Genomic DNA, 72,089 nt, shown 5'->3' on the forward strand with positions numbered 1-72,089 from the left:
ATGTGGGACTATCATTATCAACCTTACATCTTTTGGTACTCACACTATGAATATGTGTAGCAATACGCTCAAGATTCATTAAGAATAAACCATTTACCATAGGAGCATGACCATAAAACATATCTCTCATATAAATGGAACAACCATTATTCTCAGATTTAAATGAGTATCCATCTCGAATTAAACGAGATCCCGATACAATGTTCATGCTCAAAGCTGGCACTAAATAACAATTATTGAGGTTTAAAACTAATCCCATAGGTAAATGTAGAGGCAGCGTGCCGACGGCGATCACATCGACATTGGAACCATTCCCGACGCGCATTGTCACCTCGTCCTTCGCCAGTCTCCGCTTATTCCGCAGCTCCTGCTTTGAGTTACAAATGTGAGCAACTGCACCGGTATCAAATACCCAGGAGCTACTACGAGTGCTGGTAAGGTACACATCAATTACATGTATATCACATATACCTTTTGTTTTGCCTGCCTTCTTGTCTGCTAAGTATTTGGGGCAGTTCCGCTTCCAGTGACCACTTTCCTTGCAATAAAAGCACTCGGTCTCGGGCTTGGGTCCATTCTTTGGCTTCTTCCCGGCAGCTTGCTTGCCGGGCGCGGCAACTCCCTTGCCGTCCTTCTTGGAGTTCTTTTTACCCTTGCCTTTCTTGAACTTAGTGGTTTTATTGACCATCAACACTTGATGTTCCTTCTTGACTTCTAGCTCTGCTGATTTCAGCATAGCAAATACTTCAGGAATGGTCTTCTCCATCCCCTGCATATTGAAGTTCATCACAAAGCTCTTGTAGCTCGGTGGAAGCGACTGGAGGATTCTGTCAATGACCGCATCATCTGGGAGATTAACTCCCAGCTGAGTCAAGCGGTTATGTAACCCAGACATAGTGAGTATGTGCTCACTGACAGAACTATTTTCCTCCATCTTACAGCTGAAGAATTTGTCGGAGACTTCATATCTCTCGACCCGGGCATGAGCTTGGAAAACCATTTTCAGCTCTTCGAACATCTCATATGCTCCATGTCTCTCAAAACGCTTTTGGAGCCCCGGCTCTAGGCTGTAAAGCATGCCGCACTGAACGAGGGAGTAGTCATCGGCACGTGTCCTGCCAAGCGTTCATTAACGTCTTGTTCTGCAGGGAGAACAGGTGCGTCACCCAGCGGTGCTTGTAGGACATAATCTTTCTTGGCAGCTATGAGGATGATCCTTAGGTTCCGGACCCAGTCCGTATAGTTGCTGCCATCGTCTTTCAGCTTGGTTTTCTCTAGGAACGCGTTGAAGTTGAGGACTACGTTGGCCATTTGATCTACAAGACATATTGTAAAGATTTTAGACTAAGTTCATGATAATTAAGTTCATCTAATCAAATTATTCAATGAACTCCCACTTAGATAGACATCCCTCTTCTAGTCATCTAAGTATAACATGATCCGAGTCAACTAGGTCGTGTCCGATCATCACGTGAGACGGACTAGTCAACGTCGGTGAACATCTTCATGTTGATCGTATCTTCTATACGACTCATGCTCGACCTTTCGGTCTTCTGTGTTCCGAGGCCATGTCTATACACATGCTAGGCTCGTCAAGTTAACCCTAAGTGTTTTGCATGTGTAAAACTGTCTTACACCCGTTGTATGTGAACGTAAGGATCTATCACACCCGATCATCACGTGGTGCTTCGAAACGACGAACTTTAGCAACGGTGCACAGTTAGGGGAGAACACTTCTTGAAATTGTTGTGAGGGATCATCTTATTTACTACCGTTGTTCTAAGCAAACAAGACGAAAAACATGAAAAAAATCACATGCAATCAAATAATAATAGTGACATGATATGGCCAATATCACACAGCTCCTTTGATCTCCATCTTGGGGCTCCATGATCATCTTGTCACCGGCATGACACCATGATCTCCATCATCATGATCTCCATCATTGTGTCTCCATGAAGTTGCTCGCCAACTATTACTTCTACTACTATGGCTAACGCGTTTAGCAATAAAGTAAAGTAATTTACATGGCGTTTCTTAATGACACGCAGGTCATACAAAAATAAAGACAACTCCTATGGCTCCTGCCGGTTGTCATACTCATCGACATGCAAGTCGTGATTCCTATTACAATAGCATGAACACCTCATACATCACATATAGATCATTCATCATTCATCACAACTTTGGCCATATCATACCACAAAGCACTAGCTGCAAAAACAAGTTAGACGTCCTCTAATTGTTGTTGCAAGTTTTACGTGGCTGAAGTAGGGTTCTAGCAAGAACGTTTTCTTACCTACGTGAAAGCCACAACGTGATTTGTCAACTTCTATTTACCCTTCATAAGGACCCTGTTCATCGAATCCGCTCCAACTAAAGTAGGAGAGACAGACACCCGCCAGCCACCTTATGCAACTTGTGCATGTTAGTCGGTGGAACCGGTCTCACGTAAGCATACGTGTAAGGTTGGTCCGGGCCGCTTCATCCCACAATACCGTTGAAGCAAGATAAGACTAGTAGCGGCAAGAAAGTTGACAACATCTACGCGGCAAGAACTACGCATAGACCTAGCTCTGATACCACTGTTGGGGAACGTTGCAGAAAACAAAAATTTTCCTACGGTTTCACCAAGATCCATCTAGGAGTTCATCTAGCAACGAGTGATTAGATGCATCTACATACCTTTGTAGATCGCGAGCGGAAGCGTTCAAAGAACGGGGATGAGGTAGTCGTACACGACGTGATTCGAATCACCGAAGATCCTAGCACCGAACGGACGGCACCTCCGCGTTCAACACACGTATGGAACAGCCATGTCTCCTTCTTCTTGATCCAGCAAGGGGAAAGGAGAGGCTGAGGGAGATGGCACCAGCAGCAGCATGACGGCGTGGTGATGATGGAGCTGCAGTACTCCGTCAGGGCTTCGCCGAGCGCTATGGAGGAGGAGGAGGTGTTGGAGAGGGAGAAGGAGGCAACCAAAGGCGTGTCTGAAGAGCCCTCCTTCCCCCACTATATATAGGAGGGCCAAGGGGGGGCGCCGGCCCTAGGAGATCCAATCTCCTAGGGGGTGCGGCCAAGGGGGAGGAATCCCTCCTCCCCAAGGCACCTAGGAGGTGCCTTCCCCTCCTAGGACTCTTCCTCCTTGAAACCCTAGGCGCATGGGCCTCTTGGGGCTGGTGCCCTTGGCCCATGTAGGCCAAGGCGCACCCCCTACAGCCCATGTGGCCCCCCGGGACAGGTGGCCCCACCCGGTGGGACCCCGGGACCCTTCCGGTGGTCCTGGTACAATACCAATGACCCCGAAACTTGTCCCGATAGCCGAAACAAGACTTCCCATATATAAATCTTTACCTCCGGACCATTCCGGAACTCCTCGTGACGTCCGGGATCTCATCCGGGACTCCGAACAACATTCGGGTTACTGCATATACATATCCCTACAACCCTAGCGTCACCGAACCTTAAGTGTGTAGACCCTACGGGTTCGGGAGACATGTAGACATGACCGAGATCGCTCTCCGGTCAATAACCAACAGCGGGATCTGGATACCCATGTTGGCTCCCACATGCTCCTCGATGATCTCATCGGATGAACCACGATGTCGAGGATTCAAACAACCCCGTATACAATTCCCGGTATGTTACTTGCTCGAGATCCGATCGTCGGTATCCCAATACCTCGTTCAATCTCGTTACCAGCAAGTCACTTTACTCGTACCGTAATGCATGATCCCGTGACCAAACACTTGGTCACTTTGAGTTCATTATGATGATGCATTATTGAGTGGGCCCAGTGATACCTCTCCGTCATACGGAGTGACAAATCCCCGTCTTGATCCATGTCAACCCAACAGACACTTTTGGAGATACCTGTAGTGCACCTTTATAGTCACCCAGTTACGTTGTGACGTTTGGTACACCCAAAGCACTCCTACGGTATCCGGGAGTTACACGATCTCATGGTCAAAGGAAAAGATACTTGACATTGGAAAAACTCTAGCAAACGAACTATATGATCTTGTGCTATGTTTAGGATTGGGTCTTGTCCATCACATCATTCTCCTAATGATGTGATCTCATTATCAATGACATCCAATGTCCATAGTCAGGAAATCATGACTATCTGTTGATCAACGAGCTAGTCAACTAGAGGCTTACTAGGGACATGTTGGAGTCTATTATTCACACATGTATTACGATTTCCGGACAATACAATTATAGCATGAATAAAGACAATTGTCATGAACAAGGAAATATAATAATAATGCTTTTATTATTGCCTCTAGGGCATATTTCCAACACCTCGAGCTCGCAAACATGCCTACGTAACTCTGTTTTTGCCATGTCCAGTTTTCCGCTAAGTCTGAATCTATTAACGAAACTTGCTATGTTTACCTGGGTGCCATCATATCTTCTGATCCCTTTTGGCTTATGGTCAGTAAAGGACTTTTGTTATATGTGTTGATTAGTTTCATGCCATGCCTTGTTTTGCCATGATATGTTCCTGTAGCATGTTGTTATCTTGCTCTAAACATTGCTTCCTGATGTTAATCCTGACATGTTGTTATTTTCACTAAGTCTGTGAACCTGATATCTTTTGCTCTTTTGCCATGCTTGTTTGAGCCTGCTCTTGTATGTTTTAGCCGTAGCTCAGTGTTCATCTTTTGTAAAGCATCTTGAGTGGATCACTTCCATATGCTCTGTTGCTATGTTAGAGTGTAGTAGCTTATTTTTCTTGATGCATTTAAATGGCTTCATGCAGTTAATCGCAGAATCGTTCCATTATTGTTTTGCTTGCCATTTGCAAACCGTGCATCTGATTCCGGTGATCTTTATATCGATTTCGACCCAAATCAACTCATCTTTCCAGCGGCTCACTTGGTTTGCCAATTTGAGGCCTGGTTCAATCTTTTCCTTCCAGAGCACGCATATGCATTGCATATCACATCCCGCATATCATGCCATGTTTTGCATCATGTTGCTTGTGCATTGCACCGTGGTTGATGGTTGTTCCCTTTGCTTGTGTTCTTGCCTTGGGTAGAGCCGGGAGACGAGGATTAAGCTTTCGTCTTCTCGGAGAACTTTGCAGGCAAGATGATCATACCCTCGAAATCACTTCTATCTTTGCTTGCTAGTTGCTCGCTCTTTTGCTATGCCTATGCTGCGATACCTACCACTTGCTATATCATGCCTCCCATATTGTCATGACAGGCCTCTCACCCACCTTGTCCTAGCAAACTGTTGCTTGGCTATGTTACCGCTTTGCTCAGCCCCTCTTATAGCGTTGCTAGTTGCAGGTGAAGATTGGAGTTTGTTCCATGTTGGAACATGGATTTGTTGGGATATCACAATATATCTTATTTACTTAATGCATCTATATACTTGGTAAAGTGTAGAAGGCTCGGCCTTATGCCTCGTGTTTTGTTCCACTCTTGCCGCCCTAGTTTCCGTCATACCGGTGTTATGTTCCTTGATTTTGTGTTCCTTACGCGGTTGGGATATAATGGGAACCCCTTGACAGTTCACTTTGAATAAAACTCCTCCAGCAGGGCCCAACCTTGGTTTTACCATTTGCACTAACAAACTATCACCTTCCCTTGGGTTCTGCAGACTCAAGGGTCATCTTTATTTTAACCCCCCCGGGCCAGTGCTTCTCTAAGTGTTGGTCCGAAATGGGCATCCTGCGGGGCCACCTCGAGGAAACTTGAGGGTTGGTTTTACTCGTAGCTTGGCCTATCCGATGTTGCCCTGAGAACGAGATATGTGAAGCTCCTATCAGGATGTCGGCGCATCGGGCGGCTTTGCTGGTCTTGTTTTACCATTGTCAAGATGTCTTGTAACCGGGATTCCGAGTCTGGTCGGGTCTTCCTGGTTGAAGGAATATCCTTCGTTGACCGTGAGAGCTTGTGATGGGCTAAGTTGGGACACCCCTGCAGGGTTTTGAACCTTCGAAAGCCGTGCCCGTGGTTATGGGCAGATGGGAATTTGTTAATGTCCGGTAGTAGAAAACTTGACACTTAACTTAATGAAAATGCATCAACCGCGTGTGTAGCCATGATGGTCTCTTCTCGGCGGGGTCCGGGAAGTGAACACGGTGTTGGAGTTATGCTCTAACGTAAGTAGTTTCAGGATCACTTCTTGATCACTTTGTAACGCCCTCGATGCGGCTATATCTCCCACATGTCGAAGCACGACTTAGAGGCATAACCGCATTGAAAGCAATGTCGCAAGTGAGGTAATCTTCACACAACCCATGTAATACATAAGGGAAAGAGATACATAGTTGGCTTACAATTGCCACTTCACACAATTACATGAATAAAGCATTACAACATCCAAATACAATCAAGGTCCGACTACAGAATCAAAATAAAAGAAGAACCCCAAATGCGACAAGGTCCCCGATCGACCCCAACTGGGCTCCACTACTGATCGACTGAAACGAAACAACACAAAGGACAAGATCTTCATCGAGCTCCTCCTTGAGCTTGGTTGCGTCATCTGCATGGTCTCATCGGCAGCTGCAAGCTGGTTTTGGAAGTATCTGTGAGCCACGGGGACTCAGCAATCTCGCACCCTCGCGATCAAGACTATTTAAGCTTATGGGTAAGGTAAAGATATGAGGTGGAGCTGCAGCAAGCGACTAGCATATATGGTGGCTAACATACGCAAAAGAGAGCGAGAAGAGAAGGCAAAGCACGGTCGATAAACTATGATCAAGAAGTGATCCTAGAACAACCTACGTCAAGCATAACTCCAACACCGTGTTCACTTCCCGGACACCGCCGGAAAGAGACCATCACGGTTACACACGCAGTTGACTCATTTTAATTAAGTTAACGTTCAAGTTATCTACAACCGAACATTAACAAATTCCCATCTGCCCATAACCGCGGGCACGGCTTTTGAAAGTTCAAATCCCTGCAGGGGTGTCCCAACTTAGCCCATGACAAGCTCTCACAGTCAACGAAGGAATAGACCTCCTCTCGAGACGTTCCGATTAGACTCGGCATCCCGGTTCTTCAAGACATCCTCGACAATGGTAAAACAAGTCCAGCAAGACCGCTCGATGCGCCGACATCCTGATAGGAGCTGCACATATCTCGTTCTCAGGGCAACACCGGATGAACACTACGTACAGCTAAAACCAGCCCTCAAGTTTCCCTAAGGTGGTGCCGCAAGTGGCTCTAGTTTGGACCAACACTTAGACAAGCACTGGTCCGGGGGGGTTAAAATAAGATGACCCTCGGGATGCGCGACTCCCAAGGGAAAAAGGCTAGGTGGCGAATGGTAAAACCAAGGTTGGGCCTTGCTGGAGGAGTTTTATTCAAAGCGAACTGTCAAGGGGTTCCCATTATAACCCAACCGCGTAAGGAACGCAAAATCCGGGAACATAACACCGATATGACGGAAACTAGGGCGGCAAGAGTGGAACAAAACACCAGGCATAAGGCCGAGCCTTCCACCCTTTACCAAGTATATAGATGCATTAATTAAATAAGATATATTGTGATATCCCAACAAGTAAACATGTTCCAACAAGGAACAACATCTCCATGTTCCAACGAGGAACAAACTTCAATCTTCACCTGCAACTAACAACGCTATAAGAGGGGCTGAGCAAAGCGGTAACATAGCCAATCAAGTGTTTGCTAGGACAAGGTGGGTTAAAGGCTTGGTTCAACAATATGGGAGGCATGATAAGCAAGTGGTAGTTATTGCAGCATAGGCTTAGCAAAAGAGCGAGCAACTAAGCAAGCAAAGATAGAAGTGATTTCGAGGGTATGGTCATCTTGCCTGAAATCCCGCAAGGAAGAAGAATGAGTCCATGAAGAAGACAACCGGACGTAGTCGAACGGGTCCTCACAAACGCGACGTTAACGGAACCAACCCGAAAAAGCAACACCGGAAAGAATCACACAACATAGTAAACAACCAACACATGAACATGGTATGATATGCGAGATGCGGTATGCGATGCATATGCATGATTCGCAAAGGAATGCATGAACCTGGCCTCAACTTGGAAATCCAAGGGCGCCACTGGAAAGATGAGATGAAATCGCTTGAAAACGATATAAAGAACGCCGGAATCGGAGTTACAGTTTGGAAATGGCAAGCGATACAAATATGACCACGGTCTGCGATTTACAGCAAGTAGCCATCTAAATGCAATGAGATGAACATGCTACAGCACCCAAACATGGCAACAAAATACATGGCAGGGATCCACTCATGATGCTTAACAAAAGATGAACACTGAGATATGGCTAATTCATCCATTAATATGTTAAAACAAGCATGGCAAAAATGCATATGGTAAACAGATCTCAGACTTAGTGAAATTAACACTTGTCTGGAATTTCAGATCAGGTAGCACACTTCGGAGCATGAAAACTATATGCTACAGGACCTGAACATGGCAAAGTAAAGCATGGCATGAAGCTACTCAAAGAGCTTAACAGAAGTCCCTTAGTGACCTTGAGCCAAAAGGGATCAGAAAATACAATTGCATGCACGTGAACATAGCAAAAACATAATCAGTTTCCAGACTTGGTGAAAACTGGCACATGCTGAAACATATCTCAAGTAGGCATGTTTACAAGCTCGATGCACTCACTACGGAGCAAGTCATGATAAGCTAAGCATACACCCATCAAGAATACACAAAATTCAAGCTAGACATGGCAAGAACAATAACATAGCATGCACGGATCAACTACAACATCCACGGCAAAATCGCTAACAAGTAGACAATCTGCCCAGATTCACAAAGTAGCAAAAGTAGAGCTCGATTGACTCAAGCTAGGGTGCTCCATAATTGCAAAAAAAGACATGGATGGATAGAGCACTACAAGATTAACAAAACATCCTTACTGATCATCCTCAAAAGAGGCACGGATCACTAGGAAATAACATAAACATATGGCAATATGAGATAAACAGCTCAAGGACTTAGTGGAATTGCGAAGTCCCTGAAATCAGAATTACCAAGTGTCTCACTTTACAAGCTTGTGCTAGACACCACACACGTCACAAAAATACATGGGTTGCACCTCTAGAAAGATGGCAAAACCCTTAACAAAATATATGTAGAGCTCATGGACATATCATGCACACATTAATCATGGCAAAAATGACAAATGTCTAAATGGAGCAGCAGATCTGACAATTATCTCAAGTAGCCCTCTTCTAACAGCATTTCGGGCATCAAGATGAACTCAAATGAAAATGATGCAATGAGATGAAATGATGTACACTCTGAGATGAACATTTTGATATGTTATATGCATGAATCGGAGCTACAGATGCAAAGTTACGACATGATGAAAATGGGCATATGGATCTGGGAATTCGGGGACTTAGTGAAAAATCTCACCCCGGGAAAAGTGGATCTCGCGGATCGGGACGGAGCGGTGCGGGGACGGGCGAGGGCGTTTGGATCGGGGACCGGTGGATCTGGTCCCGATCCGGATCCGGCCGGAATCTCGCCGGAGCGCGGTGGAGGAGGACGCGGGGCTCGCCGGAGTTGCACCGGGGCGCGAACCCGGCGACCCAAGGCGGCGGCGGGGGCCACGGCGAGCACGGCGAGGCGGCGACGGAGGCAGGCGCCTCGGGCGCGGGAGGTAGGCGAGGCGGGGCGGCGCGGCGAGGTGCGAGGCGGCGGGGCGCGGTGGCTCGGGCGCCCAGGCGGCGGCGCGGGGAAGCAGGCGCTCGGGCGGCGGCGGTTGGGCCCCGCGGGCCCGATCCGGGCCCGGGCGGGCCGCGGGGAGAGAGAGGCCGGCGGGGAGGTGACGTGGCGTGGCCTGGTTGGAGGAGAGGGGCGGCGTGGCGACGTGGCGCGCCCTGATTCGCCGGGGTGACGCATCCGGCGGACATGTCCGGTGCGGGATGGACGTGTCCGGCGGCGCGAGGAGGGAGATGGCTAGGGTTCATCCGCGAAATGATCCGAAATTTCGGGGAGGAGCACATATTTGTAGGTAGAGGGAGCTAGGAGAGTCCAAATGAGGTGCGGTTTTCGGCCACGCAATCGTGATCGAACGACCGAGAGGATGGAGGAGGTTTAGGTGGGTTTTGGGCCAAATTGGAAGGGTGTTGGGCTGCAACACACACGAGGCCTTTTCGGTCCCTCGGTTAACCGTTGGAGTATCAAACGAAGTCCAAATGGTACGAAACTTGACAGGCGGTCTACCGGTAGTAAACCAAGGCCGCATGACAAGTCTCGGTCCAATCCAGAAATGCTTAACCCCCACACACGAAAGAAAGGTAGAAATGACCACCGGAGGAGAACGGAGCGCCGGAATGCAAAACGGACAACGGGGAAAATGCTCGGATGCATGAGACGAACATGTATGCAAATGCAATGCACATGATGACATGATATGCAATGCATGACAAGCAAGCAATGACAAGGCAACAACAACAAATAAGCGGAGGACACCTGGCACATCGGTCTCGGGGCGTTACACACTTCTAGTGCACGACCGTGCCTTGCCTTCTCTTCTCGCTCTCATTTGCGTAAGTTAGCCACCATATATGCTAGTGCTTGCTGCAGCTCCACCTCACTACCCCTTTTCCTACCCATAAGCTTAAATAGTCTTGATCGCGAGGGTGTGAGATTGCTGAGTCCCCGTGACTCACAGATTACTTCCAAAACCAGTTGCAGGTGCCGATGATAACGTGCAGGTGATGCAAACGATCTCAAGGAGGAGCTCGATGAAGATCTTGTTCATTGTGTTGTTTCGTTTCAGTCAATCAGTAGTGGAGCCCAGTCGGGGCGATCGGTGATCTTTTGCATTAGTGGTAGTCTTCTTTTATTTCGGTTCCATAGTCGGACCTTTGTTTGTATCTGGATGATGTAATATTCATGGTATTTTGTGAAGTGGCGATTGTAAGCCAACTCTGTACCTCTTTCTTATTCAGTACATGGGATGTGTAAAGATTACCCCTTTTGCGACATGCCTACAATGCGGTTATGCCTCTAAGTAGTGCTGCGACACATGGGAGATATAGCCGCATCGTGGGTGTTACAAAATAATTGTGCATATGAGAGATCAAAGAAACTCAAATAACTTTCATGGATAAAAACATAGATCTGATCATAAACTCAAAGTTCATCGGATCCCAACAAACACACCACAAAAAGAGTTACATCAAATAGATCTCCAAGAGACCATTGTACTGAGAATCAAAAGAGAGAGAGGAAGCCATCTAACTACTAACTATGGACCCATAGGTCTACAATGAACTACTCACGCATCATCGGAGAGGCACCAATGAGGATGATGAACCCCTCTGTGATGGTGTCTAGATTGGATCTGGTGGTTCTGGAACTTGCGGCGGCTGGAATTGATTTTCATCGTCTCCCCTAGGGTTTCTGGCATATTGGGGTATTTATAGAGTGAAGAGGCGGTGCGGGAGGCCACTGAGGTGGGCACAACCCACCAGGGTGCGCCTGGGCCCCCAGGCGCGCCCAGGTGGGTTGTGCCCCCTCAAGGCACCCCCCTGGTACTTCTTTGGCCCATCCTGTGTCTTCTGGCCTAGAAACATTCTCCAAAAAGTTTTTCTACGTCTGGACTCCGTTCGGGATTGATTTTCTGCCAAGTAAAAAACAAGCGAAAAACAACAACTAGCACTGGGCACTATGTCAACAGGTTAGTCCCCAAAAATGATATAAAGTTGCTATAAAATGATTGTAAAACATCCAAGAATGAGAATATAACAACATGGAATAATAAAAAATTATAGATACATTGGAGACGTATCAGTATCCCCAAGCTTAATTCCTACTCGTCCTCAAGTAGGTAAATGATAAAAATAGAATTTTTGATGTGGAATGCAGCCTAACATGTTCATCACAAATTCTTTTCTTTGTAGCATGGACATTTGGACTTTTTATGATTCAAAGCAATAGTCTAGTATTGACATGAAGATTTCAATACTCAAGCATATCAACAAGCAACCATGTCTTTAAAAATATCAACGCTAAAGTAAGTTATCACTAGCCCATTATGCTCAGTCATTGATCTATTCATGAAATACACTCGCATATTAGCTACACCCAATGCTCAAGTATGATCATAGTGCCCCTTAGTTGGTGCTTTATACGAGAAGATGGAGACTCAAAATAAATATTGCATAAAGTAAATAGAAAGGCCCTTCGCAAAGGGAAGTAGGGATTTGTAGAGGTGCCAGAGCTCAAAACGAAAAAGATAGAGATAAAAAACATTTTGGGTGGCATGCTTTTCCTGTCAATGAAAATGATCGAGTAGTTCCCAATACTTTCCATGCTAGACATATCATAGGCAGTTCCCAAACAGAAAATAAAGTTTATTTCTTTTTCCACCATACTTTCTCATTCCACAGCTAACCGAATCCATGGGTGTCGTCCATACCAACGCTTTCCAAGGAATTTATTATTTGGCAACATAATGTAAATTCATTTTCCATTTCGGGCTGGGCATCCCTAATACCTTTGCCGTACTCTCGTGCAATGACAATAAACACTCAACTTGAGAATAACACATCTAGCATGGAAACATATTGGCCACCCCTACCGTTTCATGAGAGGTATGAGCACACAAAAGAGAAGTTTATTTTGAAAATTAGAGATGGCACATACAAATTTTCTTAGAACGGCAAAAGAATACCGCATATAGTTAGGTATAGTGGACTCATGTGGCAAACTGGTTTAATGATTTTGGATGCACAAGTAGTGGTCATAGTTAGTGCAAAGACTGGTACGCGTCAGTACTATACAAACGGTTTTTAACCCCTTTCCGCGACGGCATTTGGAACCGTCGCCAAGTGAGTGTGGGTGATAGGGCGGTCCTTCCCACATGACCCAGAAACTGTTGGGGATAGGGAGCCTTGATGCATACAGTTGTCCCTATATAATCGTTTCCCTCTCGAATATCCTAAATGCTTCATCCTTGCTACTCGTTTGTGCTTGCATTGCCATCACAGTTGGAGTTTTGTGGTTTTACCTAAAACCAGGAAGATTCCAGGCACGGGAGTTTTCCAGGCACATACCAAACTAGCTCTATGCTTACGATTCCTGGCACATCACAAATAGTTCATGATTATAAACCGTGTACGATAGGTAGACAATCACACACATTTAGTTTTCCCACACCGTATGTGATAGTGTCTGACATCACACACGCTTTGCAAATGGCAACTGTGTGCATTGTTACACACGTTTCCTCTCTGTGAACCGCGTCGGATTATGATGTATATCGCACACGCTCTACTTTATTAACCGTGTGCACCGCAATGACCTGCACACCATAATTTCGCCCTAATCTAATTTTTGCTATTTAAAATTGTACCTAATTTAAACTTGAAAGTCGGCTATAGCTTTATTCATATCCATCAGGTTCAGACAACCAATGCATTATTTGATTCACAGGTACATATGTTTAAGAATTACATAAGCACCAAATAAAGAATGATGAAGCAGGGTTCTTTACTTGTACTGCTACAGATGGTAAAGAAAGAGGTGACAGACATTCTGGTTGCTGAATAAGGTGAAGCGGAATGGCTCTATTTTGCTCTCCTAGATGGAGAAGGTACGCATGACTCTAGCCCAACCCCTTGTGATGGCTGGCCGCTAATCATGTAGTTTGAGAGGTAATCTGGAGCAAACTTCTTCAGGATCCACTGCAAAGGAAAAAAGATTCAGACATTGTCATCTAACACAACTCATTACGGTCACTAAAAAGAAGGCTACAGGGTTCTTACTTACCATCCTGCAGTTCATTGTTGTCTTGCATGAAGTGTAAACTAATAGTTCGATTGACATCTTTTGACCCATTTTAATAACAATCTTTATCAATTTCCTCACTTGATGCTGCTTCATGAATATCTCATGGCCCCATACGCAGAATGGGTCGAAGTGTGGATCTTTGGCAATGACATATGTACCTAAAAGCACCAAGTTAATATTAGAAGCTAAACAACAATTGCAAAATGATGTAGTACAACACTCCCTCCATCCCATTATATAAGATTTTATTACATGTATATCTAAACATCATCAGAACATTAAGGTAACACTCTTCCTTATTGCTATGTAGCCTGGGATTGCTTATTTAGTCATTTAGTACAATGCATGTTGCTATGTAGCCTCAGATATATTAAATATGGCCCTAGTTAACCTACTGATAAATTGGTTACGGATATATTTAGTGAAATGTCCGATTCGATGATTAATCCCTTATGAGCCCCCAGGTTATATGGTACCAGCTACCGATATCCTGAACAATGAGTACACATAAGCAATGCGATGAAACTAACCTTGATGGAAAACATCACTATTCTCAATATTTTCCTGTATGAGTACATATAAAGGCATGTTAAGCACTACAGGCTAAACTTCAACCAAATATATCCATGGTAGACAACATAATCTACAAATGATAGCTTCAGTGTGCAGGCTTAAGCACGCTAGCTAAGCAAAACAAAAATTGGAAAGGTGTGTTAACTTCATCAGGCATAACATTTAAAAACAAGCAAATAGTCATTGAAACTGCTATTGTGTAGGTCTAAAGTACACTAGTTATTGTTAAAAAATGAAAGGGCGTGTTAAGTGCAATATCCTTAACAGCAACCAAATAACGTAATTCATAGTGGTATTGTTGAAACTGTTATTGATGAAATTGAACTGTACGGCAAATAGTTGCACATATAGAGCATCACATTGTGAACAACTAAATAAACAAGGCATAAGGCCATCTCTAGTCGATCCTTTAAAAGTTAAAGGACTAAAACCCTTAGTGCATATATATATAGGGTGAGACTATTTAGAAACCCCCCTCTAGAGTTCCTAAATAAGGTTATTAGGAACCACCTCCTACTCCTACATGTTTCTACGGAGCCAGCTAACTACTCGCACAACCAACGCCCGAAGCACCATCTTCTCCCCATGATCTGGACCCCCTCACCGGTGCGCCACAACCACCTACCTCATCGGCGCGCCACAACCTACCCATCTCGCCGGCGCACCACAACCTACCCTTCTAAAAACAGAAGCTGGAACCAGCGCGTGTACACCCAGCGCCATCCTCCTCCTCCTCAAGCATGCCATGCGCACGAGACGAGGTCCCTGCCCGCAGCCGGGCCGGCGGAGAGCACGGTGATGAGCGGCGGGGGCACTGTTCACCGACGGCAGGGAGCCGCCGCCCGGCCAGACCATCCCAGATCCGGTCGCCGCCGATTTGGGGGAGGCGGCGCAGTGAGGCCCGAACAAGGTGAACTCCCGCTCGACCACTTTCGTCCCCCACATACTTGCTGCAATGTTCGTTTCGAATCGAAGCCCACTGCTGGAATACGGGTGGGGGCCTAATTTGGTGGTGGAGCTGGAGTTGATTTGGCTCAATAATCCTTCTCGGAATCCAGTCCGGCTCCGGCCGGAAACCTACGTGTTCAGTTCCCGACGGTTCTTGGCGGCTATGGTTGCTACTCTCCTCCGACTCCGACACAACCTCATGTGATCCATGGATGCAGTTATATACTGCGTCCGCGTATAGTCTATCTATAATCTTCAGGGAAAAGCAGAGAGAGAGAGGCATCGTCTCACTGCCGAGCAACGAGAGCGATTCTTTCCTGGGGCCGGATAAGTCGTTGGCAGCAGGTCTAGCGTCCGTCATGGCCCTCCGGGTCGCCCAATCCAAGGTCTTGTACTTCCTTTCCCTTGTGTTGTTCCCATGCGTGACCCTATTTCTGTTCGTCAGTGCGAGCGACTGTCTGTTGACGTTTCAGATTGATGTCAGGCACTTGGCTTACTGGTTGCCAATTCAGGGCCATGTCCGTTTTCGTAGCTGTTGATGAATTTAACCTTTGTTGAATGCCGCGATGAATTTATTATGCCTGCTTAACCCCCGTTGGTTGTTGTCTCACAGGTTGCATTGCATCTGGCAAGGCATGGACTGGCGCGTGTGATTTCCTTCCATTTGGTTGTTTTTCTTCCATTCTTTCCTTCCTCACTTTTCTTCTGATTAGAATGCAAGTTAGCTGCACATATTTTCTTCCATTTTTTAAATCCCATGTTCATTCTGGCTGTGAGCGAAGGTAGCAGTTAACTTCGGCCGGCATGGCAGGTAACCACAACAGTTCGGGCAAAAAATGACGAAAATGGCGTTAGTTTTTTTAAACTGCTCTTAAACCGTAACGAATCTGAAAACAAATTCTATATACCAAAGTTTGGGCTAATCCATAGCTTTCCAACGACATCTCATACGCAACATTCCGACAAATGGTTTTAAAATTTCTTTCACAAAAACATTGAAAACTTGTTTGATGGATTTCTAGTTTTTTGAATTTTCTTTGAAAACCAAATTGACTTTGGGAAAATGATCAACATGATTTTTTTGCTCCTTTTCAATAGTTATCCAATGGTATATCATTTGCATCATTCCGACGAACGGTTCAATAATTACGACCAAAAAACAATGCAAAAAAATAGTGTCAGAAAAAGTCCGCCGGCAGTTAACTAGTATAGCTCGCACAGTTATATGTGTGTTCTCGCGCAGTTAGGAAGGGTTCCTGAATAGCTTATTCAGGAATGGGTTGCAGAATAGCTGGGATATATATATATATATATATATACTTGTGACACCCTGGTTTTTGCTCTTTTTCTTTTTCTGGATTCCATTGCCTTTTAATTGAATTTGGAGTTTATATTAACTTAGTTGGACTTAACCACTTGGGCATTTCCTTGATTTTCACACATCATTTCCTTTATGATACATCACAAAATTGGAAAATATTCATTTCTTCTCTGAAATCACACTTCAGTCCCGTATGCTCCAAAGCAACCCCCATGTTTCTTGCCTACAAAAATCTAAGAAAATTCCTGAATATTCCCTGGACCTTGGCACACCCCCCTGTGTAAGAATATTTCATAGTTATTTGGAATATTTTTTCTACAGAAAATCTTTTCTGTTCTGGCCGGAAAATGCAGTTTCTATAGGAAGTGCATTTTTCCTTGATCCAATGAAGCTGAAATTTTTAGGGCTTCATTACCCTCCTAAGAAACCCTTAACCTGCAAAGCTTAGCCCTCAACCCCTTCTAGATTTCTCTCTATTAACCTCACAAGTTTCTGTCCAGAAACTTGCCAGGATACTACACTCTCGCACAGTCGAGTTGTGATCAACTCAAGAGCATGGATCAACCCAACCTAGCAAGGACTACACGCCAGACATGAATTTAATCCGCTGTGTGGGGTGATGCTAGAGTTCACGTAGTGACCACGCGTGTCCATGATGCCAGGATGCTAGTCGACGCACTATGGATGCCACCGACGTCTCTGTGGTGCTCATGCTCGCCTCCCCGCTCGCCACAGCTTGCCAAACCGCGCCACCATCCTTGTCCCGAATCCATTAACTCCCTTCTGGTGCTCGCTGATGCCGGAGGTCGCCCCAGTGAGCACGGGCACGATGCGGCCAGGCGTACAGTGCGCCCGCCCCTGTGCTCGTCGCCACCCGAGCGCCTATGCCCGTCTCCTCCAACCACAGTGGTCGCGTGAACCCCGGCCTCTTCTCCCCCTCTTGCTGGAGCTCTTCGTCACCGAGCGCTGTCTCCAGAGAACTCCGGCGAGCCCGAGATCCCCTCCCTCGCCCAGCCTATAAATAGGACTCTCCCGAGCTCATTTTTCTTCACCACCACACTCCACTGGCACCCACACTCCCTCTAGATAGTCTTGGCTAGGCCAGGTGGGCCTCTGGCCACCGTTCTGCTTCGAGGATCGCCGCCAACCCCGCCTCAGCGTTCTGCTTCCTCTAGTGCTCCTCCTCTCCCCTCGACCTCTCCGAGGTGCTCGTGGTGCTCCACTAGTCGCGCTGGTGCCGTTGGTGCTACTGGACCAGCCCTGTCTCGCTGAAATCGCCAACTCCGATGAGCTCCCTCCACCGACGTCTCTGGAGATGACCACCGCGACACGCTCCATCCAACCCTAGCCATGTTCCGGGTATGTACATACTCGTTGTAGTCTTGCGCATCCATTCCCCCCCTCCACGGCGGCAGCCAACCTCTCCTTGTCGGAGAATCGCCGGCGACTCACTGCCCCTCATTTGTTTCCCTCCGTATCTCTCTAAACCTGATAGCGGGGCCCGCTGTCATCCACCCAGCCACTCCAAAAGTGGTATAAGTGGAGGCGCCCCGCGGGTTTATGTCTTTGACGTCACCGCCCTCTGGTTTTCTTTTTATTCAAATTTAATTCAAATTTTAACCAGAAACTTTGAGCCATAACTCTTAAACCATAAGTCCAAATGAATTGATACTTTTTGCATTGTGTTTGTATTGAAATATTCTTGCAGCACACAAGATTTGAGATTTTTCTCTGCTGTCTAGAATTTCTGGTTAATTTCAGAAGTGTTCTTGATATTTTCTTTTTGTTGTTCTATTTATTGTTCAGATGGAGAAGCATGCCTAGAGGAGAACCAGGAGGAGTGTAACCTCCTCTGTGCTACGGCAATCCACACAAATATTTGCATGATGTCATTTAAATAACTATGATTTTCCAACTTGAATACGATTTATTTCATGCATTTAATCATTTAATAAATATTGTTTATGCTAGTTCATTTGTCATGATTAAATTGCTTAGTTTGCTATAGTGTTTGAGGGCATGGACTAGTGTGAGGCAGTAGAAGTATTTTTGGTATTATGGCTATGGTTTGGTTATGATCGATATCATTTTCATACATGAGTTATTGATTTTACTATGTCAATGGCATAACTAAAAAATGATGGGATTGAAAACCAAGGAAGTTGATACCAGTGAGTTTAAGTGATTAGTAGTGCAAGTAGAATGATTCTATGATGTTGATCCATTTACTTTAGTGCGATGTGGATATAGTGCATGTCAGGTAGTTGCATGTTAATGGCATACTATGACTCGAGTTCTTTTATTTCAAGTTAAACCTGATGATAATTCAACTGGAACATAATGTTGATCGAGTCATGGTACCACCGAATCGAGCTTCCCAGTGCAACCACATTTGCCTTTATGGGAAGGCCTTTATTCGATCCATTTTCATGTGTGTAGTCAGTGCCTCTGAGGGAGTCCTGGATTAGGGGGTCTCCGGACAGCCGGACTATATCCTTTGGTTGGACTGTTGGACTATGAAGATACAAGATTGAAGACTTTGCCCCTTGTCCGGATGGGACTCTCCTTGGTGTGGAAGGCAAGCTTGGCAATACGGATATGTAGATATTCTTCCTTGTAACCGACTCTGTGTAACTCCAGCCCCCTCCGGTGTCTATATAAACCGGAGGGTTTAGTTTGTAGGACGACAACAATTATACCATAGGCTAGCTTCTATGGTTTAGCCTCTATGATCTCGTGGTAGATCAACTCTTGTAATACTCATATCATCAAGATCGATCAAGCAGGAAGTAGGCTATTACCTCCGTCGAGAGGGACCGAACCTGGGTAAACATTGTGTCCCCCGCCTCATGTTACCATCCGCCTTAGACGCACAGTTCGGGACCCCCTACCCGAGATCCGCCGGTTTTGACACCGACATTGGTGCTTTCATTGAGAGTTCCACTGTGTCGTCACCATAAGGCTTGATGTCTCCTTCGATCATCGGTAATGATGTGGTCCAGGGTGAGGTTTTCCTCCCCAGACAGATCTTCGTATTCGGCAGCTTCGCACTGCGGGCTAACTCGCTTGGCCATCTGGAGTAGATCGAGAGCTACGCCCCTGGCCATTAGGTCAGGTTCGGAAACTTAAACTACACTGCCGACATCCGCGGGGACTTGATCTTCGGTGGATTCGGGCCCATGTCAGGTGCGCCACACAATCACGACGAGCATGACGTAACTCTGCCGTCGGACAGTGTTCGGGAGATCACACCCGCAACTACTCCGGCCCTCAATCCGGAGCAAATCGCGCCATCCGAGGACGGGGGGATAGACCCCGCCATGGAGGCTGCACTCTCAGTGGCGATGGAGCCGGATACTGACTTCACCCCTTACGAGAGCCGTGTTGCCAAACCACTAGATTCGTCTCCGGACATGGACTCTGAGCCGCCTGCGTCCGTGCCTATCGAATCCGATTGGGCGCCGATCATGGAGTTCACCTCCACGGATATCTTTCAGCACTCACCTTTCGACGACGTGCTAAATTCATTAAGGTCTCTCTCCTTGTCAGGAGAACCTTGGCTGAACTATGTCTGGCTAGAATGGGATGCGGATGACAAAGATATTCGCTCCCCACCCACCACCCACTTAGTAGCCACTATCGACGATTTAACCGACATGCTCGACTTCGACTCCGAAGACATCGACGGTATGGACGACGATGCAGGAGACGAACAGGAACCACTGCCCACAGGGTGCTGGACCGCCACCTCATCATATGATATATACATGGTGGACACCCCCAAAGAAGGCAATGGCGACGAGACAGCGGGGGATGACCCCTCCAAGAAGCAACCCAAGCGCCGACGTCAGCAGCGCTGCTCTAAGTCCCGCCATAGCAAAAGTAGTGATACCGGCACAAGAGACAATAACACTCCAGATAGTGCCGAAGACGACAACAATCCCCTCTAGCATGATTTAGAGCGGGAGGGCGAACAAGCTAGCCCTCCAGAGCGGGCAGCAGATAGAGAATCGGAGGAGGACAATTACATGCCACACTCCGAAGACGAGGTGAGCCTCGGCGACGAAAATTTATCGTGCTTGAGGATCCCGCCGAGCAGGAGCGCTTCAAGCGCCGGCTTATAGCCACAGCAAATATCTTGAAGAAAAAGCAACAACAGCTTCTAGCTGATCAAGATTTGCTAGCAGACGGATGGACCGAAGTCCTTGCGGCCGAGGAATACGAACTCGAGCGCCCCTCCAAGAGTTACCCAAAGTGCAGGTCGCTACCCCGACTCGAGGATGAAGCATTGAAACCTACACCACCAGTGTACGATGCGGCTGACCGGCCACCTCGTGGCCGAGCCAGAGAGGCGTTTCAGCCTAAAGTTCAGCCTGCACCCCGCCGCCACTCAAACAAAAATACCAAGTCCCGAGGCAACATACGGGACCTGCGAGACGTATTGGAAAGCAGGGAAAAACATCCAAGGTCGGTATACAGGTCACGGGGGCGCGCGCCAATGCGGGACGATGACCGTCACGCCAGATACACTAAAAGTAAATCCGGCCGGGCTCAGTACAGCAGACAAGACTCATATGAACTGCGTTGTGATATAGCCCGGCACAGAGGCGCCGCACACCCCCTATGCTTCACTGATGAAGTTATGGATCACGAATTCCTGAAGGGTTTTAAACCCGTAAATATCGAATCGTATGATGGTACAACAGATCCCGCTGTATGGATTGAGGATTTCCTCCTCCACATCCACATGGCTCGCGGTGATGATCTGCATGCCATCAAGTACCTCCCACTAAAACTCAAAGGACTAGCTCGACATTGGCTGAATAGCTTTCTAGCAGACTCCATCGACAGTTGGGAGGATTTGGAAGATGCATTCCTTGACAACTTCCAGGGCACTTATGTGCAACCACCGGATGCTGATGACTTGAGCCATATAACTCAGCAGCCAGGGGAATCGGCCAGGCAATTCTGGACACGGTTCCTAACTAAGAAAAACCAAATTGTCGACAGTCCTGATGTAGAGGCCTTAGCGGCATTCAAGCATAACATCCATGACGAGTGGCTCGCCCGGCACCTCGGCCAGGAGAAGCTAAAGTCTATGGCAGCCCTCACGACACTGATGACCCGCTTTTGCGCGGGCGAGGATAACTGGCTGGCTCGCAGCAACAACACATCAAGGAATTTGAGCACTTAGGATACCAAAGATGCCAACGGCAGACCACGTCGTAATGGACACAATCGCCGCAACAAAGGTGATAACGCCGATGATACGGCAGTCAATGCCGGATTCAGAGGCTCTAGATCCGGTCAGCAGAAAAAGGCATTCAAAAGAAGTACTCCGGGCCCGTCCAGTTTGGATCGCATACTTGATCGCTCATGTCAAATCCACGGCACTCCCGATAAGCCAGCCAATCACACCAACAGAGAATGCTAGGTGTTCAAGCAGGCCGGCAAGTTGAATGCTGAAAACAAGGACAATGGGCTGCATAGTGTTAACGAGGAGGAGCCCCGGCCGCCTAACATGGGAGGACAGAAGAGGTTCCCCCCACAAGTGAAGACGGTGAACATGATATACGCAACCCACATTCCCAAGAGGGAGCGGAAGTGTGCACTAAGGGACGTCTATGGGATGGAGCCCGTCGCCCCAAAGTTCAACCCATGGTCCTCTTCTCCGATCACCTTCGATGGCAGGGACCACCCCACTAGTATCCGTCATGGCGGATCTGCCGCATTTGTCCTAGACCCCATCATCGACGGATTTCACCTCACTCGAGTCCTTATGGACGGCGGCAGCAGCCTGAACCTGCTCTATCAGGATACAATGCGCAAAATGGGTATAGATCCCTCGAGGATCAAACCCACCAAAACCACCTTTAAGGGCATCATCCCAGGTGTAGAGGCCCATTTCACGGGCTCATTCACACTAGAAGTGGTCTTCGGATCTCCCGACAACTTTCGAAGCAATGAGTTAATCTTCGTTATCGTCCCGTTCCACAGTGGCTATCACGCAATGCTCGGGCGAACCGCATTTCCAAAATTCAATGCGGTACCGCATTATGCATACCTCAAGCTCAAGATGCCAAGACCTAGGGGGTCATAACAGTCAATGGAAACACAGAATGCTCGCTCCGCACGGAAGAGCGCACTACGGCCCTCGCAGCAGAAGCACAAAGCAGCCTTTTAAGGCAAACTGCCAATTCGGCGATACAGCCCCCGGACACCGTCAAGCGAGTCCGGAGTAACCTGCAACAGGACCGCCTGGCACATTCAGAGCTCTCCTAGCAATTCGGCCCCTGCCCTAGTCCCAGTCAAGCAACGAAATCCGTGCTGCGCGTACATAATTACGCACTGAAGATACCATGGGCATAGGCGGGGGCACGATCAGGGCATGTCCCGCAATGCGGCTTAACCGCCCCAGGGGCTGCATACCTTTATCATTTTTTCTCTTTCAGGACCTTACTCTCTGGAAGCCCTTTTCTGCAGTATGATTGCCGGACACATTACAGGAAGGAACAACCAAGGAGGCAAGAAGCTAAGACGTACAAGGGAACCCCCAGGTGGTCTCAAATAACATTCGATATATCCGCTTTTTACTACCCATACGTAGCTTGCCCTTGGATAGGACATGTTAAATAGTCCTATTTTTTGCTTATTGCACTACTTGTATCAGTACGCTTCGATGTATTATTTAAATAACAATGCATAGCATTAGTCTATTATTGCATTATCCATCCCTTTTTTATTATATGTTCATTTACAATAACTTGCACCCATACATTCTGGTACGGTCAGTACGCCAGGGGCTTTCGTCTACCCCATAACACTTTTGACAATGCGGCACCCCGAACTTATAGAATTATATGCATCAGCTCCGAATCATGTCTTGGGTCAATAGTTGGGTTTGCCCGGCTCCCATGTCTTGGTAACTTATGTTCCACTATATCGGCTAAGGTAGCGCTGGGAGAACTACTGCGATTGTGTCCCGGTTCTTCCGGACGAGCACCTCAGTAGAGAAAGCCGAAAACTGATTGTCATGATAAGGCGAGAGTTGGTCGCTGTTCGAGAGGTCTCAAGTCCTTAACCTTTTTCCGCTTCACGCGAGGAGTCAGCCTTGCCCGACTTAGGCGTATATAGCCCCCCAAATTCGGCCTTCCGAATACTAGGGGCTTCGCCAAAATTTATAATTGTAGACTTCTATGGCTAAGTGAGAGTGATAAAGCCTTATAGTTTGATTGCCTGGTTCGTTGTGCTGAACACCTCCCTCGAAGGACCCAAAATTGGGATAAAGAGTGCTCAGGTTTATCCCGAACACCCCAATACTTGTTACATGGTGGTAGAAGCCGACGACTGGCCAACTCTCAGATTTTATAAACGGTAGCACAGAAGGTAATATTTTAAATTCAAAAAGCATTGCATAGTGCTAATGAACTCGTTTCACATTATAGGATCACATGAGCATGTTCATTCAAAAATTACATCTCTAGCACATTCCTCCGCCACAAGGCGGGAACCCTTCAGGACACTGTCATAATACATTTCGGGGCAGCGATGCTCCTTGCCCTCCGGCGACCCCTCCTTCACCATCTTTACAGCGTCCAGCTTCACCCAATGCACCTTCGCCCGGGCAAAAGCCCTGCGCGCACCCTCGATGCAGATGGACCGCTTTATGACTTCAAGCCGTGGGCAGGCATCCACAAGCTGCCTCACCAGACCGAAGTAGCTGCTAGGCAGTGGATCGCCAGGCCACATCCGGACTATAAGACCCTTCATGGCTTGTTCGGCCGCCTTATGATGCTCGACCAGTTGCTTCAGCTGGTCTCTCAAGGGCATTGGGTGTTCGGTCCCAGTATACTGAGACCAGAACAACTTTTTCGTCGAGCTCCCCTCCTCAGCTCGGTAAAACTCCGCGGCATCCAGTACACTACGGGGCAGATCTGTGAACGCTCCTGGAGAGCTCCGAACTCGGGTAAGTAAAAGGAAAGTTTCCTTCACATGCTTGCTTTGCATAATGAATGCATTACCCGCTGCTATCTTCTTCACCGCATCAATCTCCTGGAGGGCCTTGTGGGCTTCAGCCTTGGCGCTCTGTGCGCTTCCGAGCGCCTTCGCAAGCTCGGACTCTCACGTCTTAGAGTCAATCTCCAAGGACTCATGTTTTTTGGTGAGAGCCTCGAGCTCTTGCTGCACCTCGCCTACCTGGGCTTCTTGCCTTTCCCACTCAATGCGCTCCTTGGTCGCTTTGTCTTCGGCCTCGGACAATGCCTTCTTCAGGGTCGCCACCTCGGTCGTGGCCCCTGGCAAATTCATGATGATCCTATTACTTTACAACCGAATTTCTTTTTAATATGTAGACAAGGTATTGCTTACCTTTGCTCTCCTCGAGCTGCCTCTTGGTAAGGCCGAGCTCTCCCTCGGACCGCTCAAGGTCCTGCTTCAGTGCAGCGACCTCCGCAGTATGTGCGGTAGCGGCCAGCAGTGAAGCCTGCATATGCACATAGACATATTCTGATTAGACTCCTGAGTCATTATTTGATCCTCTATTCGGCCTTTCTTCGCGAACGCCAAACAGAGCATCAGGGGCTACTGTCTATGCGGTAATATTTTCCTATATTTTGATTGCTTACCTGAAAGCCTGTTAGGAGGCTGGCACAAGCTTCGGTTAGTCCATTTTTGGCGGACTGAAATTTCTCAATCACCGCACTCATGATAGTGCAGTGCTCTTCATCGATGGAAGCGCCGTGAAGCGCTTCTAGCAAGTTGTCCGGTGCCTCTGGATGGACAGAGGCCATCGCTACGGGCGGCTTGCCCCTCTTAACGGGGGGTCGCCTGCCGGAGTCCAGAACCACCGAAGGTTCTGGTGCAGTGTTCGGCTGGGGGCCGAACTTGGAGCGCGTGGGAGACTTGCTCCCTTTGCGCCCAGGGTCCGGAAGGTCGCCTCGAGGCGCCCCCAGGACTACCTCCCCTCGGCTTGGTGCCTGTTGAGGCAACACCTCGACGTTTTCCGTAGGGTAAGGGGTGGAGGCGGTCGGAAGTGAATCGTTATTCATATCCAATGAGTCCAAAGAACCGTCCGACGAAGATACGTCGAGACGGGCTTGGGACGGACTACATAATCATATTCGGCGTAAGGAGAAGCAGTGCAATAAAACATACCATGAATTACTATGGTATCTGGATACTTACGACTTCGCCAGGGGCTTGTCCCTGGGTAACCACTCGTCGTCGCTATAGGCGGCTGTCGTGGAGCAGTCCGAAAGGAGGGTCCTTCCCTTCTTGGATCCTTCGGCCTCCCCGGTTGGGGCGGCCTTCCTTTTCTTGTCTTCCCTGGCTGGGGCGGAGAACTTTCCTCTTCCTCTTTCTCGTTTTTGTGGGAGGAGTGCGCTTCGGAGATATCGGACGATGAGTCCGATATAACCTTGCGCCGGAGACCCTTTCAGGTCCCCGTGGCCTTCTTCTCGGCCTTCTTCACTGGCACCTCGTAAGGCGCCGGAACCAGCATCTCCGTTAGGAGAGCATCTGCAGGATCTTCAGGCAGGGGGCTGGGCAATCGATCTGCTCCGCTATCTCTACCCAGTCCTGTTAATGGCATGGAAGCTTAGATCCCGCACATGATTAAACTGGGGCAAATAAATATCCTGTGAGATATAAAAACTTACCGGATTGGCATGGCACTTTGCGCTGAGTCCGCCGTCCTCGGTAAGGGGACGAGGTACCTCGGCGCCCTTGGACAGAACCTTCCAGACGTCCTTGTGCGTCGTGTCGAAGAGCTCTCGCAGCGTCTGGTGCTTGGCCGGGTCGAACTCCCACAAATTGAATACCCGTCGTTGACACGGGAGGATCCGACGGAAGAGCATGACTTGGACCACATTGACAAGCTTGATTATCTTGCTCATCATGTTCTTGATGCAGGTCTGGAGTCCGGTCAGCTCTATCGGGGAACCCCAGGACAGGCCCTTTTCTTTCCAGGAAGTGAGACACGTGGGGATTCCAGATCAAAATTCAGGGGCCGCCACCCAGTTGGTGTCGCGCGGCTTGGTGATGTAGAACCACCCTGATTGACACCCCTTTATGGTCTCCACATAGGAGCCTTCGAGCCAGGTGACGTTAGGCATTTTGCCCACCATGGCGCCTCCGCACTCTGCTTGCTGGCCGACCACCACCTTCGGTTTAACATTGAAGGTCTTCAGCCATAGGCAGAAGTGGGGCCTGATGCGGAGGAAGGCCTCGCACACGACGATAAATGCCGAGATGGTGAGGATGAAATTGGGGAACAGATCATGAAAATCCAGCCCGTAGTAGAACATGAGCCCGTGGACAAACGAGTGAAGGGGAAATCCCATTCCGCGGACAAAGTGGGTAAGGAAAACTACCCTCTCATGGGGTTCGGGCATAGGGATGATCTGCCCCGCATCTGGCAGCCGGTGTGCGATGTCTGCGGCCAGATATCCGGCTTCCCGTAGCTTTGTGATGTTCTCCTCCGTGACGAAGGAGACCATCCACTTGTCTCCCACTCCGGACATGATTGGAGTGATTTAAGGAGAAAGACATGAACTTGGGTGCTGGAGCTCGAGTGTGCCAGAATGGATAAGCAAGGAGGAAGAAGGCGTGGGTAAAAAGGGTGAATCTTTGTCCCTTCATAAGGGCGGAAGAGGCAATGCGCCTCCCCACTTACCTGGTAAAATCGCTTATTCCCCGAACACCGTAATTGATGGCGCGGTTGGGTTACCCATACCCGTATTGATGAGAATCCCGTGATAAGGGGACACGATCTCTGCTTTGACAAAACGTGTCAAGAAAGCCGCCTCGCGATATGTGCAGTGCTGGTTGAGAAAAACGGTTTGAATAATGACCGGGCCATGGCATGATGTCATGTTGCTAAACGTGTCAGTAGATTAGATTTGTGGAAATATTATTCTCTCTATGGTGGTATGTGGAACTTGTTTTGCAGATCTGGACACTATCCTTGTGTTCAAAATCTTCTATGGAGTATTCGGAGGAAGAACCCGCCTTGCAATGCCGAAGAAAAATCTGTGCGCCGAACTCATCGTCATTGAAGCCTGGTTCAGGGCTACTGAGGGAGTCTTGGATTAGGGGGTCTTTGGACAGCCGGACTGTTGGACTATGAAGATACAAGATTGAAGAATTCGTCCCGTGTTCGGATGGGACTCTCCTTGGCGTGGAAGGCAAGCTTGGCAATACGGATATGTAGATCTTCTTCCTTGTAACCGACTCTGTGTAACCCTAGCCCCCTCCGGTGTCTATATAAACCAGAGGGTTTAGTCTGTAGGACGACAACAATTATACCATAGGCTAGCTTCTAGGGTTTAGCCTCTATGATCTCGTGGTAGATCAACTCTTGTAATACTCATATCATCAAGATCAATCAAGCAGGAGGTAGGGTATTACCTCCATCGAGAGGGCCCGAACCTGGGTAAACATCGTGTCCCCGCCTCCGGTTACCATTCGCCTTAGACGCACAGTTCGGGACCCCCTACCCGAGATCCGCCGGTTTTGACACCGACAGCCTCCAACAATGGAAGGTTATGGGCATGTGGTACCCTGGCCCGGTAAGCAGACATAACCTTGTGTGCCCATTGTTGTTATGGTACCTTGTCCTCGTTTGGGACCGTTGATTGTTTTGCCACGACAGTGGCTGTTGGATGTCATTGGTTGACATCGGGGACACCCATAACTTAGCCCAAAAGGGGTGTGGTGGGAGTGGCCAAGAGTGTTTCATGGCAATGGGAGGGTTTTGTCAGAATGTCGTTGGTCAAGCCGAATTGGAGTGCGAGGCCATGGGTTCCGTGGTGTGGGTATAGTGTACTAACCTCTGTAGACTGTTTATTAAATCTATAGATAGTCGCGTCTTCGGTTACGGACACAGCTCGTAAGTAGGTCACACCATGGATCAACATAATTAAGTTAATCTTGCACACTAAAGTTATATGGTTGGCACTGGTTATGTGATGAGATTGTTGAGACCATGAAGATGGTCGTTGTTGTGGGAACCAAAGTGTTGGTTTTGTTTGTGATCCGGGAGTGATCATCTTTTTGATGTTGTTGGTTACGAGGTAACCCATTTGGTAAGAGAGTCCGAAGGACTCGTTGCACAAGCACGATTCATTTCATGAGTAGTATGTTGTAGCATTGCATTTAAACTGCTTAACTATCATATTACTGTTTGCCATTATGCTTATACATATTGTGACCTGGTGTGTCATGCAAGATTTCAGGAAAGTCTTACCGGATCGGAGTGCTTCCCGTGTCTAGATCGTGTCCACATCGGTGTCCCTGTGCTATGGAGTTCCGCTTCGTCGTCATTCCGCTGCCGCATAGTTGTCATGATCGAGGCCTCTTCATGTTCATTAAATAATGTACATACTATTCAGCCGCACCGTGTGTGCCGCTTGGCCTCGCTACTTGATGTAATATCGAACCTATGTTTCCGCTAGCATCAATAAAGCGTTTGTTTTGTGTACCAAGTTGTTTTGTGTTGCCAGAAGACTAGATCTCTGTGCTGGCAATGCAAGGTAAACCTATTGCTCTGAGCCGGGGTGCCACAATACTCCATCAATTTTTTGCCTTTTCTAGTCGATCCCCTTAACTTAATGTTTTAAACTTCAATTTGATCAAGTTCGAAGCAGGTTCAATCGAAAGTAGAATGCATTCAAACATAAACATACATAGTTTTCCACAACTGAACATAAAACATAAATTTAAACTAAGCTAAACTACTTTCGGTCGAAGTAGAGGTCGAGCTAATCCATCCTCGTCAACCACAGTGTGCAGTGAGCTGGGTCCGGGCCGGTGCCGTCGTCGGGGTTGTTGGGGAAGACACTCCTCCACTCGTCGACGTTGACGTCGATCTCCTCGTCCTCGCCGCCCACCTCGATGCCCTACGCGCCGCCGTCTTCTCTGCCTTCGACCTCATAATAGGAGGAGAACGCGACAACCACGCCGACCTCCGTGCCAGCGAAGACCGCCCGCTCCGCCTCCACGAGCTCTGGGTACTACCGGTGGAGCTCTTTCATGTAGGCCTCATCGGCGGCCTCGGCCTCGAGGCGCTCGCACGCCTCATGGTTCTCCCACGCCATGGCCAAGCTCACCACCCCTTACTCTGGTGGATCGAGGTCGACCGGACGTGTGCCGAAGGGAAAATTGAGCCTAGCCGCTGTGCCGTGGGAGCAGACTTGTCATAGGACGTACTCCATGGCCACGAGTTCGACTGTATGGATCTACCAAGCCACCAGTGGGTGTGGGTCTCCCGATATGTAATCTCGACAACCCACCTCCCCCATAGACGCTACCGGACCCCAAGGTAGGACCTCGTCGACTGCCGGGTTCGAGGTAGGATGGGGAATTCCTCCAACCGGCATAGGGACGCGACGGCTGGCGGGTCAGGGGATCGGGGATGGCGGATCGATAAAGAGCCCGCAGAGGACGACGGGGACACCTCGGCGGCCACCTTGCCAGCGTCACACGAAGAGGCCGCGATAAACCTATTTTTGGCCATTGGCTCCTCGACTCCCCAGCACACAGGCAGAGGTTGAGGATGGAGGCGGCCGCGATGGCGATGGCGGTGACTTACCAATGGTTTCAGGGGTGGTTTGTGTCTGTGTGAGTGGAGGTTTTGGGGAGTGTGTGGTGTGTGGGGGGGCAAGGTGGTGTTTGAGGAAATACTACGGCAACTGAAAATTTTACTAGGCGGGGTTACTGAAAGTTTGGATCAAGGGCGAGCAGATATTTTTGAGATTGCGAGGGATGCAAAGGCGGGAGTAAAATGCCGGGGAAACTAAAAATGTGAATCAAGGGCGAGAAGATATTTTTGAGATTGCAAGGGATGCAGAGGCGGGAGTAACAAGGTGGGGCAACTAAAAATTTGAATCAAGGACGACCAGATATTTTTGAGATTACGAGGGATGAAGAGGCGGGAGTAAAATGTCGGGTCAACTGAAAAATTTGAATCATGGGACAGAATCAGAGAGGGAGTAACACACATCGCGCACGATCCGCACATACTAATCATGTGCTATCAAACATTAAAACCTTCCAGGTGGTAGACATTTTCGAAATTACGAGGCAGTAGATATTTTCAAGACCGGAAGCAAGCCTAGTGGAGCCCAATCTACTATGCTGATGTGAGAGACTGCAGGGCGCGGGCGTTGCACATAGGTAGTCTGACTGAATCGTGTCTGTTGCGTACCCAATCGCAGACGGTTTCTACATCTAACTCGTGTGTTGTTTATAAATTTGTCAAAAAGTATAACGCTGGAGAGGGTCAGAACATGAACACACTTGTATGAAAAGGGTGGTTTGATGTTCGAATACCCAATGCACAACTTTGATGTGGCACCTGTCGCACAAAAGCACATGTATTGCTAGTCAGCCACCCTCTACGGACCCCACTTCATGTCAACGGTAAGGGAACGTAGCTACGAATGCATGCCCCCAAATAAAGCTAGGTCTGAAATCTCACCCTACCGTAACACAAAACCTATAAGAGTTCATCATATATACATAAACACTATTCTGATCACGGGATCGACCTGAACTGCCTGAGTAACGCACCTAGACTTCCCTCTCTACGAACCCGACCTTCGGGCTATCTTCGCAACCATGGCTTCCCCCGCGAATTATTCTGGTTAGTCATGTTCTATATGATGTTACTGTAATCTAGGAACGTTTTTTGCAACTAAATACCGGTTTTAAATAGGAATCTCGCTCATTGGCGGATTTTGCTCTCGACTCGAGATGAAATTACGTTTTTTGCAATTTTACTGCCTGAGTTGTTCGACCTGAACTTCTCCCAGTGCTAGGTTGAACTTCTGCCAACATCGCCCAAACGGGTTTGCGATATACCATTGGAAAGCTATGGATATCAGTATCATGACCCAAGTTAAATTTTTGGCAAAATATAAGTGGTTTAAGAGCAGTTTTGAAAACTGTTTTTTATTCATACAAAAAACATGAATCGTATTTTCGATCGCATTTTTAAACAATTTATCGGAATGAGGCAAATAATATGGAGTTGGAAAGCTGCTGCAAAACCGCTCCTTCCACATGTTGAAAGTTTTCTCTAATTCCCTATGGATAAAGAGTAATTCCGAAAATCGTAGAATTTCGCAAACGTAACATCCGAGTTCGTATTTTCGATGCCATTTCTAAACGGCTAATCCAATTGAGGCAAATAATATGGCGTTCGGAAGCTTATGAAAATACGCTACTTTTTCATGTCAAAAGTTTTTTTCTAATTTTGAACGGTTTAAAAGTAATTGAGAAAATGATACAAGTTCCACCGAGTTTGTATTTTCGAGCTAATTTTTTAACCGTACGTCTGAACGCAACAGTTGATATGGCGTTGGAAAGATTGAATAAATGGGAAACATTTTTTGTATATATTGTTTCTCCCAATTCCTTACAGTTTTAAGTCAATTTTTAAAATGGCTAAAAATGTATTTTCACCGTAATTTCGACAAACGTTATCAGAATGGAGCAAATAATATATACCGTTGAAAAGTTACAGAAAATGTGGAACTTTTTCATGTTGATGATTTTCTCTAATTCCTAGCCGTTTTCAAGTAATTTCGAAAACAGCGAGATCATTTGTTCTGCCTCTTGCACGAAACAGATTCTTCGAAAATGCACCACGTGAAGAATTGAACTTCTCGGCATGTCTACTTGAACTTCACTCTGTTTTTCATGTGCTTTTTTTGCTCGTAGCTCTCCATTAACTCACCGAAATTGAGCAAGTGATATACCAATGGAAAGCTGCTGTAAACACACAACTTTCTTGTGTTGATCATTTTTTCATACTCACAACGATTTTAAAAGTTTTTGATCTGAAATTCATTCAGTGTAGTAGGTGAACTTCTTGTTGTTTTCACGTTGAACTTCGGTGACGTATTTTCGTTTGTAATTTTCTAATCCATTCGTCAGTGTTGCACAAATGATATTGCTTTTGTACAAACCTTTCTCACAACAACTTTTTAACTTTCTCCGACCGAGGACTTGAACTTATAAAAACAAAAGTTTTAGTCTTTGTCTTTTTATTCTTTTTTAATACAAAATGCACATCGTGTAGTACGTGAACCTCTGCAGTTATCAATCTGAACTTCTCTCAGTTTCGCGTAAATATCTGAGTTTTTTATGAATATTATTCTGAATTTCTTAATCTTTTTTTATGAATTCTGAAGCACTCTATGTTTAAAAGTTGAACTTCTTGTTATTTTATTTTTGAAATCCTTGTTTTCATTCTTCCATAACGAGGGAAATATGAGTTTTTTATAATCATCGAACTTCTCCATCTTTTTAATATGGACTTCCTGGTTTTTTCTTAATCTTTTTTATGTAATTTTGAATCGCTCTATTTTTTAAAGTTGAACTTCTTGTTATTTAACTTTTGAACTTCTTATTTCCATTCTTTGATAACGAGGAAAATTAGAGTTTTCTATAATCATCAAACTTCTCCATATTTTTAAATTGGACTTCCTGGTTTTATTTCTTTTAGTAACGGAAAAAATCCTACTTTTTGATAGACATCGAGCCGCTCCGTTTTTAGATTTTAACTTCTAGGTTTATTTTAAGAGAGAAAATCTTTGTTATAGAATTGTTTGAGATGCTTTTTAATGACCTTCTTTGGGTTTATAACAAGCATTGAACCAGTTGCACCGCACCAATGACATTGAAACTCAGATTTTACTGATGATTTTAAAAGTTTTCATCTGAAATTCATTCAGCGTAGTAGTTAAACTTCCTGCTGTTTTCATGTTGAACTTCTATGACGTATTTTTGTTTGTAATTTCCTCATCCATTCGTCAGTGTTACACAATGATATTCCTTTTGTACAAACCTCTCTCACAATATTTTTTGAACTTTCTTTGATCGAGGACTTGAACTTACGCAAATGATATTCCTGCCATTTTGAAGTAAATTAGAAAATGGCGAGATCATGATTTATGCGTTCGTCGTAGACGGAAATGCACTGCGTGAAGTAGTTGAACTTCTGGAGCATGTCCGTTTGAACTTCACTCTGTTTTTGACGTGTTGTTTTTTGCTCGTAGCTCACAAACCACTCACTGGAATTGTGCAATGATATATCGATGGAAAGCTGTTGAAAACTCACAACTTTTCTGTGTTAATCAGTTTTTCATACTCGTGATGCCTATTGTGCACTATGAAACTGAACTAACGCATCAGGCGAAGCTAACCTACATAGTATAGAAAAATAAGCCAGCGAAGTGGACAATAAGGTATAATGCTCTTCTGTTTTTTCAACTGAACTGATGCATTAGGCGAAACTGACTTGCAACAATGCCATTTTTCAGAGGATAACGACAAACAAATGTGATATACTGGGATTTTCTATGGAGAAAGAAGAGAACTTTTGTTAGTCAAAAATCAAATAACAAAAGTACAAAGCCATCAAAATCTCACATGGCCAGCGTCCAGGGGCACGAGCATTATCCACTTCACAAGATTATTATAGTTTAGTAGTACGTACTAGTTAGCACAACCAGAGAAGGTTTTCCTAGTGAGAAACCTAGTTGCCTGAACTTATGAAGAACAAAAACAAATACAGTGTCAAGTTAGATTATCAGAGTAGCTAGTTCCTCAAAATTGACAGCCGAAGGTCGGGGCCTCCTCCAGCTGCAGGTCGACTTCTCCTACAGCTGAAGGTCGCGGCCTCCTCCAGCTGCAGGTCGGGGCCAATCCACGCGTGGGTTGGTGGTCAACCATTTGGCTTGCTAGACAGTCTTTCTTTTGGACTTGCCGTGGCTGGAGGACGGAGGAGCTGGATCGGGGCATCAGTCGTCAGCGCGTACGCAACCAGGATGATAAACGACATGGGTCGCCATCGCACACACAGCCTTGGGCAGCAGAGGAGCCAGAGGTAGACGAAGGCCAGCGTGTCGTGGAGGCGGTCGAGGAGGAAGGCTACAGCGGCAGGTGGAGGATGGCCACGGCGGTCGCTTGCTGTGGTAGGAGGCCGGTGGCTGCATCGTCATGCTCCTCGTCCACCGAGATGCTCTAGCTCAACTCCTGTGGACGCGACAAGAACATCGCTTGAGGGAGAAACTTTTTTGCTGATGTCAAGTCAGCTGTAGCGAGAAGGTCACCTCCCCAGAGATCCACCAGAGTCGCGGGGTGGGGCAGCGGCGTCGCTAGGGGATGGCGGGGTGGGGCGGCGGCGTCGCTAGGGGATGGTGGGGTAGGGCGGTGGCATCACTCAGGGATGTCCGGATGGGGTAGCAGCGACGCGCGTGGATGGAGGGGTGGGGCAGCGGCATCGCTCGGGGATGGCGGGGTGGGGCGGCAGCGGCGTGCGTGGATGGCGGGGTGGAGTGGTTGAGTTGCGTGGGGATGGTGGGATGGGGCGGCGGCGCGCCGTGATCTGGGAAGAAGATGGTTGCGCCGGCGGGTGGACGTGGAGGTGCGAGAATGTGGCGTGTGGCCGGAGCGGCGAGAGAAGGTGGCCGGCCATGGCGATGGAGGTCGCGTGGCGGCAGGGGGGCGGGAAGCTCGCGTGGAGGCGGGGGCCCTAGGGAGATCATGCGACGGCGCGAGGTGAGGGGGATCTGGGGTGGGGGCAGGAGGTTGGGAGCGATGGGATCGGGAGTGGTTTTTTTTCTTTTTTCGCTACCATTTCCGTGAGTTCGGAGAAACGTCATCGCTGTTATATAGGGGCGCTGTGATCCAAATAACTATTCTAATTCTGGGATTAGAATAGCGTTGTCCTATATATATACATATATATACATATATATAGTGTTACTATTCATCACTCAGGGTGCAGAATAAGTTATTCTTCACCCGAGGTAATCTTACGATCATTTCATAATTAAATTACGTTTGGAATTCAAATAGTTACATTCCTATTGATTCACTACGTAGAATTTGACATAAGAAAATAAAAATATAGGTCATAAGACAAGAAAATTTACAGTTTATGTGTATTTTAGACTATGTTTTTATGTTTGTACTTTTACATAACATAAAATATTTTTTACGGCGATTATATATTTTCTTACGGTCTCTTTTTGCGTCGGAAATAAGACAAAACTTACGGAACATAAAATTACGGTGCATTAATGGTAAAATAGAGGGGGTGAAGAATAGCGCGACCCTATATATATATATATATATATATATATATATATGATCAAACTTCCCCTTTCGCTTCCTGACAAAGGTGGACTGTGTGCCAACCCACAAATGTGTGCTTGTGGCGCGAGATGGGTGAGACCACATACGAACCACATGCGGGTGGCCCTACTATATGTATGAAAAGGGTGTGGTGTGTGATCGATATTTAACTACCATTCACAACTTTTGATGTGGCACGTGTGCCTTGCAAATTAAGCAGACTTCCCCGACCCCACGGAGGTTGCAGGTAGCGCGAAGTAGCCCCCCCCCTCCACACACACATGTTGGGGGGAGGGGATCTCACCAAGACGTTCTCTAACACGGACCAAGTAGAATCCAACTTGGTGGTACAACCTCTCCCCGCTAGTTGTTGTCAAAGTGATGGGACATCCACACTGCACGGTAAAATGGGCTATCTTGTCGCCGATAACCTTGTGAGGGAGTATTGTACGAAGACAAACCCACTCTGTGCATGTGGCCCAAGTATGTCTACAGAAATGGTGTGTGTGGTGTTTGAATAGCCAATGCGCAAATTTGATGTGGCAGCCTGCTTTGAACCGTAAAATCCCCACACCGAGCGAGGGTTCACGATGCGTAGCATGCGCTCAAACTTAATTAGGCATGTAATGGGTCGATCTACTACATGGTAACTCGAAGAAAAGAATAAAAATATATCCACCCTGGTAACCTTTCTCGTCGCTGGTCAAAATGATGGACGTCGACGCGGGCCCATGAATGTATATAGGCTTGCCGCCAATAACCAAGCGAGTGAGAGTGTCTCCAAAGATAACCATTATTTCATGCGTGTGTCCTGAACATACTTATGGAGGTGTGTGATGCATGCATATGTGTTGAATACCTGACCCAATGCACAACATTGATGTGGTGCATGCGTTGAAAATCGTAGAGGTCCCCACACAGAGCAAGAGGTCATTCATGACGTGTCGTGTGCTCACCCCCCCTTCGATCCAAAGGGATGGATTCATGGTTACAGATGCGCTATTATATATATGTAACCTCACATCATAATCTATATCAAGATAAAACAAAAATATCCCCTCCTAAGTCAAATTAGTTAACCTGTCTCGCGCTGTCGGTGAAAGTGATGGACCAACCTTGTCACCCCCTCGACACGTACTATATATACACCTAGTAACACAACCCTAAAAGAATTAATCCTCCTTGTTCTTCCAACGCGTACCTCTTGCTCACTGGGTCAAAGTGATGGACGACGAACTCGTGGGCCCAACACAGAAGTGAAGCGTACTTTGCACGCGAGTGATCATCCTATATAGGACTACGTACCACCATTTGCATGTGTCCCAAAGAGCTGTTTGTGTGATGTTTGAATACGCAATGCACAACTTTGATGTGGCACCATGTATTTAGGAAACTAAAATGTCTCCACACAGAGCGCGAGGTTCATGACCCGTGGTATGTGCTATATGTACGCCCCCATTCGACGCATAGTATATATGTACTTCTACTGTATAGCACAAACCAAAAAAGAATCATTCCTTGATGATCAAATTAACCTCTCTCTTGTTGGGTCAAAGTGATGGAGGACAACCTCGCATGCCCATGGATGGAAGCGCCACACGCGAGTGAGTTCCTATATACAGGGCAACCACCGTCTGCATGGTATTGCGTGATGTTTGAACACCAATATAATGTACAATTTGATGTGGAACCTACCTCAAGAACCAAAAAAGTCCCCACATGGAGCGAGGTTGTGACACACATATATATAGATTATTCATGTTGCCTCCTCTTTGACTTGTAAATACTCCTATAACGTGCATATACATAACACAAACAAAAAAAGAACCATCCTTGTTGGTCAAATTAACCTCTCTCTCGTTGTATGTTCAACTGGTCCATGATGACCTCGTGGGCTCACAGAGAGAGGCATAGGAGAGTGGTGTCATAGGACAAAACCACCGCATGCATGCGCCCATGTGTTATGTGATGTTTGAATATCCAATGCACAACTTTGACGTGGCACATGCTTTACAGACCGGAAATGTACTACACCACGACGTGTGTAGCCCCCTCACTTAAAGCCGGTGGGAGTGTGTACGTACGTGCTCGAACTTTAATATGGAATCCCACCATGATCCACACCACACACATGCCAAGATGAATCGACCTTTTGGTCAGATGCCTCTCATTGTCGGTGGAAACTGAAAACCTTTGCGGGTTAACGAATGGGCACGTCGCTGATAACCGCACGAGGGAGAGTGTCCGAGTGGACCACCAATGCATGCATGTGGCCCGAACATTATGTATGAAAGGGCTATATAATGCTTTGGATAACCAATTCATGACTTTTACGTGGCATATATGACTCAATAAATGATCAATAATCCCACACAGAGGTTCGTGACTCGTAGTGTACTGCCGGACCTCTCCCCCCACCTCCCACACACACAGACACACACATCCCGCACCACCACAGCCACTTTGAGGCATGTCAAACTTTTTCTTAAGTGAACATGTGACAAAAGGCGGAGTGTCTTTAAACAGACATTGTTCGACCGTTTTAATACATTGATTGAATTCCTAGGGATTTATTGTGCAAAAATCAAATTTGAGCTACATGTGCACAAACTGGGTTGAAAAATCATGTGTCCCTGGGTGCATGTTTCCCTGTGCAAGAGATTTCAAAATATTGAGAATATATATTTTTAAAATTCAGTAAATCCAAAACTTAGTTGAAACTCGTGGAACTTATCGTGGTGTCATATATGGACATCAGTAGACTGTGATATTGTATTTTTTCGTCAATGAGACCCATTTTGATATAATCTTCTTACAAACGGGAGATTATTAATAACCGGCAACCGATATCTCATACCGATTATTTATTCAGACCGTGTGTCTTAGACCGTGCCATGCTTCAGTTAAGTAGTAAAGTGGCAGAATCATCAATAAACCCAAAAAATGTACGTGCTGCAACACGCCCCGTGTGCGGTGCGAATAGGCGTGAGTTGATGGGATGCATGCGAGCAGTCCGCCAGGCAGGCATACCGGGATACGTGCGTGCATGTGTCCCGTATTGACAGGAGGCATGCGAGTAGCTATGTGAAATGATCGTAGGAATGGCAGAAGTCCGCCGCGCAGGCTCACCGGGAGGCGAGAAAGCTTTTGACCGCAACCTGCCTCGCTCCCACTGGTATGTATTAATTGCACGCCCGAGCCAACAGCCATAATAGGAGGCCTCACCAGTGGTCCACAGTGGTCACCAACGTCTGGACTCTGGAGTGTATGAGGATGCGGCCAAAACGCACCACCGAAGGGAGTGGCGACGCCGGGGCTGGTGAAGCACCCGCGCAACACGTGAAGATGGGCACACAGGTTGTCGTCCCCGCCGACGAGGTCTTGGGCAGCAGCATGACCCTGACTTCGGCGCCGCCGTCGTGCCCCCCCCCAACCGGAGCCGAAGGTCAACAACAACTCCGGCAACGATTGCGACTCTGACGGAAAACCAGTTAGTCATCTATATACCCATTTGTGTGGCAAACATATCATGTGTTTTCTCTGGTTACACCCCCCCTCTATAATTTTTCTGGACTAGAAATCCTATGTTTATGTTCTCTTAGTCCATGAAATAAGAGTAATTAAGATCCGTTAGATGCAGGTAGCATATTGATTGTTTGAATGTTATCCGTATAGAGTTAGTGATTACTTGTTTGTTCTATACAAATGATTTTTTGCTAATAATCCGACTAGGGTTAGCTTGCATGCTAATAATTGGTGGCGAGATCTTGAGAATTGATTTTGAATGTCCTACATATATGTTTGTGCCTTTTTTCTTCTAGATCTTGAGAATTTATTTTGAATGTACTACATGTATGTTTATGCCATTTTTTCTTTCAGATTGGTATGTACACAGATGAGGCTCCGGCCAGCGCCGCTCCTAGATGTAGACCTTGGACCTGGCTGTGCGGCCAGAAGCGGCCCCTCCTGGACCTGAGGAACGAGTAGAATCTCTGGGGGACCGCATCAGCGATCTCCCGGATGACATCCTTGGGGAGATCATTTCCCTTCTCCCAAGGATGGCTGCCGCACACAAGTCCTCTCATCTCGGTGGCGCACTCTATGGCGCGCCGCGCCTCTTAATCTTGACTATCATCAGCTATCTATCGATGATAATTTTGAACTCCCCGGAGCCATCATATCCTCCCACCAGGGCTCCGTTCAATGCATCTGCATCCCGGCATGCTACCTGCTGGACATACCCTACACGATGGTCGCCTAGCTGACATCCCGTCATTTCGATAAACTCCAGCAGCTTGAGTTCTACCATGACTATCTATGTACCATACCACGAACCGATGTATCTATGCCCTCACCACCGATGTCCATCTTGTGGTTTTCCTCCTCTCTCCACACTGCCGCCTTCACTCGGTGCCGTCTAGCAGACAATCTGGTACAAATGCTTCGACTCCCACTGTTAAAAAAACTTGCACTTTTGGTGGTTGATCTGTTGGAGGCCGTACTGCACAGCATCATCCACTCCAGCTACCCTGCCCTGGAGTGCTCGCTGCTTGTTTTTGGAATAGAAATTCGTATCCATTGTCTCAAAATAAAGTCGCCCCACCTTCTAAGCATGGGAATTTTTTTTGGACATGATCTCATCATCGAAGATGCCCCTTCACTTCAAAGGTTGCTCCTTGATTTTATTATAGTACCTTCGCAAATAACTGTAGTCTCTGCGCCTAAACTGGAGACCTTGGGGTGTAATTCGTGATCCTTTTAGATGGTTGAAGATGGTGTTTGGCCGCACACCTATTGAGGTACCGTATATTGTTCACGTAAACTTTTGTAATTCGTTTTTTTCATTTGTGCGCACAAGTATTACTAGTACAAATGCCTGTGCGTTGCAACGTGCATGAAATCTTGCAAAACCTGCTTCATTTTCATTAGGTACAATTTTTTTAGTTGAAATCGTTGTGATTTATTAATCAGTCTCCACTGATTCGAGCCTGCCAACATGATAACACACGCCGGCGGGACATGGAACCATGTTTTACAAAGCTTATTCACACATCCTTCCTTAGCCAAAACATGGGCAAATTTGTTCGCGGACGACGCACCCAGCAAACCTTGGACTCCGCGAAGTCATAAAGTTCTTTATCGTTACGCACCATTTCTTATATCCACTTTTAATAAACATCGCTATTAATGCTACATTGATTTTTGCTTCTTGGTTGAATTTTGGTCATTAAGAAGCCACCTTGGCATTCTTCGCCTGATTGAAGAGTAGTTCATGGAATAGTTTCTGAATCTGTTTTCCTTTTTTCTTTTCAAAAACATGATTTTGTTAATAAATTTAAATACTTTAATAAAAACAATTTTTTTGAACATTTCTACATGTATTTTTTTAAATGGACCAACTTTTGTGAATTTTGACCAGTTTTTAAAGTGTGAATATATATAACTGTGTACTTATTATAAAATCTATTTTCACTATGTTGAGGTTTTTTACATATATAAATTTGTTGTTTGGTTGGGCATTGTTATTCTTTTATTTTTCATTATTTGCGCTTGGCCCAAACAAGGCACTTGACATAGACAGTTCACGTATGACTCGGTGCACATCGCGGTCACGAAAGCGCGAACCCACAGCCCCCCGCGCGCCCTGTTGGGCCAGCCCATGCCGGGGACGAACGCTCACTATTTTTTGTTTTCCTTTCTGGCTTTTATTCTCTGTTACAGTAATTCGGGATTACAAAAAGGTTCTAAAATTTAAATAAATTTGTGAGTTATGTATTGTCAAAAACAGTTCTTAAATTCAAAAAATTGTCCATGATTTCAAAAAATATAAACATTTTTAATATTAATTAATATTTTTTATTTTGATGTAAAAAATTATGAGCATTCTTTAATAATGATGAACGATTTTTAAACTTGAAGAACAAATTTTAAATTCGGTGAATATTTTTCGAACTTGATGATCAAAATTTGTATTCGAAAACTTTCTTTTGAAAAAATGATGAACACATTTTAAGTTTGATGAACATTTTTTGAAAACGATGAAATTTTGAATTTTGATAAAATTTAATAAGTCTGATAAAAATTGAATTTGATGAACATTTTTCACATCAATGAACATTTTTTGAATTCGATGAACAAAAAAATCTTCGCGAATTTGAAAAGAAATTTCACAAAGAAAGTGAAAACTAAATATGAAAAAAGAAGAAAGAAAACGAAAAACAGAAAAGGAAAGGAAAGGAAAAAAGAAAGAAAGAAAAAATGAAGGGAAAAAATAAAAGTGGGCCGACCCATGAGAACGCCCAGCACTCGAGGGAGGGGGTACGCGCCGTATAGGATTCCCCACAGAAAAATGGTTTTCAATCAAAAAAAAGGAAATGTCTATATTACAATCGACTGAAATTGAATTGGCCTTCCATCAAATGTGCCAACCAGTAAAAATCTGACACCAACGGAGAAAAAAAACTTGACTGGAAATAAAGGGGCATTCAACCATTTTTTAGGCACTACAAACATGGCACGTATATGTATGATCTATGCGCTCTATGATCCATGAGCAAGCAATGAAAGGGCCCAAAGAGCAACACTGCCAGGTCAGTACCCTCACGACCTTCTCTTGGTTATTGACAATTTTGTTTTCTTCACAACACTTCTGAAAGAAAACCTGAAATTCTCATGGCATTATCAAGGATCTGAAGTTGATACTTGTGGAAGAAACTCCTAAACACAAACATACCATAAATTCAACATTAGGCTATCGTAAAATCATCATCAACCTGCTGTACAATGATCAACACATGATGAACTAATCACATACTACTAAACATTTCATCGTCATGAAGCTTTAAATACAGTGGCTTCAGTTGAAATTTACAGTAAACTCACTATCAATAAACATTAACTTTTAAAGTGTATCACATATTAAGCTTTGATGAATTTTACATTGTTCATTTTATTAAAATTCCAGTTAGTAACAACAAGATCACAACAAATATACTGGAACTTCAGTAAAAATAAGGCGAAGCAACCAGTAACAGTGTGTGCTTTATGATCAGACAAGAACGAGAAAGAGGTTGGAGGAAGAAGGGGATAGAATAGCTACACGATCAGGAAACTTCAGTCACGCCAAGAAGACAAACTGCAGGTCAGTACTCTCACAATCTCCTTCAAATAGTTCTTCCAATAAAGAAAGGATCAATACCTAAGCACATCATCAAAAGATGTCTAGAACACCAATAGTTCAGAAAAATGTAGCACTGTAAATTGTAAACTGACAACGTATATGCATTCAAACTAATTCCAGTAAGTATATATGCATTCAAACAACGTCAGCATTCTTGTAAACTGACAACAACATTGCTGGTTACCTATTACATATTCTAGAAACAAAATTATATGATGATACTCATATCTACCAGACAACTTTGGGCTATTGTGTAATAGCATGATTCAGTTTAGCCGCTTCAGATCACAGAGGTCAGGGAAACAAACTGACTATCCTTTTGGCTACTGTACATTAGCATGGTTCAGTTCAACCACTTGACCAAAACAACTTCAAATCAGTATAGCTCGAGCAGTTTGACCGATGTGCCTTGGCTACACTGGCGGATGTAATTCCGGTGAAGTCGGCAGTATGGAGAAATTCCTACCAGGTTGGCAGAACAGTGAGATTTCCATGGCTTCGGCAGAACGGCAAGACACCAATGTCGAGCACGATGAAATGACACAATTGGGCTGGGGCTTCGGTCGAGGGAGTATTTGTGTATTTATATGTGTGTACAGCCTCTGGAACAGCCAAAGCAATCCCTGCAGGACACCCCATGGGTGCAGGAAGGATTGGATCAAGACAAGAACAATGCAATCCATTATGTAGAAGGCAAAATCATAGAGATAAAAACTACCAATACATATGTTTCGAAAGTGAGTCACTAATAAGATGAGAAAGCTAGGATGCTTGTAGTAATATATATATGCCTTTCATTGCTACACCTGCCATTATCTAGAATGAGTAAGTATGTCATATCAGTAAATGTGGTCTGCCACACATCATAACGGAACTCAGTTGATTAAGTAGCTATATATGCGCATGTTAAAAAATTCTAGGATGCAAAATCAAAGAAAACAGGAAAGACCAAGACACACAATTGATCCATTACATGACAAGTATAGGATATTATTGCTCTAATTTATACATGAAGCCCCATTGTTCAGTTTAGATGGCAGTTTAAAAGCAATAGCACCAGCTCATACTATGGAAACCTAAAGAGCAGACAACAAAATTACCCATTTACATAATCTAACGAACTTTAAGCTAGCAGTCCTGTGACCACAAGTTTATTACTATGGACATTTTCTTGTCTACTTCTAATATATAATGGGCTAGCATAAATTTCCATTATAGGATGTGCATACACACACAACTGTGGACTAAATTTCATCGGCTAGAAGCAATATACAATGTAAGCACAGAGTAAATTGATCCATGGTCAGAAAACCAATGCCATGAGGCATTCTACAAACTGTTTGTAAAAAATCATAAGTTAAGCACACTCAGCTATCTACCACAGACCAAACATGGCTTCTACCTTTCAAATTAACCTTTTGTTACACACATGTTTGCTGAATAGATGCACCCTAAAAAAATCCTACATTTACTTTCTCAAATAGAATTGCATTTTTATGGTTGTCAAAATAGGGTGAGCAGCAACTTTCTTGTCAACATGATGCCCTCTTGAAAATAAATTAGACCCGTCCATCACTTATTTGTGAACTTTTCAGTGCCTTCTATAGATGATAAGTGAGAAAAAATACATATGGAACTTAATAATAACAGAGCGGTGACTTTTCAATGTGATGCGCTAATCTCACGACTCCTCATGTGGAAGCGGCAGATTAGCCTGCCAGGCCGCCACCGACGCCCGAGCTCTATGCGAACTTGTGGGATCCTAGTGGAGTGAGCGCCCAGGGTAATACAACACCTATGCATATGCTCACCAGTACAATAAGTTCTCCCTCCGAAATGTCGCAGAACAGCTGGTCGAGCCGCCGTCGACAGCCGAGCTCTCCTTCCACGCTGCCGCAGATCAGTCGGTCGTCCCGCCATTGTTGACTGAGCTCTCCATTCATGCCGCTGCAGAGCATCCTACCACATTGCCGTGCCAAGCTCTCCACCCGACCCACCACATAACTTCGCCTTGTACTCTAAGAATAGAATAGTTAGCAAATCAATTGGTTGTCAAGAAATAAACAAGCGATTGAGTTCTATATATTACTTTCAGTTGTTCAATGAAGATGGTTGTGCATTGCGGAATTACTCCACTCAAAATACTGGAATGCCCGACCTAGACACCTAATAATTATTGTTCTTCACAAGTTTCAGGTCAAGACAACTTGATGTTCTTGTAGCTTTGACATTGTTGTTCACAGAATCCTTTTGTATTGAGCGTGCATTTTCAGTTTCATATATAATGAAACCAATATGTCCAAGGATACAAAAAACCAAGCAGTCACCCTGCTGATACAGAAACATCACTATGTCTCAGAACTTGACCAACTATTGACTCTACTAAAGCACGAATTCACCTACTAACAGACTCTTGAATCCAGGTAAGTTAGTTAGTCCAATAGATGATTAAGAAACATATGTAGAAAAGCATAAGGCAATCAATTATTGTTGTCAATAAACAAAGAAGAAACGATCTGATAAAATATGTATCCAACCAAATAAGTACTGTAATTGTAATAAATGAATCGGAAATAATACAGCGACCTGAGTTTTGCTTCTCTATCATATCAGCTCCACCATGGGTGAGGTTCTTGCATGAGTACTGCCTCAGGCCCTCAGCAGCTTTCCATATTCATCATCTTGACCCTCAAAATTTTGAAGGACTTCAGAAAATGAAGAGTTCAGTTCTGAACTGCCGGAAAGGCTCCAACACAGACCATGCTTGGGCGTTAATGATTCAGCGACCCGAGACGGCAAGGAGAACACTTTGATGATGAGGTGAACGCCGAAGGTAAGAAAAGAATCCAGTAGGCGTGGAGCATGTAGTGGACAGGTGTGAGGCAGGCAATGAGGGCGGGAGATGGTCGATCTCGGCATCGAAGTGGTGGAACTGGCGGAGCTCCATCTAGACCTCGGCCTTCTCCTTCTGTAGGCGCCGCATCATGGCCATGGCATTGCTGGCGGCGCTGGCTGTGGCGAGGCGCTCCTCCTCCATCTCGCCCCACAGCGCCTGCGATCTCCTCCTCCGCCTCCTCCCTCGCCGCCCCTCTTCCTCCCCATCTCCACCCTCGCCCCTATTCCTCCCCATCCCCGCCCTTCTACCTTCCCGCGGACTTCTCCTCCGCCTCCACCCTCGCCGCCCCTCTTCCTCCCCATCCCCGCCCCGCCCCTCTTCCTCCCCGTGTACTCCTCCTCCACCTTGACCCTTGTTGCCCCTCTTCCTCCCTGTTCCCGTCCCCACTCTCTCCCCTCTCCCTCCCCACGGACTCCTCCTCCGCCTCCATCCTCGCCGCCCCTCTACCTCCCCGTCGCCGCCCCTGCCCCTCTTCATGAAGCGCCACCACCGAACCACCGCGGACGGCAAGGAGCAGCATGACCGTGGGGGCGAGCCGGGGATGCAGTCGTGGTCGTGGTCCACTTAAACAGAGGACTGCAGGTTGAATATCCAAAACCTCAGATGCTTTTCTGCAAAAACATCGACAACGTACGACTAGAAGCAGTAGCAGCTTTATTATTAGGGGAGATCGGAGTACACTTTCCGTACTAATATTATGTTCTGTTCTCAATGAAGAGCTTGTCCATCCTATCAGTGGTAGTGGATTCTGTCAAGACCTTACATATCAGTATGTGATGTTTTGATCTGAACACGGTTATTAGCTTGCTGCAATGCTTTCCATGTATGAAGAATTTGTATATAAAAGTGATGATTTCACACAAATTGAAAGTATATATAATGTATTATAATTAATTTTTCACCTATCACGCTTTCAACATAATCCTTTTACACATTAAGTGTTTTCAATCTTCATCTCTACTTAGGCATTAGACATGGAGAAAAAAGTATAACCAATCGATGGTTCAAGAAGCACTGGGATTTTCTCAGATCTCATGACATTCGTTTGAAGACAGTAACGATGGAAGGATATGCATCCGACAATGCAAACACTAGCTTTGTCACATTGTTCATGTTGAATGCGAGGGCACTATTTCCTGTGAGGATTCCGTTTTTTGACAAGAAATTTCTTACAACTGCAAGTGTTGAACATCATAAAAAGAAGATTCGGATGGACCTAAGGGCTTCTAATCGTGCTCGGCTTCTATTTACAACAGATTGTCCTCATGGACCAGTAGAATTTCTGGCCCAAGATCTTGATTTTATGGATTAGACTAGTCCATCTGATTGTGACTGCCGAAAACTTTGGTTGAGTTAGATGTCATTGTCCCGTTCAATCTGGATTTTGTTTAAACCTGATGAGCAATTAATCCTTGTGCTTTTGTACTGTTTGTAAGCTGGATTTAGATATTGTTGTTCTTTTAAACTCGGCTTTGACCCATATTTTCTTCCATACTGGGCTAATGGCTTGCCATTTCTTTAATTAAGACATAAATATTATAAGCATTCACAACATAGGGAAAGAAGATCACTCTCGCATGATCCTTGAGATCTTTGTTCATTTCAGAACCACAAGTTCTTAGCGCCCACTAGCACCCGCAAACTTATTTTCAGGTACCACACCAGATGGGTTGTAATTCTTAATAAGAGAAGCTACATGGTAGTGACAGATTTGGATTTGTCATTTGGGACCCACGAGAAAAAAGCTTATCCAGGGCGGTGCCGACTCGACAGTAAACATTGGGAAACCTGGTTTTAAAATTACTGTAAATCCAAAACTTGCCTCAAAATCATGAAACTTGGCATGGTGTTATGACATAGCACCAACATGTTGTGGTAAAAAATTTGTTCAATTCGGGACAAGTTTTGGTACAAACTTCTTACAAACCAGAGCTTCTCTCAAAAAGGCTCATGGTTCGGAGAGGGTACTTGTCACCTATGTGTGTGAAACGACATATGCTGTCCCTTCCCGCCTTTATTTATTTTACAGAGGCAACATGCAACTATAGTAGTGTCATCCTAAAAATATGAAATTATTCAGGGTTCGTTTTGCCTTTTTATACATTATTTGAGTTTTTTAGGCATTTTGGAACATACTTTGGTGTGTGCAAAGGTCATGTATGTACTAGTCACATATGTAATTGGATGTTCAATCTGTGTATGGAACCAAGTCCTTATAAGTTATAAGTACATATGTTGTTGTTCTATGTGCAATGACATCGCACACTGACCATACTAGGAAACATGTCGGTGATGATTTCATCAGTCGCTGACAATTTTATACCACCAAGCATTTGCCCACAACACACACGGCTTATTACCAGCAATCGTCTGTATTATTATTGGTCTTCGCACACATTTCTTGTTACATAACTATTTGCCGCGTATCGCACACATCTTATTAAATTGAACCAATTATGTTCTCTTGGCTCAAAGCAAACAGTTCAGGCAAGTGAACCGTATGTCGTATATCGCACACACCTTGATATGGCTGGCCGTTTCTTTTGTGTTGCCTAATCAAAACCAGTTCGTCTGAGTGAACTATATGCCATATATCGCACACGCCTTCATCTGACTGCCCGTTTCATTTGTTCTGCCTCATCACAAACAGTTCATTGAACTCAACTGTATGCCTAGAATCGCACACGCAACTGAAATCTGAATCGTGTTTGATGTATCCGCCATCGCAAACGTTTTGCAGCTTTTTTGACGGTTTTTTAATTGGCCGTTTGCGATTAATGTATCGCACACAGTTTCCTCGAATGGTCTCTGATCGTAGTGTCACATTAGCAACATCCTGTAGTAGTGAAATGAAGGCTATCATTAAGCATAACTAACACTAAACAATGCACCACAAGTAGGATGTATTTCATTGCATAACTATTAACTTTCATGCTTGCATAGGGAATCACAAACCTTAACACCAATATTCTTACTAAAGCACAATTAATCACCAACGTGACTCACATATTATATCATCATATCGCAAAACTATTACAAGGAATCGAGTTTATTTTGTCCAATGATCTATAAGAAAGTGTTTATTATATCCCTCTTGAATATCTATTAGTTTGGGACTAAATATATATGTTTCTTTTGATAGCTCAAAAAAATCTAAGTGAAGAACATGAGCATAAAAAAATTTCTTCTCTCAAAATAATTTAAGTAAAGCATGAGAGAATTTCTTAAAAAATACTAAAGCACACCGTGCTAAAAAAGATATAAGTGAAGTACTAGAGCAATTCCATAGCTCAAAAAGATTTAAGTGAAGCATAGAGAGCAATTGTAACAAGTCATAATATAATTTTGGCTCACTCAAATAGGTGTGTCCACCAAGAATAGATGACTAAATATAAAAAGAAAAACAAGAAAGTACTCATATCATACAAGACGCTCCAAGCAAAACTCATGATATGTGACGAATAAAAATATAGCTCCAAGTAAAATACTGATGGTCGTTACAAGAAAGAGGGGATGCCACTCGGGCATCCCCAAGCTTAGTTGCTTTCTTCTCTTTTACATAATGGCTTGGGATGCTATGGGGCATTCCCATACTTAGGCTCTTCTTCCTCCTTATTCCTCCATCCATCGTGATCTCACCCAAAACTTGAAAACTTCAATCACATAAAACTCAACAAAACATTCATGAGATCCGTTAGTATAACAAAGTAAATCAGTACGATAAGTACTGTTGCAAACCCATTCATATTTTATTTTTGCATTATATCTACTGTATTCCAACTTTGCTATAGCTTATACCCTCCAATACAAACCGTAGATTCATCGAAATAAGCACACAACGCAACGAAAACAGAATATGTCAAAAATAGAACAATCTGTAGTAATCTGGAAACTTTCAATACTTCCGTAACTCCAAAAATTCTTAAAAATTAGGACAACGTTGGAACTTTGTATATCAATCTTGTTTACAAAAATCAGGATTTTATCGCGCTCCTATTAAATTATTTTTCTCGGCGCAAAACTTTCTGTTTTTCAACAAGATCAAAGCAACTATCATCCAACATGGTCGCAAAGGCTTTGCTCGGCACAAACACTAATTAAAACATAATAAACACAATCATAACAGTATCATAATTGTGCAAACACTCAGTAACAAAAAGAAAAAGACAAAATAAATTTATTCATTGGGATGCCTCGCAAGAAGCACTATCGTTTTATGCCCCTAGCTAGGCATAATGCAAAGATTCAAGTATTGTCATCTTTCTTTTCCCTAGCGGTGTTTTTGTCAGAGGGTTTTGCAAAAACAACATAAAACACCTTATCCATAGAGACTTTAGCACTATCAAGTTGCTTATCATCATATCCCCTTTGATTTCTGGCAACAATCCAAGAATAGTGTTGATTAACATCATTAAAAACTTGTTGGATTATATCTAAAATAGGGACTTCATTTTTAAGATTCTCATCAAAGATTCAATTATCCCCAAGAAAATGTCTTAGCACATAATCACTATTATAAAGAATCTCATCTATCACTGGTTTATCATGATTCATACCATAGAAATCAAAATTTCCCTAGCTTCCCGTATTATGTAATCAAATTCATTCATAAGAACTTTGGGATTATTTATATCGAGTAGCTCAAAAAACAATCTTTGGAATGTAGGATTGGTAAGGATAAATTTATTTTCAAGTTTCAGAACTAGTGCCGAAATAGCTTCCGCATAAGATTTAGTCCTTTTTAGCATAGGAACATCGTCAAGACATTAATTTCCAACATAATTGAAATTTTTTTGGATACGTTCTTTTCCAATAACATCCCCTTGTACCAAAACAAAAGTTTTAGCATCCAGATTGCCAGATTGTCCAATTTTAGGAGTTAGGCCATCATCTGTTTCTGCCGTACAAAAGTCACAATGGTGACAAATTCTAGCAAGCAAAAATTCCAACGAGAAACGCCAAAGAATTAGAGGGGAAATAAGACGACAAATTTTTGTGAAGTGGGGAGATGAATACGAGGGGCAAATGGAAAATAATGTAAATTGCAAAGAGATGAGATTTGTGATTAGGAACCTGGTAGATGTTGGTGATGTCTCCCCGGCAACGACGCCAGAAATTCCTTTCGATTGTGGCTTGACCTACGTCGGTATATCCCCAAAGAGGAAGGGATGATGTAGCACAACGATGGTAGGTATTTCCCTTAGTGATGAGACCAAGGTTATTCAACCAGTAGGAGAACCATGCAACACTACGTGAATGGTACCTGCACACAAAGAACAAGTACTTGCAACCCGACGTGCTAAAGGGGTTGTCAATCCCTTTCGGGTAACGATGCCAGAAATTGTCGAGTTGACTCGATAAAAATATCATAGATTGGATAAATAGCTCTCGGATAAACGCAAAATAAAACATAGTGCAACATGGTATTTTTGGGTTTTTGGAAATATAGATCTGAAAATAAAAGCGAATTAGAATAGATCTTGAAGGAAAATATGATAAAGAAGAGACATGGGGGCCATAGCTTTCGCTAGTGGCTTCTCTCAAGAAAAATAGCATACGTGTGTGAACAAATTACTGTTGAGCAATTGATAGAACTTCATATAATTATGATGATATCCAGGCAATGATCATTATATACACATCATGTCCTATATTAGTAGACCGACTCCTGCCTGCATCTACTACTATTACTCCATGAGTTGACCGCCATCCAACATTTATCTAGTGTATTATGTTTTTGGAGAAACAGAGTAATGCAATAAGAACGATGGCATGATGTAGACAAGATCTATTTATGTAGAAATAGACCCCATCTTGTTATCCTGAATGGCAACGATACATAAGTGTCGTTTCCCTTCTTTCACTAGGATCAAGCACCGTAAGATCGAACCCATCACAAAGCACATCTTCCCATGTCAAGAAAAATCGATCTAGTCTGCCTAACAAAACCAAATATTTGAAGAAGAAATGTGAGGCTATAAGTAATCATGCATATAAGAGATCAAAGAAACTCAGATATCTTTCATGGATAAACACATAGATCTCATCATAAACTAAAAGTTCATTGGATCCCAACAAACACACCGCAAAAAGAGATACATCAAATAGATCTCCAACAGACCATTGTATTGAGAATCAAAAGAGATAGAGGAAGCCATCTAGCTACTAACTACGGACCCGTAGGTCTACAATGAACTACTCAAGCATGATCGGAGAGGCACCAACGAGGATGATGAACCCCTCCATGAAGGTGTCTAGATTGGATCTAGTGGTTCTGGAACTTGCGGCGGCTGGAATTGATTTTCGTCGTCTTCCCTAGGGTTTCCAGAATATTGGGGTATTTATAGGGCAAAGAGGCGGTGCGGGAGGCCACCGACGTGGGCACAACCCACTCGGGCACGCCTGGGCCCCCATGCAGGCCCAGGTGGGTTGTGCCCCCCTTGGGCCACCCCTCTGGTACTTATTGGGCCCATCATGTGTCTTCTAGCCCAAAAAAATTCTCCAAAAAGTTTCGTTGCATTTGGACTGCGTTTGGTATTGATTTTCTACGAAGTAAAAAAGAAGCAAAAAACAGCAACTAGCACTGGGCACTATGTCAATAGGTTAGTCCCAAAAGATGATATAAAGTTGCTATAAAATGATTATAAAACATGCAAGAATGATAATATAACAGCATAGAACAATACAAAATTATAGATATGTTGGAGACGTATCAAAGCTTTGGTTTGCCAGAAGGTTATACCAAGCTTGTCCCAATTCGGCCAAAAAATTTACCACGGCATGTTGGTGCCATGTCATGTCACCATGCGAACTTTCATGATTTTCTGGTCTGTTTTGGATTTACAGGAATTGAAAACAAAGTTTCTCAATATTTCCGGCCGAACCACGATGCCCAGATGTTTGAATTCCATTCCCATTTCTTGCATGGGACTTCGAAATTCACCCAAGGACACACATGTGATTTTTCAACTAACTTTGGTGCACTGGAGCATATGCTTGTAGTACATATTTGAATTATGCATATTAAATGCCCGAAAATTCAATTAATGTATAAAGAAGGCCAAACAAACCCGCAAGAATTCCAAAATTTAGCACGAAACTCCTATTTGGTCCAAGCTGCATGTGTAAAAAAATTAAGGCAGGAGAAGGCGGTGTATGTCATTTCGCACATGGAGGTGACACGTTCCCTCTCGGAACCACGAGCCTTCTTGAGAGAAGCATCGGTTTGCAAAAAGCTTACACCAAAGCGTGTCCCAATTCGGCCAAAAAATTTACCACAACATGTTGGTGCCATGTCATGACACCATGCCAAGTTTCATGATTTTCAGGCATGTTTTGGATTTACATGAATTAAAAACCAAGTTTCTCAATATTTCCGGCTGAGCCACGACGCCCATATGTTTGAATTCCATTCCCTTTTCTTGCATGGGACCTAGAAATTCACCCAGGACACACATGTGATTTTTCAACCAACATTGGTGCACTGGAGCATGTGCTTGCAGTTAAAATTCACATTAAATGACGAGAGATTCAATTAATGTATAAAAAAGGCCAAAAGAACCAGGAATAATTCCAAAATTTACCACAAAACTCCTATTTGGTCTAAGCTACCTGCGTAAAAAAATTAAGGCAGGAGAAGGCAGTGTATGTCGTTTCACACATGGAGGTGACACGTTCCCTCTCGGAACCACGGGCCTTCTTGAGAGAAGCTCTGGTTTGCAAGAAGTTTATACCAAAGCTTGTCCCAATTCGTCCAAAAAAATTACCACAGCATGTTGGTGCCATGTCATGACACCATGCCAGTTTCATGATTTTCAGGCGTGTTTTGGATTTCTAGGAATTAAAAAAACCAGGTTTCTCAATATTTTCGACCGAGCTACGGTGCCCACATGTTTGAATTTCATTCCCATTTCTTCCATGGGACCTAGAAATGCACCCAAGGACACACATGTGATTTTTGAACGATTATTGGTGCACTGGAGCATGTGCTTGTAGTTCACATTTGAATTATGCACATTAAATGCCTAGAAATTCAATTAATGTATAAAAAGGCCAAACAAACACGGAATAATTCCAAATTTTAATACGGCACTCATATAGTTCTATGTTGCCTCTATAAATATTAAGGGTGGGGGGAGGTAGCGTATATCATTTCGCTCACAAAGGTGACACTTCCGCCCTCGGGAACCACGAGTCTTCTTGAGAGAAGCTCCGGTTTGCAAGAAGCTTATAGTTAAACTTGTTCAAATGCGGCCAATTTTTTACCACAACATGTTGGTGCCATGAAATGACACCATTCCAAGTTCATGATTTTCAGGTGCTTTTTGAATTTATAGGAATTTAAAAACCAAGTTTCTCAATGTTCCCGGCAGAGCCACGACGCCCAGATGTTTGCATTTCATTCCCATTCTTGCATGTGACCTATAAATTCACCCAAAGACACACATGTGATTTTTCAACAAACTTTGGTGCACTGGATCATGTGCTTGTAGTTCAAATTTGAATTATGCACATTAAATGCCTAAAAACTCAATTAATGCATAAAAATGCCAAACGAACCCGGAATAACTACAAATTTAAACACGACACCCATGTAGTTGCATGTTCACTGTACATAAATGTTCTAGCAATTGAAACACCATACTTTCACTTCGTAACACCGTTTTGTCTTTCCAAACATAATCAAAAAATCAGGTATATGACAAGTAGTTTACTAGCAAGAATCGTGCAGGATGCGATATAAAATATCTTAGCGCACCATCTTGTCTGGCTTACGCAGGAAGCTTCATTGTCTATTGTCCACCGCCCGTGCTTGAACCACACTTGTCCGCCAGTTTCTCATGCCACCGAGCGAAATTTTTCTGCCACCGTGGAAATATCTATCTCCCCGCCACCTCCCTCCCACCAAAAGCCACATTTCCATCGTTCCTCCCGGCTTTCCAAGTTCAAACCTTCACTGCTGCTTACTGGCAGCTCCGCCTCCTCGCCGGTGACCCTTCTTCTTGCAGCGCCGCCTCCTCGCCGGTGACCCTTCTTCTTGCAGCGCCGCCTCCTCGCCGGCGACCCGTATTTTTGCAGTGCCACCGACCCTTCTTCTTGCAGCACCGCCCCCTCGCTGGCGACCCTTATTCTTGCAGCGCCGCCTCCTCGCCGCCGACCCTTCTTCTTGCTGCACGTCTTCCTCACCGCCGACCCTTCTTCTTGCTATGTGTCCTTGTCGATTTGGTCAGGTAATTGACACCCCACCCACACCATCCTCCTCCTTCCCCGTCCCACATGCCCCGCCCGATGGCACGACACCTTCCGCTAAAATCACTGGCCTCATCCTCCAATTAAGTGATGCCCACAGGCATTTGGCTCATAGTATAACATGGAGCTCAGTAGCATATGGCAGCGGAGAAGCGAACCGAGGCCGCACGGGCGCACGAGGTCACTATGGCTGCCATGCATGTTGACCGACAGATCTTGGAGGAGCACGTCGTCTTCGATGTCATCGTCGACACCGCCACGCGGTTGTCTACTTTAAAATACAGTTCGTGTTGTTCTCTCGAGGCCACAACAAGTGACTTCCAGTGATTTGTCCTCTGTAATGTTAATATGCAATTTGATGTTCAGTTAACAGTTTGGTCCTTTGAAATGCAATGTTTAGTTAACAGTTTGGTCCAACAATTGCTACATTTCGTAGTACCGTTCTCAAGCATTCTTTGTTTTGTTAACTGTCTTATATTCTAGTACATGTTTCTATTCTGCAATGTCATGCTTAGTTAACTGTTTTGGTTCATTTGGTCTGCTATCCATTTAACTGTTTGGTTCAATTCTGCAATTTGATTTTCATTTGCTGTGGGTACAATTTTGAATTGTCATGCATCTGAGAAATAAATCAAATTTGGCTATACTCAATACATATTCTACTGATAGTATGGCAACTCTCAGTTAACCTGGGAGACATTGCGGTTTACCATCGAGGCTTGCTCATGCATGGTCCTTTCGCAGTTACAGGAATCATTCTAATATTTAGGTGTCTTATAATTTGGTCTTGCACATTTAGGTCATGCTATCGAGGCTTAGACCCATAGTTCGACCCATTTTGCATATGGGGAAATGAGATGTCCATGAATATCAGTCAATTCATGCTCAAGAACTCTGCCTGGTTCAGTCTCCCATCGTACTTCTCTGGTATCTCTGGCTTGAACATGTGAGCGGATGGCCAACAAACTTGCCACAACTCATGGGTGAAGGTAGGGCACCCAACTTCGAAAGGCGGGTACCCGCCTTCTGTGAGTGCAGGCTCATCGATGTTGGGGCCGTCACGCCTGTCAGACTAGCGGTGGGAGTTGCAGCGTCGCTCGATGGTGACACGCTCGCCTTCCCTTTGTCTGTCCTCCAGGGCTCACCGTTGGTCTTGATGCGCTCAAGGGTCGGACGACGCCATCGAGAAGTCGTCAGGTTCTTGGTCGTGCGGCTCCCGCGCTGGCAGCCATGGAGGGGACTGCACCGTAGGAGTGGCCCCTTCCGCACGACCAATAGCGTGGACATGTGTCGTCGCCTGGGGAGGCCGTGGTGGGCTAGCTCGCTGCGATCCTCCCGCCTCGGCGAAACCAATCAGGCTCTGAATGGTGGCTCTCCATTCATCCATCTGATCGGCTGCCAGCAGAAATCTCAAGAGCAGCTAGGCCCGCACCATGGTCCCCGAAGCGGTGCCTGGCATGGAGTTGATGAAGATCGTAACGTCGCCCGACCCCTGATAGTTTCAGCGGTAGCCGTGCCATGTTCTCGTCACCGCGAGCCAGGTGCCTAGATGGCGTGGTTACGAGGTGGAGGCGCTTGTGGACCAACGGCTCCGTCTGGTGCATTGGCTGGGTCAACTTGCTCTGGGGGTGGCGCATGTCCTGCGGTCATGCCTGTAGTGGGGGCAGCCCGAGGATTGTGATTTGCCCAGAGTGAGTGCCACCGATGTGGCTGTGCACTTCAGCCGGGCGGAGAGGTTCAGACGGAATGATCTCTCCACCTGTACCTCGCGGAGCGTGGCCACTGGGATGATGTTGGTGTTGTCCTTCTCCGGTGCCTCTTGCTCCCATTTCAGCTACAGGGGAGGTGGTGACGATGCCGCCTGCAGCATCTGTGATCACACACGATGGGGCCTTCAAGGAGGACGGCTGGGCGACACCACCGTGTTTCTTCTTGGGCGTCGTAGATGATGGAGCCATTGATGATGAAGACGATGATGAAGATGATGCGCTACGTACACTTCTTAGGTTCGCTCAAGCGCCGCCCCCTACCTAGCGCGCGAAAGATGTCATGGGAAACCATGACCACCTATAGGGCCATGAACCTCTTGTGGTTTGGCAAGTGGGATGAGCACATTGCACAAAGAGTGGAGAGCGTCCCGCAACACGGCCAAGATCACACGGGTGATTTTACCCAGGTTCGGGCCACCGTGAGCCATAAAACCCTACTCCTGCTTTGGTGTATTGATGATGGATGGTGGTGGAGACACAATGCTCTAGCCCTGCAGGGTGGCCTCAGGGTGAGAGTAGCTACGCGCATATGAGTGTACAAGGGTTCAAATCCTCTCTGTGGTTGCCATGAGCCTCCTTTTATAGTTCAAGGGGTTATCACAATGGCAAATCAGTCATTATGCATTGATTTGATAGCAAACAGTGCTATCATATGTAACACTTCAGACGGGCCAGACACATTAAATGCGCCGCTTAGTGTCGCATCAGAGCTTGCTCGACAAGCCTTGCCGATCTGTTCGGCCTCCTTCTCTCTTGTCTGTGTGACACGTCGCTGGACGGGTGTCATTTGGAGGTGATTTCTGTAGGTAGAGGCTGCCATGTGGCAAAGAACAACCACTTAGTCACTTGGAGGCTTGACACCGCACTGATTGATGACTTGCCGTTGCTGTGAGGTGGTAAAGTGCAGCCTTGGCGGAGTAGTTTGCCTCCGTAAGCCCCGAGACGGCCTGCCGGGACGGCCTTGAGGCTTGCTTCCGGGGTAACCCCGACCTTGCCAGGCTCGCCGGCCCGTCAAGGGAGGTCTCCCTTAGTGGTATCTTGCTTCTCTGGCTTGACTTGGTCTTCTTGATCTGCACTCTGATTCTTCTAAGAGCCGATCTCTTGAGCTTGGTCTGGTCTTGGATGTTGTGATATCGATCTTAGGCCTGTGCACAGTCTGGGGAACAGACCCAAGGTTTGTTGCACCGACATCTATTATTCTCCGGTGATGACAGCCTCACACTACGGCCGAACAAGTAAACCATCGTACCCACTCCGCGTGGGAAATAACTGCCGAGTCTTCCTCGGCTCCGGGTCGTTCCCTTACTTGGCCTCGTCGTCGTCCTCCGCTTTGGTGCTCTCGAATGACATCCATCAGAAGAGGACAGTACGTGGAGAGGCTGACACCTGGGTCCATTGCCGCACATAAGGAAGTGCCTGCTTTTTTCGAGTAGGAAGTGCCTCATTATTAGGCGCAATATAATGATTCCTCCTCCTGACAGCTGGGATCGACCGGAAGGGCCACTGTATTTCACGAAAAAAAACATTCCTCCCGTCGACAACTCAGATCCAATAGCTATTACACACAAAAATAATGAATACCCATGCTGCTAGGTCGGTCCCACCATATTTGGAGGCTGACTTGTGGGCCTACTAAGTTGACGCGGACGCAGGGCTTTGTCAACTTAGTCAATATAAATGATTCTAGCTGCGGTGACCGTACGATGTCCATCCAACTTTCGTCGTGCTTCTTCAACTTCTAGTCTTCTAGCTCCAGCCGCCCAAATCAGCGCCGACCGTTCTCTTCCTCCTGCCTCCCATGGCCAGCTGTGCTGCCACGCAGGCCTCACCGCCCCACCCTACTCCTACCACTGGCCAGGCCTTCCCTCTACTCACCCACACCCCCTGTTAATCTCTGGTGGCGGCAGCCTCAAACCGCAGCTGAAGCAGTCAACCCTCGTACTTGCCTCCTCGTGGGCATCCACTCCTGCGTATTCCCCGTCACCGGGTCATTCGCTTCCTAGTTTACGCCGTCGTCCACCACCTTGGTGCTCTCGGGCGGTACAGCGTCGTTAACACAATCAACGAACGACAACCATTAGAAGAGGACTGTAAGTGGAGAGGCTAACAACTGGGTCCATGGCCGCACGCAAGGAAGTTCTTCATTATTACGCGCAAAATAATGATTCCTCCACCTGACATCTCAGACCTACCGGAACGGCCTCTGTATTTCATGAAAAAAACGTCCCCCCTGATAGATGGGACCCACGGGCTTTATCTTCGCACGGAAGGAGCTGCCTTCCTACCCCCTGACAGCTAGGACCCACCAGGTTGAAGCGAAGGTAGTGTTATCAGTCCGGCCATGATCATGTACGTACATAGCGGTCGATCGGACTCTCTGCAGCGATGTACAGTGGCCGAGTAAGGAGCTACACGTGTTGAAGTAGAGGCGCTGACGAAGCATGTCACACAGTCCCGTCTATATCGTGTACACGTACGTACGGCCATGCTGCAAGATAGTAAATATGGCTACGGACGTACATACGGGCGGGGTCTCTAACGCGTACCACGACGTCGTCCTGTTCATTGGCAGCCAACCGGTTAGGTTGGAACAGAGTAAACATCATCGTGTGTTCATCAGGAGCCAATCGGGTTGGACGGAACAGCCGAAACAAAGTCTGGCATATCGCAGAACGGAGGAAACGACCTTCTGTTCGACCATGTATGGTCGATAAGGGGTCCTGTTCATCGGGAAGGGTCTGGCATACCGCAAAACGGAGGAAACAAACTTCTGTTCGAGTGCTTACATTCGAAATAGGGTGCTGTTGATCGTGAGGGGTGTGGTGTACCGCAAAACGTAGGAAAACAGACTTGTGTTGGAGTGCCTATGGTCGAAACGGGGTCCTGTTCATCAGGAGGGGTGTGGCGTACCGCAAAACGAGACTCGACAGGCTACTGTTCATCCATCGTCAACTTCCTCCAGCTTCCACCTAGTACTGTTCATGCACCGTCGACTTCCTCCTGCCTCCACCAGCTACTGTTCATCCATGGGGGTCCTGTTCATCCTGCCTCCACCGGCTACTGTTCAACCAGCCCTCCACCAACTACTGTTCATCCACGGGGTCCTGCTCAACGAGCCCTCCATGGGCTCCTATTCAACCAGCCCTCCACTGGCTACTGTTCATCCACCCCCACCTCCTCGATCGGGGTCCTATTCATCCAGCGGCAAGGGCCTCTCTACCACAGGATCATGTTCATCCAACCCCCACTGGGGACTATTCATCAAGAGGCAGCTCCGATCGGCTTTAGTTAGCAGAATTAGCGAAGGAATCAATCGGGTTCAGTTAATAGCAAATGAGATCGGGGTTGAATAACGTAGCGAGTGCAATCGCTCGAGTTCATTTAGAGCGCAATGCCTTACTCAGGTTCAGTTATAGCACAACACCTCGCACACACGTGCGTCTGTGTACGAGAGAAATGCGCAAACCTCCGTGCATCACTCGGCCACGACCACCCACCGTAACAAGGAACCCCCCGAAATTTTACTCGCCCTGGTTTCTACCATGATTTTTTCCATCATGGACGGCCCAAAGAATGTCATGCAAGTGCGTCTCCGGCCCGCCCAGCACGAAAAACCCATTTTAGGTCATAATTTTTTTCATAGAAGTAGGAGCCCACGACGTCTATGATGATACAGGGTTTTGTCACAATTATGATCATAGAAGTGTCATAAGCATGACATAAAAAATCGTTCGGCCCAAAATTTCATGGATGTGTCTTCTTTTGTAGTGATACCTGGGTAGCATAATCCCTAAAACAAACAAATGCTACAGACGAAATGTGATATTTGTTACAACTTGTCGCTAATAATTGTTAGATGTTGACCATGTTGACTATGATTTGCACCCGCTTCAACCAGGTGGGGACCCGATAACAGCCCGCTGGTCGCGGGAAGAAAATGGTGGGAGAAAAAAGATTGGTCGCTATCTTTACCTAAGAATAATATTGACTAAATGTAATGATACTCCCATAGGAAATAATATCCTCCTGTTAAAATTGTACTTTTCAAATCGTAAATTTGAAGAACATATGCATGAGCATCTACCTTTGTTTATTTATTTATTTATAGGGGACCATGTTCATGTACCTGGGCCGGATTCATGTGAGAGTCGTCCTTCCAATTAATTACGGGATCCTCTATTGGGCCTAAATCACTTGGTTGCATGTCATCAATAAGTGGAAAATTTGTTCCGTGCCAAAAAATAGTATGCGCTACGTACGGGGCACTAAAGGATCAGACTGGCCAATGAATTCCAAAATATTGTGTTTATTGTTCTAACCACACATTTATTCAAGCAAAAGATAATATATATTACTGATTGTACATTGTAAACAACAATATCAGTAACCAGGGATGGGGGTGCAACAGAGCAGTAACCATGCCAGAAGAGTAAATACGCAACCCTCTCTTCCAAACCAAACATCAGCTAACATTACAAAAGGGCTACAAAAAAGAACAAGTATACACCAAATATACGCATCTAACTAATTGGCTTAGTTAGACGTTAATATTTATTAAGCTGTGGAGATTGGTTGACGGCTTGAACCAGATGGGTGCCTGACGGGGGAAACTCTAGCCAGCAAGTCAAAGTCATATGCTTGCGACCCATTGTCCTACATTTGGGTGTAGAGCGTGGCTGCACATATTAGGGTATGGTGCATTGCAAGACACATGGTACGCTGTGTACAGACATTTTTGCCTAATGAATGTAACCGCGTTGCCATCATGATCCTTGCCATTGGTTATCTCCTGGTAATCGAATAATTTAGTTTGATAAATAGAGGGTGTGTGCCTCCAGTCAAAAATTCCTAAAGGCTCAGAGAAGCTAGTATCTTTGTCAAAGACCATGCAGTGACTGTGATTGTATTCCATGAAACAACACGTCTGGCATGTGCGAACAATCATCAATCGTTTGTCGTCGTCTGATTGATCTAGGAACCACCTGCAACTAACATGTCGCTTCTTTTTGAAAGGTTCTGGGATTAGAAAGAGTAGGGACACCAAGTGGCCTATAACATCATATCAAGTTGGAGTCAAATAAAAAAGGGCTCAGATTGTAGTCAATCTTAAGAATGGCAGGTTATGAGCATGATATGTTTTCAAGTAAATGTCGATAGTAATATAAGCAAGCCATCATGATATCATAGGAAAGTAACATACTGCAGTAACAACCCGTTGTAGTGATGACTGGAATAGGCCAGGAATACGTCCAGCCATGGAAGGAGTCCATGCCATAAATGAAGCTCTTGTCACTACTGCAGGATGCTGCTAACGCGACACTATAATGAGAGACCCTTCGATGAAATTGTGTGCGATGCAGTAATCACAAACGGTGATGTAAAAAACCATCAAAAAAGATGCAAAACATTTGTGATGGCGGATACATCAAACACGGTTCAGATTTTAGTTGTGTGTGTGATGCGGGGCATACGGTTTAGTTCAATGAACTGTTTGCGATGAAGAAGAAGAACATAAATGGGCAGCCAAATGAAGCCGTGTGCGATATACGACATACAGTTCAGTTGGATTAACTATTTGTGATGAGGCAAAACAAAAGAAACGGGCAGCCAAATGAAGGTGTGTGTGATTGAGGGCATACACTTCAGACGGATGAACTGTTCGCGATTAGGCAACACAACAGAAATGGTCAGCCAGATCAACGTGTCTGCGATTGGCAGCATACACTTCACACAGATGTACTATTTGCGATTAGCCACAACAAATAAAAACAGTTAGACAAAACAACGTGTGTGTGCTACACGGGCACACATTCTAATTAAAAGAAGCGTGTGTGATGGTAATAACGAGCGTGCACGATTGTTGGAACAAGATGTGTGCTGACATCGCATATTGCAGTGCACCCTATAGTGCAAACACCACGTACGCGGCCGACAAAGCGTGCCCACGTTATGCCGTTCAGGAATAGTGCCGCACTTAGAAAATATAGAACCGTCAATAAATTTTGAGCCTGCGTCCCGTCAAATTTGAAATTACTACCACGCTATATTTAATTGCAAACCTATTCACACCGATCAAAACCTAAACGAAGAGTGTATTAGTACTCAGTTATTAATACTACTACTGCAAGATGACTGCACATTCCTCCTCAACTCCTCATCCACAAAAACAAGCAAGTCATTCATTGTCGTTGCCTCGCGTCTGCCATGGCCATCGTGAGTTCTAGGTCGAGAGATTACTACCAGGGAGAGGCGAGCATGGAAGCGGAAGCACTAGGGATGTCCTACCTCACCGGGGAAGTAGCCGATATATCCCACCGCGCGACCATAGCAGCATAGAGGTCCCACCGCACGGACGAAGCATCACAGAGGTCCCGCTGCACCGTTGATACGGCAGACTGGTCGGGCCGCACTGCGGAAGCAGCAGAGATGTCCCTCCGCGCCATGAATGCATTAGAGATGTCCTCCCACACCGCAAAAACCGAGGAAAATGTCCCACGGGCAGGCGAGGACTCTCACAGGTGCATGCGCGCTATGCTCGATAACCTGATGGTTCGGATCTCCGACGGGATGAAGCAGCAGGACGAGATGAATGCCTTGTTTGAAAATGCTACCAGCATCATCCGGGGACTAGGTGAGGACAAGGCGAAGCTCCCCACCAAGCGCGACCTGCAGAGGGCGAAGATCACCGGAACGATCAAGCAGCACGAAGAGACCACTGCCTTGTTGTAGAGGACCGGCGTCATCATCAAGAAACTTATGGACGAGAATGCCATGCTCTTCATCGAGCGCCAAAGGCTGGTGGAGGAATCCATGGATGCTCTCAAGCAACGTCTTGAGGACACGAAAGAGCTCATCGCTGATTGCCGCGGAGACTAGTTCTAGCGGCTAGTAGCAATGCATCAAGAAAGTAGAGATCAAAGAGCCAAATCGTTGTCTTCCTACTTCTTTTTCCCTTGCGTATTTCGGGCGTTGCTGGATGTGGCTTTTTTAATTATCTTCCTAAATTTGTAAGACAATTTTTATCCACTGTCACCGTCCTTATATTCGCCAGTCTTGCCATAAGTCGTAGTTGATGCTACATAGGTCCGTCGGATCTTACATCAAGATCCGTGCAAAACTTTCATTTCAGATTTTCTTTTTTCTCTCTTAAATCTCAGTCGAGTGTGACAGCCACACCATGAAACAGGGGCTCGGCTGCCATTATTGGAGACGTTGGGAGGGAGGTGGGCGTCGAATAGAGGTCAAAGGGCTCTCCTCCCGATGAGCATGCACACGGGTCTGATCGCAGGCCTCCCATACTCAAATAGCTACCCCACACGACACCTCCTAGCCAATAAAAAAGGGGACACATGGCGGCACGCAAATGGTAAGTAGAACGCCCATGGTTTCAACAATACTTGTGTTTCCGATTTGTAACGTGACAACACTTGTTCCAAAATGACTTTTTTCATTGTTAATGTGTGTGGCTTCGCAAATCGTAAAAAAAATTACCACAACATGTTGGTGCCATGTCATGACACCATGCCAAGTTTCATGATTTTCAGGCGAATTTTGGATATACGGGAATTTTAGAACCAAGTTTCTCGATGTTTCCGGCCAAGCCAAGACGCCCAGATTTTTGAATTCCATTCCCACTTCTTCCATGGGACCTACAAATTTCCCCAAGTAGACATAAATGATTTTCCAACTAACTTTTGCACAATGGAGCATGCGCTTGTACTTCAAATTTGAATTATGTGCATTAAATGCTTGGAAAATACATTAATGCATAAAAAGTTCAAACGAACCCGGAATAATTCCAAAATTTAGCATGAAACTCCTATTTGGTCTAAGTCGGCTGTGTAAAAAATCAAGGCGGGAGAAGGCAGTGTATGTTGTTTCCCACATGGAGGTGACACGTTCCCTCTCAGAACCACGAGCCTTCAAGAAAAATAAAGTGGAGCTCGTGGTTCTGAGAGGGAAGCTTGCAAGCGGAGGTGATAAATAGCTCTCGAATAAAAGAAAAATAAAATAAAGTGCAGCAAGATATTTTTGGGTTTTCGGAAATATTGATCTAAAAATAAGACCAAATAAAAATATATCTTGAAGGCAAATATGATAAAGAAGAGACCCGGGGGCCGTAGATTTCACTAGTGGCTTCTCTCGAGGAAAATGGAATATGGTTGGTGAACAAATTACTGTTGGGCAATTGATAGAACTTCAAATAATTATGACGATATCCAGGCAATGATCATTATATAGGCATCACGTCCAAGATTCGTAGACCGACTCCTGCCTGCATCTACTACTATAACTCCACACATCCACCGCTATCCAGCATGCATATAGTGTATTAAGTTCATGGAGAAACGAAGTAATGCAATAAGAATGATGACATGATTTAGAAAAGATCTATTTATGTAGAAATAGACTCCATCTTGTCATCCTTAATGGCAACGATACATACGTATCGTTTCCCCTTCTGTCACTGGGATCAACCACCGTAAGGTCGAACCCATCACAAAGCACCTCTTCCCATGGCAAGAAAAATCGATCTAGTCGGCCTAACTAAACCAAAGATTCGAAGAAGAAATATGAGGCTATAAGTAATCATGCATATATGAGATCAAAGAAACTCAAATAACGTTCATGGATAAAACATAGATCTGATCATAAACTGAAAGTTCATCGGATCCCAACAAACACACCACAAAAAGAGTTACATCAAATAGATCTCCAATAGACCATTGTACTGAGAATCAAAAGAGAGAGAGAGGAAGACATCTAGCTACTAGCTATGGACCCGTAGGTCTACAACGAACTACGCACGCATCATCGGAGAGGCACCAATGAGGATGATGAACCCCTCCGTGATGGTGTCTAGATTTGATTTGGTGGTTTTGGAACTTGCGGCAGCTGGAATTGATTTTCATCATCTCCCCTAGGGTTTCTGGAATATTGGAGTACTTATAGAGCAAAGAGGCGGTGCGGGAGGCCACCGAGGTGGGCACAACCCACCAGTGTGTGCCTGGGCCCCCAGGTGCGCCCAGGTGGGTTGTGCCCCCCTCAGGGCACCCGTCTGGTACTTCTTTGGCCCATCCTATGTCTTCTGGCCTAGAAAAATTCTACAAAAAGTGTAGCTGCGTTTGGACTCCGTTTGGTATTGATTTCCTGCGAAGTAAAAAACAAGCAAAAAACAACAACTAGCACTGGGCACTATGTCAATAGGTTAGTCCCAAAAATGATATAAAGTTGCTATAAAATGATTGTAAAACATCCAAGAATGAGAATATAACAACATGGAATAATCGAAAATTATAGATATATTGGAGACGTATTAGTATCCCCAAGTTTAAATCCTGCTCGCCCTCGAGTAAGTAAATGATAAAAATAGAATTTTGGATGTGGAATGCAGCCTAACATGTTCATCACAAATTCTTTTGTTTGTAGCATGGACATTTTGGACTTTTTATGAGTCAAAGAAATAGTTTGACATGAAGATTTCAATACTCAGGCATATCAACAAGCAACCATGTCTTTAAAAATATCAACGCTAAAGCAAGTTATCACTAGCCCATTATGCTTAGTCATTGATCCATTCATGAAACACACTCGCATATTATCTACACCCAATGCTCAAGTATGATCGTAGTTCCCCTTAGTTGGTGCTTTATAAGAGAAGATGGAGACTCAAAATAAATATTGCATAAAGTAAATAGAAAGGCCCTTTGCAGAGCGAAATAGGGATTTGTAGAGGTGCAAGAGCTCAAAGTGAAAAAGGTAGAGATAAAAAACATTTTGGGTGGCATGCTTTTCCTGTCAATGAAAATGATTGAGTAGTTCCTAATACTTTCCGTGCAAGACATATCATAGGAAGTTCCCAAACAGAAAATAAAGTTTATTTCTTTTTCCACCATACTTTCACATTCCACGGCTAACCGGATCCCCGGGTGCCGTCCATACCAACACTTTACAAGGAATTTATTATTTGACAACATAATGTAAATTCATTTTCCATTTCGGGCTGGGGATCCCTAATACCTTTGCCATACTCACGTGCAATGACAAGTGAATAAACACTCATCTTGAGAATAACACATCTAGCATGGAAACATATCGGCCACCCCTACCGTTTCATGAGCGGTGCGAGCACACAAAAGAGGAGTTTATTTTGAAAATTAGAGATGGCACATACAAATTTTCTTAGAATGGCGAAAGAATACCACATATAGGTAGGTATAGTGGACTCATGTGGCAAAGACTGGTACATGTCAGTTCTATACAAACGGTTTTTAACCCCTTCCCGCGATGACATTTGGAACCGTCGCCAAGTGAGTGTGGGCGATAGGGCGGTCCTTCCCACACGACCCAGAAACTGTCATTATAGGGAGCCTTGATGCATACAGTTGTCCCTATATAATCGTTTTTGATCTCTCGAATATCCTAAATGCTTCATCCTTGCTACTTGTTTGTGCTCGCATTGCCATCACAGTCAGAGTTTTGTGGTTTTACCTAAAACCAGGAAGTTTCCAGGCAGGGGAGTTTTCCAGGCACGTACCAAACTAGCTCTAAGCTTACAACCCCTGGCACATCACAAACAGTTCATGATTATAAACCGTGTACGATAGGTAGAGAATCACACACATTTAGTTTTCCCGCATCATATGTGATAGTGTCTGACATCACACACACTTTGCAAATGGCAACTGCATGCATTGTTACACACGTTTCCTCTCCATGAACCATGTCGAATTATTCCACGCGCTATGATTTATTAACCGTGTGCACCGCAATGACCTGCACACCATAATTTCGCCCTAATTTAATTTCTGCTATCTAAAATTGTACCTAGTTTAAACTTGAAAGTAGCCTATAGCTTTATTCATATCCATCAGGTTCAAACAACCAATGGATTATTAGATTCATAGGTACATACGTTTAAGAATTACATAAGAACCAAATAAAGAATGATGAAGCAGGGTTCTATACTTGTACTATTACAGATGGTAAAGAAAGCGGCAACAGACATTCTGGTTGCTGAATAAGGTGAAGCGGAATGGCTCTATTGTGCTCTCCTGGATGCAGAAGGCACGCACGACTCTAGTCCAACCCCTTGTGATGGCTGGCCGCTAATCATGTAGTTCGAGAGGTAATCTTGAGTAAACTGCTTCAGGATCCACAGCAAAGGAAAAAAGATTCAGATGTTGTCATCTAACACAACTCATTACGGGCACTAAAAAGAAGGCTACAAGGTTCTTACTTACCATCCTGCAGTTCACTGTTGTCTTGCATAAAGTGTAAACAAATAGTTTGATTGACATCTTTTGACCCATTTCGATAACAATCTTTATCAGTTTCCTCACTTGATCCTGGTTCATGAATATCTCATTGCCCCATACGCAGAAAGGGTCGAAGTGTGGATCTTTGGCAATGACATATGTACCTAAAAGCACCAAGTTAATATTAGAAGCTAAACAACAATTGCAAAATGATGTAGTACAACACTCCCTCCATCCCATTATATAAGATTTTATTACATGTATATCTAGACATCATCAGAACATTAAGGTAACACTCTTCCTTATTGCTATGTAACCTGTGATTGCATATTTAGTCATTCAGTACAATGCATGTTGCTATGTAGCCTCTGATATATTAAAATGGCCTTAGTTAACCTACTGATAAATGGGTTACAGATATATTCAGTGAAATGTCCGATTGGATGATTAATCCCTTATGAGCCCCCAGGCCATATGGTACCAGCTACTGATATCCTTAACAGTGAGTACATATAAGCAATGCGATGAAACTAACCTCGATGGAAAACAACACTATTCTCAATATTTTCCTTTATGAGTACATATAAAGGCATGTTAAGCACTACAGGCTAAACTTCAACCAAATATATCCATGGTAGACAACATAATCTACAAATGATAGCTTCAGTGTGCAGGCTTAAGCACGCTAGTTAAGCAAAACAAAAATTGGAAAGGCGTGTTAACTTCATCAGGCATATCATTTAAAAACAAGCAAATAGTCATTCAAACTGGTATTGTGCAAGCCTAAAGTACACTAGTTATTGTTAAAAAAATGAAAAGGCGTGTTAACTGCAATGTCCTTAACAGCAACCAAATATCATAATTCATAGTGGTATTGTTGAAACTGTTATTGATGAAATTGAACTGCACGACAAATAGTTGCACATATAGGGCATCACATTGTGATGAACTAAATAAACAAGGCATAAGGCCATCTCTAGCCGATCCTTTAAAAGTTAAAGGACTAAAACCCTTAGTGCATATATATATATATACTTGTGACACCCTGGTTTTTGCTCCTTTTCTTTTTTTGGATTTCATTGCCTTTTATTTGAATTTGGATTTTATATTAACTCAGTTGGACTTAACAACTTGGGAATTTCCTTGATTTTCACACATAATTTCCTCTCTGATATATCACAAAATGGCCATTGGAATATTTTATTTCTTCTGTGAAATCACACTTCAGTCACTTATGCTCCAAAGCAACCCCCATTTTTCTTGCCCACAAAAATCTAAGAAAATTTCTGAATATTCGCTGGACCATGGCACACCTCCCCATGCAAGAATATTTCATAGTTATTTGGAATATTTTTGCTACAAAAAATCTTTTCTGTTCTGGCTAGAAAATGCAGTTTCTACAGGAAGTGCATTTTTCCTTGATCCAATGAAGCTGAAATATTTAGGGCTTCATTACCCTCCTAAGAAACCCTTAACCTCCAAAGCTTAGACCTAAACCCCTTCTAGATTTCTCTCTATTAACCTCGCATGTTTCTGTCCAGAAACTTGCCAGGATACTACACTCTCGCACAGTCGAGCTGTGATCAACTCAAGAGCTTGGATCAACCCAACCTAGCAAGGACTACATGCCAGACAAGAATTTAATCCATTGTGTGGCGTGATGCCCGAGTTCATGTAGTGACCACGCGTGTCCATGATGCCAGGCAGCTAGTCGACGCGCTCTGGATGACGCCGATGTCTCTCTATTGCGCTCATGCTCGCCTCCCCGCTCGCCGCAGCTTGCCAAACCGTGCCACCATCCTTGTCCCGAATCCATTAACTCACTCCTGGCGCTCGCCGATGCCGAAGCTCGCCCCAGCGAGCACGGGTACAACGCAGCCAAGGGTATAGTGCGCCCGTGCCCCTGTGCTCGTCGCCACCCGAGCCAGTATGCTCGTCTCCTCCCTCCCACAGTGGCCGCGTGAACCTCGACCTCTTCTCCCTCTCTCACTGGATTTGTTCGTCACCGTGCACCGTCTCCTGAGAAGTTCGGCGAGCCCGAGATCCCCTCCCTCGCCCTACCTATAAATAGGACCCTCCCGAGCTCATATCTCTTCACCACCGCACTCCACTGGCACCCACACTCCCTCTAGATAGTCTCGGTTAGGCCAGGTGGGCCTGTGGCCACCGTTCTGCTCCAGGCATCACCGCCGACCCCGCCATAGTGTTCCGCTTCCTCTTGTGCTCGTTGTTTCCCATCGACCTCTCCAAGGTGCTCGTGGTGCTCCACTAGTCGCGCTGGTGCTGTTGGAGCTACTGGACCAGCCCTGTCTCGCCGAAATCGCCAACTCCGACGAGCTCCCTCCACCGACATCTCCAGAGATAACCACCACGACACGCTCCGTCCACCCCTAGCCATGTTTCAAGTACGTACAGACTCATTGTATTCTTCTGCATCCATTCCCTCCTCCACGGTGGCAGCCGACCTCTCCTCACCAGAGAATCGTCGGCGACTCGCCGCCCCTCCTTTGTTTCCTTCCCTATCTCTCTAAATCATCAGCCACCCAGCCGCTCCCGAAGCGGTATAAGTGGAGGCGCCCACGGGTTTACGTCTTCGATATCACCCCCTCTGGTTTTTTTATTCAAATTAATTCAAATTTTGACTAGAAACTTTGACCAGCCATAACTCTTAACCATAAGTCCAAAAGAATTGATTATTTTTTGCATTGTGTTTGTATTGAAATATTCTAGCAGCACACAAAATTTCAGATTTTTCTCTGCTGTCTAGAATTTCTGGTGAATTTTAGAAGTGTTCTTGATATTTTCTTTTTGTTGTTCTATTTATATTTCAGAAGGAGAAGCTTGCCTAGAGGAGAACCAGGAGGAGTGTGGCCCTCCTCAGTGCTAAGGCAATCCACACAAATATTTGCATGATGTCATTTCAATAACTATGATTTTCCAACTTGAATATGATTTATTTCATGCATTTAATCACTTAATAAATATTGCTTATGCTAGTTCATTTTTCATGATTAAATTGCTTAGTTTGTTGTAGTGTTTGAGTGCATGGACTAGTGTGAGGCAGTAGAAGTATTTTTGGTAGTATGGCTATGGTTTGGTTATGACCGGTATCATTTTCATACATGAGTTATTGATTTTATTATGTTAATAGCATAACTAAAAATGATGGGATTGAAAACCAGGGAAGTTGATACCAGTGAGTTTAGTGATTAGTAGTGCAAGTAGAATGATTCTATGATGTTGATCCGTTTACTTTAGTGCTATGTGGATTAGTGCATGTCAGATAGTTGCATGTTAATGGCATACTATGACTCGAGTTCTTTTATTTCAAGTTAAACCTGATGATTATTCAACTTGAACATAATGTTGACCGAGTCATGGTGCCACCAAATCGAGCTTCCCAGTGCAACCACATTTTCCTTTATGGGAAGGCCTTTATTCGGTCCGTTTTCATGCCTGTGGTCAGTGCCTCCAACAAGGGAAGGTTATGGGCATGCAGTACCCTGGCCCGGTAAGCAGACATAACCTTGTGTGCATGTTGTCGTTATGGCACCTTGTCCCCGTTTGGGACCGTTGATTGTTTTGCCATGACGGTGGCCATTGGATGTCATTGGTTGACATCGGGGCCACCCATGACTTAGCCCAGAAGGGGAGTTGGTCGGAGTGGCCGAGAGAGTTTCATGGCAATCGGAGGGTTCTCTCGAAATGCTATTGGTCCATCCGAATGGGAGTGTGAGGCCATGGGTTCAGTGGTGTGGGTGTCGGATTTCGGGTTCCGGCAAAACCCTTGAGGTTCGAACTCTGGGGTGCGCACGAAGATCTCTGCTCCCCCTAGCTCACGCTCTCACCACAATCTCAAAGCCCAGCATGTCGAACTCGCAGAACAAGGGACACGGGGTTTATACTGGTTCGGGTCACCGATGTGGTGTAATCCCGTACTCCAGTGTGGTGTGGTGGATTGCCTCTTGGAATGAGGATGAA

At 45.3% G+C, this 72,089-nt stretch overlaps 1 long non-coding RNA gene across 1 annotated transcript; it reads right to left on the bottom strand.

Annotated features, from left to right (window-relative positions):
- Positions 1-43,036: 43,036 nt before the first annotated feature.
- LOC125537006 lies at positions 43,037-46,400 on the bottom strand. Its single transcript, XR_007295476.1, has 2 exons — positions 44,748-46,400; positions 43,037-43,559 (listed from the first exon to the last, which is right to left on the bottom strand). It is a non-coding gene; the product is annotated as an uncharacterized LOC125537006 (long non-coding RNA).
- Positions 46,401-72,089: the final 25,689 nt, after the last annotated feature.

The sequence above is a fragment of the Triticum urartu genome, chromosome 2 (assembly GCF_003073215.2).
Source record: "Triticum urartu cultivar G1812 chromosome 2, Tu2.1, whole genome shotgun sequence".
NCBI classification, from domain to species: Eukaryota; Viridiplantae; Streptophyta; class Magnoliopsida; order Poales; family Poaceae; genus Triticum; species Triticum urartu.